Below are 68,648 nucleotides of genomic sequence, written 5' to 3' on the forward strand. Positions count from 1 at the left end.
AAGTGAACAAAAACAATATTATAAATGAGAAACAATAAGAATCAAAGTATATCAATAATAAAGGATAGGGAAGTGGTATACCACTCCATACAATCATGCACAAAAATTATACCCCTAGCAATATAATTAAATGAAAAACTTGATTCTCTAATTTAATCAATTAACAAACACAAAGCTAACATTAGCAAAAGGAGCAGCTAAATGTACATTTTTAATATACTAAATGTATATTATTTTTGTACTGAACGTACATTATACAATATAATGTACACTCAGAACAAAAATAATGTACATCCCCTGAATATAATGTACATTATTTTTGTACTGAATGTACATTATTTTTGTACTAAATGTACATTATTTTACAGCAGATAAAATATGGTTCACACAAGTTGTATGGACCATGGTCCATACAATAATGATTGGAATTATATATTACTCTCACATGAAATTTTGGATAATAGATAGAAGCCCAAATGTTGAAAGCACGAATGCAATAGCGAATGAGATTAAAATGTACATAAGGGCCCTATTTGGTAAAATAGTAAGCGTATTAGTCAATTTTGGCTTATTTAACCACTATTAACTTTTTGACTTGGTTAAACAATCTATATGAGTGTTTGATTAATTAGCTTTTTGTAACAACTTATTACTCCAAAATGCTAAAATTCAAAAAACTACTCAAAGTAACTTTTTAGATCAGCTTTTTGAGAAAGTCATTGTATATGTAATCAGCTAATGCTATCAACTAGTCAAACTCACTAACCCAATAAGCTAATAGCTATGTACCAAACACCGCCAATATATTTTACATGAAAATCGTAAAAATCACATTAAAAAAAAATTAAATCAAGTTAAACTCTAAAACAATGTAATTGGTACAGGTCATACGTTTGAAAATTGATGATATATGATCTATTTTGATTTCATCCTCTTTATAAACAAAGAGTTATCAATGAGGTTCTATAAAAAGTAATTTTTTGTTAACGTTTTCAAGGAGAATGAGGGAAAGTTACCTTATACACGAATAATCCAAAGGTCTTGTGGTCCAGCAGCATAGTTGTGATTTTTCAAATAAGAGGTCTTAAGTTCAAACTTCAGTGTAGGAACATTGACTCTTTGTCTTCAGTAAGTTAAGAAAATATGTATTAACATATATTACATTCTAATAGAGTCAGTAGCATTTTAAAAAAATAAAAAAATAAAGGCTCATAATAATAGAACATGTAAATTGAATTTCTTGTGTGATTCTAAGAATTGAGTCCTATGAAATTAGAATAAATTCGATGAAATTGAAATCACGTACAAAAAAAAATCTAATCTTTATTTGGTGTGTAGTTCAAGAATGAGAATGGCATTAATTATTCGGCGAGGATCGGATATAGCACCAATGTGATGGAGCATGCAATAAGAATAACTACAAGATTGGGTGTTTGTCTGTATGTAATCATTTGCAAAAGATACATACAATCCTTCCTGGATTACGAGGGCCACAAGCCTTACATAGGTTACAGCGTTACACCATATCTTTTAGATTCATGTACTACATTGTCCTACTTATATATATATATATATATATATATATATATATATATATATATATATAGAGTAAGGTTCAAGTGCGGCGGTGTCTTTAGGTGCGGCGGTGCAGCGTCACCAATAGTTCAACAAATATACACCATCAACGTTAGGAAAAATGCACCACAAAAAAACACACAAAAATTATGTACGCATCACCAAAAGCACACCATTAGGTGTGAGTAATAACACAGTGTTCGGAAATACACCATTGGGGTGTGGTAAGTTATGATGAAGGAGGATATAAACGAAGAAGGGCATCAATGTAACTACACAAGCTTTTGAATTCTGTTATAATCGCCTCAGTCTTTATTGGCTATAAAAGCTTGTATCGTTCTTCTTCTCTGTATCATTTTTTACCATCCTCAATATATCATACAAGTTCATGCACTACACTCTATCATGGTATCAGATGCCCGATGGGGCTCCTACGCCGCCGCCCTCTCCGGCGAGATGAATCCGCAACCTCCGCCGCCGCCTCTAGATCAACAAGCGCCGATCTCTGAATCTCCGATCCATGCTTCAACTTCAGTTCCACAGACATACAGAAGTTCTAACCTGGAAGAAATTGACAATCCTCTTTTCCTTAGCTCTGCAGACAATCCGAGCACAGTGCTTGTCAGTCCTCCTCTGATCGGAAGTTCGAGTTACGGTGTTTGGAGCATTTCTATGCGAATCGCATTAGAAGTGAAAAACAAATGGTGCTTTGTTGAAGGAAGCGTTCCAGCTCCAAGTCAAGCTCAATATGGAGCTTGGAGAAGATGTAACCTGATCGTATGTTCCTAGATATTTCGATCAGTGCACTCGTCCATAGCAGGCAGCATCATGTACTTGGATCAAGGCAAGGATGTTTGGGAGGATCTCAGAAGGAGATTCTCACAGTGTGATGCTCAGAAGATATCAACACTCCAGAATGAAATCTACAGCTTGAAACAGAACAATCAATCTGTAAATGACTATTATACGAAGTGTAAAACCTTGTGGGAGGAGATGAACACATTGCGACCACTTCCGATTTGCAAATGTGTTCCAAGGTGTTCCTGTGATCTCGTTGACAAGATCAGGAACGAACGTGGCACAGATCGTGTCATCCGATTCCTTCAAGGACTCAATGATGATTATAGAAGCTTGAAGTCAAATGTACTCGTCCTCGATCCTTTGCCGGAAGTGTACAAAGTCTTCGTCATGGCTGAAAAAATGGAGAAACAGATTAATCTCATGAATGCTGGAAACCTAGAGATTTTTCAAGCTAATGCAGTCCACAACCAGAGCTCTTCTAATGAGGTAGTGGCTGCTGTGAATACATACACTGCAAGGCGCAATGGCAATGGGAACAAAGGAGCAAAATGTGCTTTCTATGGAATGAGTGGCCACAATATCGATAAATGCTATAAGAAACACGGTTATCCACCGGGGTGGGTGCCGGGATTCAAATCCAAAGGGAAACAACAGATGAGTACAGCCAATGTGTCAAGCAGTCTAGGAGAAATTGGAATCTCTAATGATCAATTGCAGAAACTCATTTCCCTGCTCCAAAATCAGCCTAGCCAGTCCTCTACTACTGCTGTTACTCTTGTTCTAGAATTTAAGGAGATGCCTCATACAGAAGAAGGCAAGTCATCTAAAACACTTGTTAATTCTATTTCTCTTTGTGATGATATTTTTTGTTGTAGCTACTAAACTCTAAGTATCGCGTTTTGATTATAAATTGTAATTGGAATATTTTGGTTTGGTTGCTATAGTATCTGTTTGGTTTGAACCAAATTATAGTAATAATTTGTTGGAGAATAAAAAAAAATGAAATATTAATTTTAAATATTTATTTTAAGGGTAAATATGTCCATTTAACATTTTAGGGGGGGAAATAACCACTTAAATAATTCAGGGGGAAAAAGTGCTATAAGTATATAGCTTAGGGGGAAAAAGTGCCATTTTCCCTTTAATTTAATATGAGTAGAATAGAGTACTAATTATGCCAACTTTGATTGGGATGAGGTTCGAACCTAAGACCTTTCTTATTGAAATCAATGAGTAAGTTAACGGTGAACTAACAGAAATTAACGGAAAAGATAATATTTAACGAAAAGTTAACGGATAATCATATTCATTAAGGATAAATTAGGAAATCTTAAAGAAAAATTAAAATCTGAACCATTCATTTGATTAAAAAATTTGACCGCCATGTTTTCTATCCATTATAGACCTAATTCTCTTGGGCTCTTATTAGTATAGTAGATAAGTATTAAAAAACAGATTATATAAACATAAGATTTGTTAGACAAGGTGGTAAGAAATGTGTTTTGGTTTCAAATTGGCCTAGGTTTGAGTCCTTGCATGAACCCAAGCACAATTTTCTTCAAATCTTTGCTCAACACCGTTAAATTTTGGGATATATATATATATATATATATATATATATATATATATATATATATATAAAACTTTCTTTTGGGATGTGTAATTTATAATGTATTTTATATTCGAATCATTTTACTTTCTTTTGGGATGTGTAATTTATAATGTATTCTATATTCGAATCATTTTATCAAATTAATTATGTTTCATATTTTGTTATAAATATTTTTATAAAATTTTGATATGTTTTATTTTTCGCTATATCCAACAATATTTATAGTTATACTTCAAGTGTTTCATTTTATTTTCAAATTTTCTCTTTTATTTTAATTTTTTGCCCCCACTGAAAAAAATTCCTGAGTCCGCCACTACTATCATGGTTTCTCGCATAATTACCAAAATATTTTGTACCTTGAAGATACTTGATGATATGTTAAACATTGTTCTAATGTTTCATGGTAGGAGAAACAATAAATCCTGCTAGCAAATTCATCACAAATACAATATCATACACATTGGTAGATCTACAATGGGGACAGCTGCCACCACTCACCCCCTCCCCCTAACCCTTATATATATATATATATATATATATATATATATATAAACATAAGAATAACTAAAGATATCAACGGCATAGTTGGTTGAAACTTTGGATTTATTAGGGTATATATGGCATGTGATCAAATTCCACTAATAGCAGTTTTTTGTATTTTTTTTTAATTTCCCTTCTAATCATTCAATAAATTAAATATTTTTTAATTTCCCTTCTAATCATTCAATAAATTAAATATTTTTTCAAGTCTATTTTTTTTGAATGTAATCCACATGTTTATATGAAGATATTCGAATTAATCATTTAGTTAATGTAGTCCACAAGTATATATTATACTTCATTGTATTCGAATTAATCTAGAAAAATTTAAAATTGATCTAACTAAAAGAAAATTACTCCGTGAAATTAAAGTATTTAGTTATGTTTCTTTATAGCATTTCAAAGTGTTTTAAAAATTAACCCTATCCAAGTATAGTTTTGAATCCGCCCCTAACAAAATAACAGAACTATCCTGTAGTCGATTTCTAAAGTCATTTGAACTACGCATCCACTCACATAATTTTCAAGATCCGCCACTAATCATACATAGTGTGATTATGGAACTTTTAGTCCTAAAGTAGTGCTCCAACGGCAATGAAGTAATGAACTTCAGGTCCTAAAATACCTTCATTAACCTCTTTAGCTCGAAATGAGTCTTTATCTACTTCAAGAGATTGTACATACAACCATTAGTTTGCTAACTAAATGATACTTGTCTATATAAAACATCTCTAAGAAATTTTTCAAGGTAGGCTAACTAGTGTATATAATTCCTTCAACGAGCTAGATAGTTGATCTACAGGCACAACGACAGCTCTCGGAGTATGCCAAAATGATAAAAGCGACTCAAAGTCCAAGTAGGCTATAAGGAGGCACCTAGGCCAGCAAACTAGAACCAAAGGAGAATGGAGTGGTGCATAGGCCTAAAGTAAATACAATGACACATATGCCTAAAGTAAACACAATGACATGTAGGCCTAAAATAAACACAATAACACATGCCTAAAGCAAACACAATAACACATGCCTAAAGCAAACACAATAACACAGTGGCGGTCTAAAACAAAGCAAGATGCACACAGGTCAAAACCAAAGATATGAAGACAAAATAATACTAAGTCAAGAAATGCAATGGTGAATGGTCTAAATATTTTAAATTTTTTTTGGTGGAATTAATATTTTAATAAAAATGGTTAGAATGCCGTAAATATTTTAAAGGTAAACCATATATGCATGGTGGAACTCAGGATATAATATGCGAACCCTGTGAGCTGTGGAAAATAATGGGGGATTGTTTTCTCTTTTCCTCGGACCAAACAAGGCTTAAAAAGAATGAGCAGAAGAAAGAGAAATTAGTTGTTATTCATCTGTTCCAAGCACGTAATGTTAAGTTAGTGGCAACACGTATGTATGAATTATATTTCAAATCTTGGGAATCAATCTGATCTCCACAAATCTTTCATTTAAAATAAAAATTATTTTTACTTGATAGTATCTTGGAGATAAACACTTTTAGCATCTCCAATATTTGTAATTTTTGATAAAATTTTGCAAGTATAACTATGAAAGAGAAGATGAAAGGGAAGGAAAAAAAATTGATAAAATAAAATTACAAAAAAAAAAAAAACAACAACAACAACAAAGATTTACGCGCCCAGTTGACCACGCGCCCGGCTGGGCGCGAGATTTGCGCCTCACGCGAGCCACATTTTCTTCTCTTCTTTCTCGGCGAGTCTCACTATGGAGACAAAAATCCATCATTCACTACAAGAATCTCATTTCTTCTCTCTCCTCCCCTCCCTCCACATAGGCTTGACCTCCTAAAAAATCACACCAAAATGTATTAATGAGGATGCTCTTAGTAAGTTGATTGTATGTTAATACAACTGCCAAATTGAAAGAAGTCAAAATTTCTAAAGATATAACCACGGCTGGAAATTTTGCTATTTCCGTCCAACAATAATGTTGGTCGGTAATTTGTAAAAAATCACAACATTCCGTCGCAAATAGAAGTGGACGGACCGTTGGATGGAAATTCCGTCTAACTGTAGCTGTAACACCCTGTGTTACGACCCCTAAAACCAAATTAATCATTTAACCAATTGCCCAAAAGAAAGAATTAAATTACAATAATTAATTAGGAAAAGGCCCACCATAGTCTGTGGGCCCTCATCTCTAAACCCAACCCCTAGTCCTAAAAGGAATAGAGTTAGCAAGCCTATAGTAATTGGACCCTAAGTAAGACTCTTAGATATATAAATAGGGAACATAGGAAGCACCTAGAACCCCCACCACAATAATCTCTCACCACACCAAGAATTCCAAGAATTCCCCTAGGAGAAATCAAGAAAGAAGAAAGCTTAAAGAAAGACCCTTCATAGCCAAGGAATTAATTAAGGCTAAGAGGTAACCCATGTCTCAACAAAACCTATTTTCATAGCTATGATCCCCTCTTAGGATTTCCCCCATATTCTTGTGTGTTGATGATTCGTTATATTGGTGTTGTGATTCCGTGGGTGATCTTGATATTCTTGATGATTATATGGTGTTCTTGATGTTCTTGATGATTATGTGGTGTTCTTGATATTCTTGATGATTATATGATGCTCTTGATGTTTATGTGATATTCCTACCGAATCTTGATATTAGAAGATGAATTGTGTTCTTGTTGAAATAAAAGTAATTAGAATCCTAGGTTGTATCGGGAAACTCGTATGGTATTACTCTTGGTATATTGGGTGGGAATTCGTATGTTTGGGTGTTGATTATGTTTAGAAAAGCATGATAGGTTGTGTGCCATATGTTCTTGCTTTTGGATCCGTTAATTGTCTACGTGTTGTTGTCAATTGCGTTTGAAAGTATCTAAGCATGGTTTCGGGTTCCATAATGGTTCCCGGGGCGTTTTCTGTGATAAAAAAATCAGTGGGGGGTAGGGGACCCGCCACCTACCCGGGACCAATATGGGCAACACCGGCAGTGGGCAGCCGGCGGGTGACCCCTCACCCACCGACTACCCGCTGGAAAATACCCCACCTTGGGATTTTGGCTTCCCCGTTTGATGTTCCCCCGACCCCCGTGGCGTCCCAACGGACTCCATATATCGTGCCTATGTCTAGTTTGATATTTCGGGTACTGTTCGTAGGTTGTATGAGCCTTATATATTGCATGCTAGTTGAATTGGTATCCTGTTGACCTAGGTAAAAGAAGTATGTACCCCTTAGGATTATTCTTAGTATGTGAAGGATCAAGCATAGGTTTTGTTATACGTTTTCTCCCCCTTTCCAATGTGTTAATGTGGGTTGCATGTGCTTGCTATGTGTTATGTGTGCATGATACCCCAATCCGGTTGCGATCGGATTGGTTATTCCTGAGCTGCGGTTCAGAAGCTGGCTGCGGTCAGATTTACACTCTTGGGCTGCGGTCTACCATTTGGTTGCGATCAAACGTTTCTACATGAGCTGCGGTTCATATTTCCTAGCTGCGGTCAGATGACATACTCTTGGGCTGCGGTCCACTGTTTGGTTGCGATCAAACTATGATGAGCTGCGGTTCATCGGTCGGTTGTGATCGACCCCTCCGTGTTGCGATACGGGGCAGGGTGCTGCGGGGCCGTGTCAGAGCTATATGCGCTGACCCTCATGTATGGGCATGCGATTGGTCCTGTGGCGCCAACAAAGTGTGTTATGTGATGAGATATGGATGGTTTGGTGTTGTGATTGTTACGAAGGCGTGACCATAGGACACTTGCTAGTGAACTATATATGTTTGGTTATAATTATTGACTGTGATTATCTATATCTGTGCCCTACGTTGAGAATTGTGTGTGCTTGGTTATGTCTGTTGATTGTGTTCATCCCTATCTGTCGAGTCTATTCCCTGTTTGAAAGCTAGAGTCTCTTAGGATATATCTTCATGCTTCGAAATGGTTTTTCGTATAACTAGGTATATATATCTATATGTATTGTATTTCAACGCATTGGAGTGGGTTACCAGCATGTCTCGCTGAACAGATATATTTGGCTTTCAGGCACAGAAGAGTAGACACTGGAGCGCGCTAGAACCTTGGAGCGTAGAAGTAGTTAATTTCCCTTTCGGCCTGCGTGCCATGATTATGTAGTTACATTATTGAGGATAATAGTTAGTTAGCCTGTGCACCTGAGTTCTCTAGCTCAGGTGTGGCATAGAACCCCGTACTCTTCGTATTATGTTTTGGGAATTAATGAGATTTCACCTTTATTATATAAACTTCAAAAGTTTCAAAATTTCGGGGTGTTACAGTTGGTATCAGAGCCTAAGTTTGACCTTAGGATAAGACTATTAAGACAGACCTTAGGACATAGACTTGAACCCTAGGTACTTAGGAACATAGGATTCGGGAATCCTAGGACGCGCGGTGAGATTGTGAAACCTACACATAACCTCTCCTCACTTTATCCCTCCCCTATCTAAAGAAAACTTTTCCCCGCTTATCACATCGAAAGAAGAGCACCAAGGTCTAATTTAACATTCTTATAAACATTGACCCAGAAAGACGACAGCATGGCACCAAACAGAAGACAATCAAGGACTCTAGAACTCGCCGCACACGACCCCCTGACCCAAACAGTACAACAACTAACGCAAGTCGCCCAGGCACTAAGCCACGTAGCTCTTCGCAACAACAGGCCCCCGCCTCCTCCATCAAACGCGAACTCAGACGTCGCCCGACAAGTTTCAAACCATCGACCACCCACATTCTCAGGAGAAGAGGACCCCGTAATCCTGGAGGAATGGATCCGGACCCTCGACAAAATTCTAGGGTTAGTGGAATGCCCAGAAGAACGTCGTGTGGAGATAGCCTCGTTCTACTTCGGACACGAGGCCGACCTCTGGTGGATCCACGAGGGGCCCGCTTACCGACAAGAACCGGGGTTCGACTGGGAAAACCTCAAAACACGACTACGAGAGCGATTCTATCCAACACACGTAAAAGCATCCATGTACGAAGAGTTCCTCCATTTGAAACAAGGAACAACTACCGTCATGGAATACCATAAACGATTCCTCGAACTAGCACGCTTCGCACTGGAACTAGTCCCCACTAAGGTGACCAAAATAGAGAGGTTCGTATCGGGCCTCAACTTCGAAGCCCGAAAGGCACTAGTGGTAAGCAGACCCCGGACCCTCAACGAGGCTTACTCCAGTGCCGCAAATCTCTATCGGATCCAACTACTACAACGTGGGGTCCAAGAACAGATACGGAAAAGAAGCACCAGGGGTGGGACACCACCCATAAAAAGAACGAGAAACGACACCAACAAAAGACCGAGTAACCTAGCCAGCAAAAGGCCACCCCTAGGGAACAATGACGCTAGCACAAGAAGCTTCCCTTGCCCGAAATGCAACAAGAGCTATCGGGGCAAGGATTGCATGGGCAATCCCTGTCGGTGCTTCAACTGCGGTGAGGAAGGACACAAGGCCTTCCAGTGCACTCAACCCCAAAGGCCACGCACCACCACCACAGGCCAACACGGGAGCACCACCCACCAAGGAAACTACGGCGCTCCAGGAAAGATATTCGTCATAAGCCGCACTCAGGCCAACCTCGGGGACGAGAGCAACCTCGAGGAGGGGAACCCAACCCCAGAAGACGAGGACCATGCCAACCCCGCGGAAGAAAATCAAGAAGACGAATTCTGTCTAGGATAAACCGGCAAATTCCTTGTAATCACCTTCGTAGTAAAACTACTTATTTAGCAAGTACTTCAGAATTATTATAAATAAAAAAATTAGATCGAAATTCGATCCTACTTACAGAGATGAAACCAAAATTATATAACAAGCCAAGCCTCCCACCACTAGAAAACGAAAGAGGGAAAAAGACAAGGACCCCACCATCAAGAAAAACCTAGTGTTGCCAATGGGAATTGAACCCTTGACCTCCCACATGTAAGACCAAGGTCTTAACCACTAGGCTAAGAGTGCTTCTTAAAACCTCAAGGGAACACTTTCTTCTTAAGGCCCCTACAAGTCCCTAAAACCCATAAAATCCCCAAATCAAAAACCCTCTTCTTCTTCCTCTTCCTCACTTTCTCCCCTTCCCCCTTCCACAACACCTCGCCGCCCCCCTCCCTCGACGTTGGAGTCCGAGACCGCCGCCACCAGCGACCAAGCCGTGCCGGCCGCCCAGGTCGTACCCGCCACACGCCGCCGCTGACCGCCGGAGGAAGCCGCGACACCAGCACCACCCGTCGCCCACCTGGACGCCGCCCGTTGTCGCACACCACCCGACGCCACCTCAACGCCATCACCCCCCCTCACCGAGCCAACGCCGGAACTCGGCTCGCCGTCGCCTCCCTCGCAAACGGAGAAAAAAAAAACCGCCCGCTGGAAAACTCACCGGAAAACGCGCCAGAGGCCCGCTGGAAAAGTCATCGGAAAAGTGTCATCAACCCCAAAATGCCGAAGAGACCCCTCGGAACCCGTACCCCGGAATGGAACAACGCCGGCTACACCGTGATAGGAGGTAAAGCCCTTGAACCCGACCAATTTTCTCCGGAATTGGTCGATATGCTTAATCATCAAGGCCTTTTGGATACATACCTCACCATCAAGGGGGATACGTACCCCGAATTGGTGAAAGAGTTCTATCAACACCTAGTGACCACCAAACGGGGTGATAAACTAGAAATCACCACCAAGGTTTGTGGCAAGGAAATCATACTCTCCGAAGGCCGCTTGGCCAAGCTCTTAAAATTGACCACCACGGGTGTGTCAAACTACGACCGAAAGGGGTGGATAGACACCCAAAATACGGGGTACAAGGACTATCTCGGGTACCTACTCGGGAAAGAGGAAGGCTTCACCTCGGCCACACGACCGAATAGGAAGTGGCTATCGGCGGAGCAAAAGATATTGGTTATGATTGTAACCGATAGCCTCTTGCCCACAAACAATAAGAGCAAGGACGTGGGGAGTTTAGAGTGCACTTTTGCCTATCTCTTGAAACACAAAATCAAGTTCAACCTACCGGCCCTCATGCTAAAACACATGGAGTTTTGCAAAACAAGCAACCGACTTAGCCTACCCTACGGGATGATCCTAAGTTGGATCATGGAGAAAAAGGGGGTAGACCTAAGCCACACTGAGGTCAAGACCGCAAACGGCATGATCTTTAACGCCCAGAACCTCCACCGCAATGATATCTACTACACTGAAGGGGGACATTACCTCACCCTCGAAGAAATTTGCCTAAAACCCGAGGAGGAACGGAGGGGATTGGTCGACCGATTGGACATTTCCAACAAAAAGCTCAAACGAGCAATGCAAGATTGTGGGGGTCTGGAGGGAGATGAGGATCAGGAGGAGGATGACGAGCCTAACCCATCGGTGCACCCACGAGGGGAAGGGAACCCAAGGGAACAAAACGAGGGTTCGGTCAATGAGCGTATCCTAGCGCAACTCAACCGGCAAAACCAGATCATGGAGGAAGGGTTCTCGTCCTTGATCCGTACGACACGCGCATTAGATCAGAGGGTGGCAGCGATCGAGGCCGCCTTGGGCACTCGCGGGGCATCCAACTCCGGGGCAGGAGACCGAGGTAGACCCAAGCTTTCCTGTCACCACACCACCAGAAGTCCAGTCTACCCCAGCTAAGACAGAACGTGGGGCCACATTCCTAACCAGGAGGCCAAAATACGGGATGTCCAGGGGTGAAAGAATGGATTAACACACCGGGCTTCGGGGACGAAGCCCCTTGTAAGGGGGGGAGAGTGTAACACCCCGTGTTACGACCCCTAAAACCAAATTAATCATTTAACCAATTGCCCAAAAGAAAGAATTAAATTACAATAATTAATTAGGAAAAGGCCCACCATAGTCTGTGGGCCCTCATCTCTAAACCCAACCCCTAGTCCTAAAAGGAATAGAGTTAGCAAGCCTATAGTAATTGGACCCTAAGTAAGACTCTTAGATATATAAATAGGGAACATAGGAGGCACCTAGAACCCCCACCACAATAATCTCTCACCACACCATGAATCCCAAGAATTCCCCTAGGAGAAATCAAGATAGAAGAAAGCTTAAAGAAAGACCCTTCATAGCCAAGGAATTAATTAAGGCTAAGAGGTAACCCATGTCTCAACAAAACCTATTTTCATAGCTACGATCCCCCTCTTAGGATTTCCCCCATATTCTCGTGTGTTGATGATTCGTTATATTGGTGTTGTGATTCCGTGGGTGATCTTGATATTCTTGATGATTATATGGTGTTCTTGATGTTCTTGATGATTATGTGGTGTTCTTGATATTCTTGATGATTATATGATGCTCTTGATGTTTATGTGATATTCCTACCGAATCTTGATATTAGAAGATGAATTGTGTTCTTGTTGAAATAAAAGTAATTAGAACCCTAGGTTGTATCGGGAAACTCATATGGTATTATTCTTGGTATATTGGGTGAGAATTCGTATGTTTGGGTGTTGATTATGTTTAGAAAAGCATGATAGGTTGTGTGCCATATGTTCTTGCTTTTGGATCCGTTAATTGTCTACGTGTTGTTGTCAATTGCGTTTGAAAGTATCTAAGTAACACCCCGTGTTACGGCCCTTAATCCCGAATTAATTATTTAATTAATTCCATTAATAATAATTAAAAAGGATTTAATTTGATTAGAAATCCCTTTAATTAATTAACGTGGTCCACCACGGATCATGGACCCTTGCCTAAACTAGAGTCATAAGCCTATTAGGAATAAAGAAAGTATACCTTTACTATTCAGATTATGGTTAGGATTCTCTTCAATTAATTAATATGGTCCACCATGGTCCATTGGACCTTATCCCTAAAGCCAACCCCTTAGTCCTATAAGGAATAGAATTAGTAAACCCATGCCACTCAGACCATAATTAGGACTCTTAATTATATAAATAGGGATATAGAAGGCACTTAGAACACACACCACAAATAATCCCTCACCACACAAGAAAGTTCCAAGAACTCCCGTAGTAGAAATCAAGAAGGAGAAATCTTAAAGAAAGACCCTTCATAGCCAAGGAAATTAATTAAGGCTAAGAGGTAACCCATGTCTCAACAAAACCTATTTTCTTCGCTATAATCTCTTTCCTTGGCCTCCCTCTATATTCTTGTGTCTTGATTGATTTCTTCTATGATAATTATGATTGATAAGATGATTTATATGCTTTCTTGGGAATCTTGATGACCTTGATGTTAAAAAAGAAGTTCTTGATTATGATATGATGATTCTTGACGAATCTTGATATTTTCTTGATGTTAAGAATAAAATATATTCTTGATGATTTGGGTGGGATTAGAGCCCTAGGTTGGATTGGGAATTTGTATTGAGGATGTTCTTGATTTATATTTGGGCGGGAATTCACATGTTCGGGTGTTGTTTAAATTTAGAAGTCATAATAGGATAAGTCCTACATGATTATTGCTTTTGATCCATTAATTGCCTATGTGATGTCGTTATTTGCGTTTAAAAGTGTCTAAGCATGGTTTCGGGTTCCACAAAGGATCCCGGGACGAATTATTGTTGAATGAGTCAGTGGGGGGTAGGTGGGGGTGGGGGAACCCACCACCTACCCGCTGCCCAAAGAGGCGCTGCCCGGCAGCGGGCAGCCACCGGGCAGCCGGCTACCCGCCGGCTACCCGCTGTCCGAAACAGCGCCCACCGGCGGGTGACCCCCACCCACCGGCTACCCGCTGGTCCACACCCCACCCCGGGTCCCCGGCTTCCCCGTTTGATGTTCCCCGTTCCCCGTTCCCCATGGTGTCCCAACGGACCCCGTTTGTTGTGCCTGAGTCTAGTCTGGAATTTCGGGTACCATTTGTAGGTTAAACGAGTCTTAGGAATTGCATGCTAGTTGAATTGGTAACCCGTGGACCTAGGTGGAAGTTATATGAGCCCTTAGGAACTATTCTTAGAATGTGAATGATCACATGTAAGCTTAATTATATGTTCCCCCTTCCCTATGTGAACAATGTGTCATTACGTGCTATTGTGTGTTACGTAATGCATGACCCCAACTTGGTTAAGACCAATTGGGCTATACAGGCAGTTGAATGGGTTGAGAACCATCCCAACTGTTAACCAGGCTGGTAGAGACCGGTCAGGTATATAAAGATTATGTATAGGACTGAAGGTCCACATGGGCCTCGGTGATATGACCCACCTACCGGGATGCGCCAGGCGGTATGGGGCCAACAAGCCGAGGAAGGTTGTAGTCCACCGACCTGAGTAATCAGGCGGTGTGTAGGGCTACGACTGGCTGCGATCCACCGAGTGGTGGGACATCGGTATGCAGGACCGTAGTCTCCGAGGATCTTTGCCCACCGACTGAGTTTAGCTCAGCGGTGTGTCGGGCTTGATCCGCTACGGCCCGCCGATTGTGCGCACCAACGGTGTGTAGGGTCGTAAGTCCCCCCTTGTAAAGGGGATCACGGTCCACCGACTGGGCGCGTCAGCGGTGTGTCGGATCGTGGTCCGACGTTGAGTTCGTCAACGGTTCTCCAAGGGTTGGTTGTGATCAACTCCCCTCGTACTGCGGTACTGAGGTAGGGTGCTGCGGGGCCGTGTTAATGCTATAGGCATTAACCCTCATGTTCGGGGCATGCGATTGGTCCCGTGGCGCCATCGATGATTATGTGACATGAATGATGATGTGTTTGAATTGAAAAGTGATCTGTGACCTTAGATGCGTATTCCTTATGATGTTATCTCTACTTAACCGTTTATCATTGACTAATGTGCTTGTCCCTATTTGCTGAGTCTATTCCCGGTTTTAAAGCTAGAGTCTCCTAAGTATATATCTTCCTGCTTCAAAATGGTTTTCCTATATCTATATCTATATATATACCTATATTGTATTTCAACGCGTTGGAGTGGGTTACCAGCATCTCTCGCTGAACAGATATATTTGGCTTTCAGGCACAGAGGAGTAGACACTGGAGCGCGCTAGAGATTTGAAGCGTAGAGTAGATAGTTTCCCTTTTGGCCTGCGTGCCATGGTCATGTATTTACATTATTGAGGATATTAGTTAGTTAGCCTGTGCACCTGAGTTCTCTAGCTCAGGTGTGGCATAGCACCCTGTACTCTATTATATTATGTTTGGGATTTAATGAGAATTTATCTTTATTTTATAAGTCTTAAAAGTTTCAAAATTTCGGGGTGTTACAGTTGGTATCAGAGCCTAAGTTTGACCCTAGGATAAGACTCGTAAGACCAGACTTTAGGACATTAGGCTTGAACTCTAGGTATTTAGAAACATAGGATTTAGGAATCTTAGGACGCGTAGTGAGATTGTGAGCCTACCTATCATCACATAACCTCCCTCACTTTATCCCTCACTAATTTAAAGAATTCCCCCCTTCGCTTATCACATCAAGGTAAGGGTACAACACATTAACTCTTCATTCCACATACTTACCCAAGAAATTTGTGATGTCCTTGCATGCTTTTACCTACTTTGTTGCTTATCACTCTTTGATTACCATACTTGTTCATTTGCATAAGCATATGTTCCTAATTGATTTTTAGACCAAGTTAGGAACTGCATACTATTGCTTAACTATTTGATCAAACATGCGTTATTTGGATATCTATTACTTGATAAAGTATTTTTCTAGTAATTTTATTCGGCCTATAAGAGCTCACTTGTCCTAATCATAATCGACCAATATAGTTAACTCACTAATAACCCGATAAGTACTTACATGAGTTGCATGGAGGGAAATTCTGGGGAACATAGCTTTAATTAAGAAGGGGAAGAATGAGGCGTAGGATCCTTATGATATCTAGTTGAAGTCTCCCATATTCCTCATTAGTATTATAATAAAGTGATCCCTTGAGTTTTCCATACCCCTTTCGTTGTTCACATAAGTATGGAATTCCTTGAAACTTATAATTGTGCATTCTCGGGGCTTTTTCCGAAGTGATTCTTCCTTCACAGTTACGTTCCAGTGGGGCCTTGGCAGGAGGTCGACCACCCACCACGTGCCCACTGCCACATTCCAGTGGGGACTTGACAGGCGGTCGACCGCCCACCTCGCGCCCACTGGTCCGGTATGTTTTCTTGACTTCTCACTTTTATTGACCCATTGTGCCTTTGTGTGTCTCCCTTGATACTTCCTATGTGTTTAAGCGTATAAATAACAATCTAATGCTTGAACATGAAAATCGAATTATCTTCCTAATTGATTTGTTTATATGTCACATAGAAACTATAGGGACTGATCCTATTTCTAGAAATCTAAACCCTCGGATACATTGTGTATTAAGTTTCGACCCGAAATTGAATCTGAGTGAGACCGGTAGAAACCTAAAACAAGTGGTCATCTAGAAATTATCCTTGGAAAAATATATTGCGCCCCCAAACTATCTTAAAACTATCCCTCTAGACCTTGGTCCATGTTGCATAATACACCACGAGCTTCCCATACCTTGTTTAGGACCCTTTACCACTAAGATAAGGACCCCCCTAAACAAACATTTATACATAAATAGGTACATCACTACTATTCTAGATATATTCCCCTAAAACTCCTATCATATATATATATATATATATATATATATATATATATATATATATATATATATATATATATATATATATATCTATATATATATATATCCAAAATATGTAGTAAACCCCAATTTCATTCATATGCTACACTTACACCAAATTATTATTATTATTATTATTATTATTATTATTATTATTATTATTATTATTATTATTATTATTATTATTATTATTATTTTCATTTTTATTGCACCCTAATCCTAAATCACCTTGCCTAATCTTAAAAAATGGTTGCGTCATGTACGGTACGTCCCTATACGCTTAAATCTATATATATGTGTATAAACTTGTGAACCTATAGAACATCCTCCCCTATTCATACGTATTCATATAAATTGTTACATTATATACAATAAATCCCTAGCCCCCAAACCATACACATGCACCCTAGCTACAATAATCTTGCGCACACCTATAAGCTTGCCCTTAGCATATCCTAACCCTGAAATATCATTCCGTACAAATTACATCACTATTATATATATACATATATATACACATATCCTGGGGTAGCCATAATTCTACTTTTCCCCCTCGCATGACCTCCTTGTTAACACTCCTACCTTCCCTAAATAATTAAAAACTTTAGTCTCATCATCAGGTCATCAATTGATTTAGGAATTAGCAACCAAGGGTCTTCAACTCTAAAGTTATTTAGGTATCCCGGGCTTCTAGAGGTAAGATTTATGCCTACCTAAAATCTAATTACCACCAAGATAAAACTAATTTCCTAAGTGCTTGTGCGATTAAATTCTCAAGATAGAACCTCTAGTACATGTGAACCTAGGCTATCTTACTCGTAATTTCTAAAATATTTGTATGCAAATTGCATGGTCCAAACTATAGGTTGAAATTTATATTGTGCATTACATGTCAAATCACATAGCTCACATGTTTATGTAAAATACACACTTACACGCATTCATGTATGTATACAAAGCACGTTAGACAAAAACAGTATGCTATAAGGCGTCCCACTATACATATATACAATATTATTGATTACAAGCAATCTGCATATAAGTGTCAATACTTGTTATGTGATCACCCACCGTTACCCATGATGTACAAAATAAAGATCCTAATTCTATTGTCTCCCAGAATTTATTTACCCCATAAAAAGCAAGAGCCTTCCTCCTAACTACTTACAATCTTTTCCTCAGAATCTAAATCTCGCTATTTGAATAATATTGTTATATGATTTACGACCCTCCTGAATTTATATGACAAAAGTTTGGTTATGCAATGATATTAAACACGTAAATTTAATTGTTAAATCATGCACTAGACTAACATGTGGAATAATACATATATGTGCTTTGTGATTCCATGGGACTAGAGATTATTTAAGACTTGAAATAGGCCCACATGCCTTCACACTCTATGCCTATAGACTTAAGAAATTGCATATTTAGCATAATTACGATTGAACACATATAGGCATGCCAACTTGCAGGTTTCGCATATAACATAAATAACTAATTATCATACATGTTAGGCTTGTTATTTCGTAACTGTGAATATTTGGTATAACTGCTAAAGCACAAAGATTAGGCATAGGTCCGACATATATGGCATCTAGGATCACCACATGCTACACTACATAATTAAACACCTGCATCCATTCGTAAATGAGGTTCGCCTGTGTTGATATATGTGCATATATACTTTATAATAATTATGTGACTATTCGAATCTGCACCGCATAATATTTTCCTCTCATTTAGGTACATAAATAATTACATGATCAGCACAACTTGCGATCCTATATGTTAAATCATTATAAAATAATTAATTAAAGAACATGCCATGTGTAAGACTCCTATGTTATGTATTAGTCACCTGTAAAACTTACATATTGTATGTTGCATATTCAGGACCTTGTTATTTGATGCATTTTAGTTAGGCTCAAACCCAGTGAATTTATATATGTATGTGTATATATTTCCCATATAATACTTTCCTTATGAACAACTATACTAATTCCGGCTCTTTACCCCAAAATGATTTCTAAGCTTCGGGGACGAAGCTTCTTGTAAGGGGGGGGGGGGGGGGGGGGAGAGTGTAACACCCCGTGTTACGGCCCTTAATCCCGAATTAATTATTTAATTAATTCCATTAATAATAATTAAAAAGGATTTAATTTGATTAGAAATCCCTTTAATTAATTAACGTGGTCCACCACGGATCATGGACCCTTGCCTAAACTAGAGTCATAAGCCTATTAGGAATAAAGAAAGTATACCTTTACTATTCAGATTATGGTTAGGATTCTCTTCAATTAATTAATATGGTCCACCATGGTCCATGGGCCCTTATCCCTAAAGCCAACCCCTTAGTCCTATAAGGAATAGAATTAGTAAACCCATGCCACTCAGACCATAATTAGGACTCTTAATTATATAAATAGGGATATAGAAGGCACCTAGAACACACACCACAAATAATCCCTCACCACACAAGAAAGTTCCAAGAACTCCCGTAGTAGAAATCAAGAAAGGAGAAATCTTAAAGAAAGACCCTTCATAGCCAAGGAAATTAATTAAGGCTAAGAGGTAACCCATGTCTCAACAAAACCTATTTTCTTCGCTATAATCTCTTTCCTTGGCCTCCCTCTATATTCTTGTGTCTTGATTGATTTCTTCTATGATAATTATGATTGATAAGATGATTTATATGCTTTCTTGGGAATCTTGATGACCTTGATGTTAAAAAAGAAGTTCTTGATTATGATATGATGATTCTTGACGAATCTTGATATTTTCTTGATGTTAAGAATAAAATATATTCTTGATGATTTGGGTGGGATTAGAGCCCTAGGTTGGATTGGGAATTTGTATTGAGGATGTTCTTGATTTATATTTGGGTGGGAATTCGCATGTTCGGGTGTTGTTTATATTTAGAAGTCATAATAGGATAAGTCCTACATGATTATTGGTTTTGATCCATTAATTGCTTATGTGATGTCGTTATTTGCGTTTAAAAGTGTCTAAGCATGGTTTCGGGTTCCACAAAGGATCCCGGGACGAATTTGTGATGAATGAGTCAGTGGGGGGTAGGTGGGGGTGGGGGAACCCACCACCTACCCGCTGCCCAAAGAGGCGCTGCCCGGCAGCGGGCAGCCGGCTACCCGCTGCCCGAAACAGCGCCCACCGGCGGGCAGCCGGCGGGTGACCCCCACCCACCGGCTACCCGCTGGTCCACACCCCACCCCGGGTCCCCGGCTTCCCCGTTTGATGTTCCCCGTTCCCCATGGTGTCCTAACGGACCCCGTTTGTCGTGTCTGAGTCTAGTCTGGAATTTCGGGTACCATTCGTAGGTTAAACGAGTCTTAGGAATTGGATGCTAGTTGAATTGGTAACTCGTGGACCTAGGTGGAAGTTATATGAGCCCTTAGGAACTATTCTTAGAATGTGAATGATCACATGTAAGCTTAATTATATGTTCCCCCTTCCCTATGTGAACAATGTGTCATTACGTGCTATTGTGTGTTACGTAATGCATGACCCTAACTTGGTTAAGACCAATTGGGCTATACAGGCAGTTGAATGGGTTGAGAACCATCCCAACTGTTAACCAGGCTGGTAGAGACCGGTCAGGTATATAAAGATTATGTATAGGACTGAAGGTCCACATGGGCCTCGGTGATATGACCCACCGACCGGGATGCGCCAGGCGGTATGGGGCCAACAAGCCGAGGAAGGTTGTAGTCCACCGACCTGAGTAATCAGGCGGTGTCTAGGGCTACGACTGGCTGCGATCCACCGAGTGGTGGGACATCGGTATGCAGGATCGTAGTCTCCGAGGATCTTTGCCCACCGACTGAGTTTAGCTCAGCGGTGTGTCGGGCTTGATCCGCTACGGCCCGCCGATTGTGCGCACCAACAGTGTGTAGGGTCGTATGTCCCCCCTTGTAAAGGGGATCACGATCCACCGACTGGGCGCGTCAGCGGTGTGTCGGATCGTGGTCCGACGTTGAGTTCGTCAACGGTTCTCCAAGGGTTGGTTGTGATCAACTCATCTCGTACTGCGGTACTGAGGTGGGGTGCTGCGGGGCCGTGTTAATGCTATAGGCATTAACCCTCATGTTCGGGGCATGCGATTGGTCCCGTGGCGCCATCGATGATTATGTGACATGAATGATGATGTGTTTGAATTGAAAAGTGATCTGTGACCTTAGATGCGTATTCCTTATGATGTTATCTCTACTTAACCGTTTATCATTGACTAATGTGCTTGTCCCTATTTGCTAAGTCTATTCCCGGTTTTAAAGCTAGAGTCTCCTAAGTATATATCTTCCTACTTCAAAATGGTTTTCCTATATCTATATCTATATATATACCTATATTGTATTTCAACGCGTTGGAATGGGTTACCAGCATCTCTCGCTGAACAGATATATTTGGCTTTCAGGCACAGCGGAGTAGACACTGGAGCGCGTTAGAGATTTGAAGCATAGAGTAGATAGTTTCCCTTTCGGCCTGCGTGCCATGGTCATGTATTTACATTATTGAGGATATTAGTTAGTTAGCCTGTGCACCTGAGTTCTCTAGCTCAGGTGTGGCATAGCACCCCGTACTCTATTATATTATGTTTGGGATTTAATGAGAATTTACCTTTATTTTATAAGTCTTAAAAGTTTCAAAATTTTGGGGTGTTACAGTTGGTATCAGAGCCTAAGTTTGACCCTAGGATAAGACTCGTAAGACCAGACTTTAGGACATTAGGCTTGAACTCTAGGTATTTAGAAACATAGGATTTAGGAATCTTAGGACGCGCAGTGAGATTGTGAGCCTACCTATCATCACATAACCTCCCCTCACTTTATCCCTCACTAATTTAAAGAATTTCCCCCTTCGCTTATCACATCAAGGTAAGGGTACAACACATTAACTCTTCATTCCACATACTTACCCTAGAAGTTTGTGATGTCCTTGCATGCTTTTACCTACTTTGTTGCTTATCACTCTTTGATTACCATACTTGTTCATTTGCATAAGCATATGTTCCTAATTGATTTTTAGACCAAGTTAGGAACTGCATACTATTGCTTAACTATTTGATCAAACATGCGTTATTTGGATATCTATTACTTGATAAAGTATTTTTCTAGTAATTTTATTCGGCCTATAAGAGCTCACTTGTCCTAATCATAATCGACCAATATAGTTAACTCACTAATAACCCGATAAGTACTTACATGAGTTGCATGGAGGGTACACTCTTGGGCTGCGGTCCACCGTTTGGTTGCGATCAAACGTTTCTACATGAGCTGCTGTTCATATTTCCTGGCTGCGGTCAGATGACATACTCTTGGGCTGCGGTCCACTGTTTGGTTGCGATCAAACTATGATGAGCTGCGGTTCATCGGTCGGTTGCGATCGACCCCTCCGTGTTGCGATACGGGGCAGGGTGCTGCGGGGCCGTGTCAGAGCTATGTGCACTGACCCTCATGTATGAGCATGCGATTGGTCCTATGGCGCCAACAAAGTGTGCTATGTGATGAGATATGGATGGTTTGGTGTTGTGATTGTTACGAAGGCGTGACCATAGGACACTTGCTAGTGAACTATATATGTTTGGTTATAATTATTGACTGTGATTATCTATATCTGTGCCCTACGTTGAGAATTGTGTGTGCTTGGTTATGTCTGTTGATTGTGTTCATCCCTATCTGTCGAGTCTATTCCCTGTTTGAAAGCTAGAGTCTCTTAGGATATATCTTCATGCTTCGAGATGGTTTTTCGTATAACTAGGTATATATATCTATATGTATTGTATTTCAACGCGTTGGATTACCAGCATCTCTCACTGAACAGATATATTTGGCTTTCAGGCACAGAAGAGTAGACACTGGAGCGCGCTAGAACCTTGGAGCGTAGAAGTAGTTAATTTCCCTTTCGGCTTACGTGCCATGATTATGTAGTTACATTATTGAGGATAATAGTTAGTTAGCCTGTGCACCTGAGTTCTCTAGCTCAGGTGTGGCATAGCACCCCGTACTCTTCGTATTATGTTTTGGGAATTAATGAGATTTCACCTTTATTATATAAGCTTCAAAAGTTTCAAAATTTCGGGGTGTTATAGTAGCACATTGGACGGAAGTTCCGACGGCCTCCAAATGTTGGATGGAACTTTCGTCTAACGGTTGCGCGTTGGACGGAAAACCGAATTGACTAGTAGGTGAAATGCAAACTGGTAGGTATTTTTAATTACTAATGTTGGACGAAAATTTGAATATTAAAGCTTTCTCTGCGTATCCCAGCTCATTTTCTTCAACTATCCTCCATTTTTTTCTCTCTTCTCCATTGTAAAATTTGCTTATTTGTTCGAAATTAGCATGGGTAACAACATATTGAGTTATTTTCGACAAAATACATTCCAAATCCAGGTATGAGTTAAAAATAATAACTTTTAATTTGTATTTGTGTTTGTGGATAATATATATGGACATACAATAGCAATGTTATTATATAAAATCATTTATTGTGGCTATATATATATATATATATATATATATATATATATATATATATATAAAATCAAATTTTTGTGATTTTGAAATATTTGTATTTTTCTAATAGGCATATATGGATAGTATACCAGAACATCAAAAATGGATGTCACTCGATTGTTGCCTGGAAAGAGAGGATACACTGATGATTTTTTAGCTGGTGTTGAGGAATTTGTAAATTATGCATGCACACTTCCAGTATACAAGTCTTCAAATACAGTTAGGTGTCCATGTAGTAAATGCAAGAATAGATTACATTTATCTGCTGATGAAGTCCGTGTTCACTTGTATAAGAAAAGATTTGAACCGTATTATTGGGTATGGAGGTGAGCCGATTCCCATGGTAAATGAACAATTTCCAGAGACACGTAACGAAAATAATCAGTATGAAACAATGGTGTTTGATGTAGGTGGTTCATCATTTATTCCATTTAATGTGCAAAATAATCAAGAAGAAGATCCACATACAAGTGCAAAAAACTTTTATGATTTATTAAGCACTGCTAGGCAACCTTTATCCCCTACTTGTGCTGAGGAAACAGAGTTGTCATATGCGCTTAAGATGATGAATATAAAGGCAACCTGTAACATTCCGCAACTAGCAATGGATCAAATATTTGAGTATAATAAGCATATAATGGGTCAAGATAATTGAGTATTGTCTAGGTATTACAATTCAGAGAAATTGATCTCAAAGCTTGGTCTTGCTCATAAGAAGATTGATTGTTGTGTTAATAGATGCATGTTATACTATAAGTCTGATATCAATGATAGACATTGTAAGTTTTGTGGTGAGCCTCGTTTTAAACCACGTCCACCTAATTTTACTCGTGGGAAAGAAGTGCCCCAGAAAAGGATGCATTACTTGCCTCTCATCCCTAGATTGCAGCGATTGTATGCATCACCTAGTTCTGCTGAGCACATGAGATGACATTATGAAAATCGTCGGCAACCAGGTGTTATGTGTCATCCTTCAGATGGTGAGGCATGGAAACACTTTGATAGCCAATATCCTGACTTTGCAGCAGATCCTTGTAATGTTAGACTAGATTTGTGTTCTGATGGGTTTTCTCCATTTGGTTTAAATGCTAAATCGTATTCTTGTTGGCCAGTTATGGTTGTTCCATATAATCTTCCACCTTCAATGTGCATGACTTCCCCATATACATTCTTAACTTGTATTATTCCTGGGGAGCACAACTCAAAGGCTAATATTGATGTGTATCTACAACCTTTAATCAATGAGCTTCAATTGTTATGGGAGATAGTTGTTTTAAATTATGATGTCTCATTAAAGCAAAACTTTATGATGTGAGCTATGTTGATGTGGACCATCAATGACTTTCCTGCTTACGGTATGTTATCTGGTTGGCAAACCGCAGGAAAACTAGCATGTCTTTATTGCAATCATTATACTAAATCTTTTTATTTAAAGAATGGCCGTAATACATGTTGGTTTGATTGTCATCGACAATTTCTTCTATGGATCATCCGTTTAAAAAAAATCGTGATTCTTTCATCAAACAACGGGTAGAGAAGTCAAGACCCCCAAGGATTTGGACAGGGGAAGAATTGTTGGCTACTATATTGATGTTCCCAAAGATTACTGATGGCCCAATCGGTCGACTTGAAGGGTTTGGATGTTCACATAATTGAAAGAAAAGAAGTATTTTCTGGGATTTACCATATTGGAAAGATAACCTCCCCCGTCATAACCTTGATGTAATACATATAGAGAAGAATGTGTTTGATAACATCTTCTACACAGTTATGAATGTTAAAGGAACAAGAAAAAACAAAGACACACCTGCTACTCGTTTGGATATAAAGGATTTATGTCATAGGCCACAGTTGGAATTGGTGGAACATAATGGAAGATATCTTATGCCAAAGGCGAGCTATAGTTTGAGCCGAGATCATCAGATTGCTGTTTATGAGTGGTTAGAATTCTAAAATATTACCTGATGAATTTTCTTCAAATATAAGTAACTGTGTTGATTCAACGTGTTCAAAATTATGTGGGATGAAAAGTCATGATTGCCGCATTTTTATGTAGTGTCTTTTGCCAATTGCCTTCTTTTTACCAAAACCACACTGGAAGACTTTAGTTGAGTTAAGCACTTTTTTTCAAAATCTATGCTCAACTAATCTCAGGGTCGACACGTTGAATGAAATGAAAACTTCTATTGTCTTTATACTCTGCAAGTTAGAGCGTATTTTCCCGCCAGCGATGTTTGATTGCATGGAACACTTGCCTATACACTTGGCTGATGAAGCATGTTTAGGTGGACCAGTCCAATATCGCTGGATGTATCCATTTGAAAGGTTCACTAACCATCTCAAATCTAAAATGAAGAACAAGACATATGTTGAAGGGTCGATATGTGATGCATACTTGATTAAAGAGACAACACAGTTCACTTCATTTTACTTTGAAGATAATGTACAAAGTAGGAGGACACGTATTGGTCGAAATTTGAATGATGGTATAATAGACCCGGATTTGCCTACAACCTTATCCATTTTCAATCGACCAAGTCGTCCAATCGGGGTGAAAGGTCAAAGATATTTGGACACCAAAGAGCGATTCACAGCTCATCAATATATATTACTAACTGTGAAGATGTTCGGCCAATTTTACGGTATGCACTATGTCATTGTAGGTTGTAAAAATGTGTTGATTGTGTTTTGACTAATTACAAATTTTGTGTCTGTAGGTTGTATGAGACAGTTTTACGCCAGTATAATCCAGGTGCCACTAATTGGGAGATTGACCAGGAAGTTGAGAGGAGTTTTGCAAGTTGGTTCAGAGATTATGTAATATGCTTTTAAAAACTTTCCTTTTATGAATATCTTTTTATTCATATATGCTATAAATATCTTTTAACAATTGAACTTGACAGGTATACAATCCTACAAATAATGTGGGTAACCAATCCTTGATTAATTTGGCATGCGGCCCACTAATGCAAGCTACTACATATAACTGGTATGTGGTTAATGGTTTCAAGTTCCAAACTAAACAACATTGTATGAGAAAGTCGAAAAATAATTTTGGAGTATCCATAAAGGGAACAAGTTTGTCACATGGCGATTCACTTTTCTTTGGCACTTTGAAAGAGATTATTGAAGTGGAGTATCCAAATATTCCATTAAAGAAGGTGGTGCTTTTTAATTGCGAATGGTTTGACCCAACCCCAAATACAGGTACAAAATTGAATTCTGATAGTGGTCTTGCGGAGGTTCATTCTAGGAAACGGTATAGGAAGTATGATCCTTTTATAATTGCACAAAATGCATGCCAAGTGTGTTATATTCCATATCCTAGAAGTATACAGGAAAAATTGAATTGGTGGGTTGTTTTAAATATTAGACCAAGAGGAACCATCGATAATGCTTATAAGCACACTGAGACTTATCAACAAGATAACATACATGTGCTAACAACTGATGTGAGTGTAGTTGAAGAGGAGGCTGAAGAATTATTGCATGTTCCACTTGTTTTGACTGAAGTTGAAGTTGACTCGATTGGAGGTCCTGATGGGCGAGATGAACAAAATGAAATAGAGGATGATAGTGAAGAAACTGATCAAGAAGTTGTTTTTGAAGATACTGATGACGGAGAAGATGAGTGATTGGTCCTATGACTCTTTTTTTATGTTATTTTTATTCTACTTTTTATGTTTTTTTAGACACATTATATTATTATTATTATTATTATTATTATTATTATTATTATTATTATTATTATTATTATTATTATTATATTAATTATTAATAAAGAATAAGATAAAAAGGGGAGAAGTCACTACTGAGCGCAATTTTGGGAGGCAAAATGTAAACGAGCGCTGCAAGGCAAAATCTAGGGAGAAAATCTCCCGCTTAAAGTGCAAAATCTAGGGCTAAAACATTCTGAGCTTCTTCCTAAAGAGTTGAGAAGACATCAACGGTATTGTACATAATGTTATCTGGTTGGCAAATGACTTTTATGCTAGAGAGTGATATAATTGCTAGCTATTCTCCTCCAGCCCCTGGAGAGTGATATATTTATCTATTTCTGCAACTGAACTTTAAGGAACCATTTAGTTTTCTGCAACTGATCTTGATCTGGTTTGCATTGAACAGTCCATTTCAATTGTTTGCAATCTATTTCATTGTTTGCAGTCTATTTCATTGTTTGCAGTCATATAGTTTTAAAATATATTGGTAAACAAATACCTTAGCTGTTTGCTGGCCAATTTCATTGTTTGCATGTGAACCACATAACTTTCCCTATGTTTGACAGATTGACATTAAAAACTTCAACAATCTTGACAATAATCCTTTCATCATAAATCTGCAACTGATCTTGATCTGGTTGGCAGATGTATATTTAATTTTAACCATTTAGATGTCCTAAGGATTTGGCATAAATGTAAAGCATCCTTTAGAGTTGATAACAAGACTACTGCAATACACTATGTTAGAAAAAAAGATTCTTATATGTGTATATATCTGTTAGATGTCCTATTCTTATTCTTCTTTATCCCTTGGCAACATTCTATTCCTACCACCCAAATCAGACCTCTCTTCTCTTTCTCTTCTTGTGTAGGTAGAAGTGCATTTAATATTGTATTTTATTAATTGCAGTTGACTGTCATCCTGTGGTGCTATATAGATGTCTAAACATAAAAGAATAGAGGGAGTAAAAGGAAGACATGTACAAGTACTCAATCACAACTTCACTTTTCACAATCGCCATCATTGCATCCAGTAATTAATGGCTCGGAAGAAGAAAATAAAGTGACAACAGAAAGTAATGAAGTCATAAGGCATTTGCATGACACTGATTCTAAGCGTACTGCCTCAGCTTCCAGGGAGAGTGAGCATATTTTTGAAGCAGCGACTGAGCATACTTCTCAACCGACTTCTGAGCCATCAGATGTTCCACCAAGCACGATTCCAAATGACCGTATGACTCTGATTCACCCAATTGGCGGAAGAGCGTAAGTACTATACATTTTCACATATATTATATAAATGCCATAAAACCTAACATTGCATTATAATTCAGATTTGAGCCTCATTCAGCACATCGTGGGATCATCGATTGCATACAAAAGGCATACCCGCAGGCTATAAAATCATTTAAGGTTGCTCCTCAATATCTGAAGGACGTGTGATTTAATGAGTTTAAGGTAAACATTTTAGAAGAGTTTGTAATGGCATTAAACAACTGGACATATGTATATTAATTTTGTAGAGAAACTATATTAATTCCCATGCACTCATATCTATTATTTCATGTTACTTACCAAAACATATAATTTACCTAATGATCAGCTGATCTTTATCTTTGCTTCTGCTGTTTATACTAGTATATTAGATGGCCTTCCTCTGCAATTTTATAGGCCTCTCCTATTTATACTTTATACTAGTATATAAGCTAAAACTTTGTCTGAGTTAGCACCTCATGTTATTCATCTTTGAATTGTATCTTTATACTAGTATATCTGCTAAAACTGACCTCAATATCTGAGTATAACTAAGCAGAAATGAAAGATGAATCTGACTCAATAAAACATTACTTGACTTTGCTAATTTAGAGTTTTGATGATTATAGAAACATTATAGATGGGATCTACTAGAGGAGAATACTGTATGCCGCATCTTTGAGAAAAGAGGTGCAAAGCTCCTTACAGACCATCTGACAGTGGTTCGTGTGGGCTTGACAAAAAATAAAACCAAACCACATTGGATTCCTAATGATGTGCTAGATGACTTGGTCCGCATTTGGGAGAGTGATGATTTCAAAAAGCTCTCGGAGAAAAACAAGATTAATAGAAATTCAAATTCTGGAGGACTAGATGCATCACTACACAGTTGTGGTTCTATTCCTATGACAGAACACCGCAGAAGATTGGTAAGTTTGAAGAAAAAAAATTAAAATAGCTTATCTTATAAAAGTATACTAAATATGTTGTATTATTCTTGAATAGAAAGAAAAATTTGGAAAAGATCCAAGTATTGTAGACTTGTATCAACACACTCATAAACGGAAGAATGGAGATGGAGCATATGTTTGTCCAAAAGCTCAAAAAGTTGTGGTAAGAATCTTTGTAATATAACCTCTATTAAAAGTGTCACATTGAATTATTTTAGTAGATAAAAATACTTTGTTTTACTTTATAGGATACAATGAATGAACTATGACAGACTCAAACTGATGTATCAGATGTAGAGCTGTGGTTGGAGGTCACCGGTGGTGTAAAGAGGGGAGGGAACATATATGGCTTTGGCTCGGATACGCAATACTATTTTCCTGAAGCTTCAAAGAAATCAAAATCTCAGGCTGGAGCATCATCTTCAAATGCAACTTTGATGGCAGAAATTCAACAAATGAGGGAAAAAAACAAAATGTTTCGGGAAGAAAACAAGATTATCCGAGAAGAACTTGAAAAAAATGGGTACTATATTTGCACAGTTCAGTGCAAATCCTGAGTTCTTAAGTTCTTTAAACTTGAACAACTCCAGCTCACTAAATGATGAAACACAAGCTACTTCTGATGAAGATTAAGTACTTGATGTTTTTATGACTTTTTTATGTGTGTATGGCTGAAATTTTGCATTTCCTCATTTTTAATCAAATTAACTGCAATATCCAACTGATGAAATGGACTGACTGATTCAACGATGATGTCTGTCAGTAAGGCAGATTATTGAGATGTTTATAGAAAGAGACAACGACACAAAGCAACACACAAGATGTTTATCCAGTTCTATACAATGTGTATCTACGTCTGGGGAACGATCACATAAGCGTCCAATCCACTAAATCATAATCCAATGTACAAAGGTAGAGAAACAACAATCTCACCCTGTTGAGGAAACAACTTCCTAATTCAGATCTTTAGTGTCAGTCCCTCTGTTGTTGTATCTGATTGATAAGTCCTCTGTGAGACAAAACCGACACTAAACTAATCCTATCTTAGTTTGCCATAATAATATTGCCAATTATAAGTTGGGGTTTTTTGAGCAATTAAAACACTAACAAACTCCCCCTTTGGCTATTAGTTGGCAAAACAACTCGACTACGTATAGAGACAAAAACTGAAAGAACTAAGATAGGCTAGCATAAAAACTAAACCAAATATCTGATTACAAAGCATAACAGAAATAAAGCACAACATACAAGTCATGCTGGATCAAAACATCAGTCATAAACATTCTTCAACCAAAAGAAGTGGTGCCATCACAATCAACGCCCAGCCAGGGCCAGAAGGTACACAAAAACACATAAAACTCCCCCTGAGTTCATACTCCCCCTTTTTGCCAATGATAGCCAAAGCATGGTCAAGCATTGGAGGGAGTCTCACTGTCAGATTTCGCAGGTTCAGCAGCAGCAGATTCAGACAAGCTTAAACGAAGAAGAACGGTGGCCAATTCAATACGAGCCCCTGTCAGCTGCCTCGCTATTATGCCATGAACAGTCTCAAGCTCAAAGACCCTTGCCTTCAACTGAATAGAGAGTTGGAGATCCCTTGCATGGGGCGAATCATCAGCCACTGTATCAGCTTCAGAATTGGAGGGAGCAATCACCGGTGTAACATCACAAATATTGTCTCCAGACAGAAGACGACGGTCAACCGTATAGAGCAGAGTCGGACTTATCACCTCACTTGGCATTGGCTCAAGGCCCTGAGTTGTCAGTACTCCAAAGATCATATTAGGGAAGGGTAGCCTTACCTTCTGTTCACATGGATGGATCAAGGTGAGGATATGATTATAAATCCAGGCCCCCAAATCAAACACTATTTTTGTTCCAATTCGAAACAAAAGACCTGCCAATTGCTTGCCCACGGTATGGAAATGAGCTGATGGAAGCCAGTTGTAAAGCGCAAGACGATGCAATATGACATATTTTGAGGTGAGCTGAGAGCTAGGTAGATAATCCTTATCACCAGAAGGCCATGTATCAGTCTGTCCACCAGTTAGGGTCTTGGCCACTGAATCCCAGCCAGTGATTGCTTCTTCGTGCACCGCTGACAAGCCATAGTATTCATTAATCATGTCAGGACAAAAAACGTACCATTGACCTCGAATGAAGATTTGCATTGGCCGTGGCCCAGTCAGATTGTCTATGTCTTCATTGAGATTACAGTAGAATTCATACGTGAGGAGCTTCGAATACGGACAGATAGAGGAGACAGTCTTCAGTAAGCCCACTTCACTCAGCAGTGGCAGGATGTTGCAAACTGAATTCATCTGGTTTTCATCAACAGACCGTTGAACAATGAGATCTCTCCTGACCATGGTGGACCATTTACCTTGAGCAGTGGATGTAACAAACTGAGGCTTATAAATAGATGTGTCAGAACTTTCAACAGGTTGAACCTCAGGAGTGATACTCCGACCTCGGAACGAGTAGTTGGTTTCCCCTTTCGGGTAGAGGATGTGGGGACAACAGCTGGTTGAGCAGCAGCAGGACCTTTTTGCTTAACAGACGACCGTAGTGTCTTGAACACTTGTTGAATTGGAGGATTAGCTTCAGGTTCGATAGACTCACTGGACTTTCTTCTCTTCTCAGGCTGATTTACAACAGCATTGTCATCACCCGTCTCAACAACAACCTTCACAGGAACATTCTTTCGTTTTGATCTTCTCGTCTCCTTGGATTGGGAATGAACAGGAGACACAGAGTGAATGGAATCAGGAACATGGGCAGAAGAACTTCCAAGAAGATTTGTGACTTCTCTAATTTTGAAGGTGGTGGAATCAGGATGAGCAGTAGCCTCAACAGTTGAGGGCTTAGGTGCATGAGCTTGTGAGCCATAGACTTCAACAAAGATCTTTTCATCTTCACTCGAGGACTCAGAAGGATGAATCACACGGTATGGTTCTGGAATGGAGGCAGCAGGTAAACCAGCAAAATGCCGGACATGTTCAAGACTTTCAGCCAAAGATGAGGAGGTGTAGACTGGGACTCCATCTATTCTTTCAGATGCATGGGCGCTTGAGTGTTTAACAGACTCAACTTCAACAGTCAAACCAGAGAGATTATCAGAGGGACAGATTTCATGTGGGACATCAGCAATCGTAGAAGGAGGCATAGCAACATGATCAGACGAGTAAACAACCAAACTTAGATTGTTGGTCTCCTCAGAGGGTTTATCTTTCGTATCAGACACAACATCAACAACTTCCTTTAAAGGCTCAGGCTTTGTAGAGGGTACGCAAGGGGGATCATCAGACACAGAGGATTTCACAGATAATAACTCATTTACATTATCAGACACAGTAGGCACAGCAGACGGAATATCAGCAGTTACAACATCATCAGGCTTATCAAGAGAAATTTCAATAGGAGAATCGGAAGAATTTGACCTGTTACGGAGAATCTCCATTCGGTGTCTGGCTTCATTCTCAGCAGCCTATAGGTATAGGGGTTGTGCAATTTCTCTACGACGCGAGATCTCTTCTGATTCAAGAGCCCTTTGTGCAAAATATTGGAGAAACGCTCCGGCCCGATTTCCATCTGAGGGCTCTGGGATAAATGCTGGAGAAATCTCATCACTAGCTTCGGAGGCCAGCAACAGGAGCTCACTGGTGTCATCTGCAGACCAGTCGGCGTAGAACTTTGGATAATCCGACATTACTGTGACCATAATCTCGTCACGAAGAAGGGGATCAAGCTTCAACTTTTTCTTCATAGCTAACTAGAGCAGGGTTTTGACATGCTTGGTGGCTGTCTCTTGTGAGTGAATCTTTCTCCCAAGCTTGATGATAATGTTACGAACAGCATCCGCCATTGATATGAAAAGAAGGAAGGCCGAGAAAGAAACCCTAGGTAGAAAAACAGAGAGAAATCAATCGGTGGGCAGAGATATTTTTTGAACTTCTTCATTCTCCCAAGCCTGACCAGATACTCAAATGTAGACCCAAGGGTGAAGTACCCTAATAAATGCAGCACGACAGATTACATGCAGAGCCGATGTGATTGACGCAACGGTATGCTTTCTTTTTAGGCAGGAAAACAGATACGGAGAGGATTTGAAATTTGAAAAAGGCGAATTACTTTATGGAAAAATAGGTTAAAATATTCTCTTAACAAAATAGAAGAGAGTTTTAAAAGGAAGTCAAAGCTGGTTATTGACCGGGAAACTTAATTCCATATACTCTCCTTCTGTATTACTTATTGCCTTATTAATCAATCCTGCAGATTCCTAGAGCAGATCTGAGAATCTCAAACCGATTTGCATCTAGGGGCTTAGTCAGAATATCAGCCAATTGCTTATCTGTTTGAATATACTCCAACTCAATCTCTTTTGATTCTACCAAGTCTCTGATGTAGTGATGTCTTATATCAATATGCTTTGTTCTGGAGTGTTGAACAAGATTCTTTGAGATATTGATAGCACTGGAATTGTCACAGTAGAGTGTCATAATCCCTTGAGTCAGACCATAATCTAAAAGCATCTGCTTCATCCATACCAACTGAGTGCAACATCCACCAGTAGCGATGTATTCTGTCTCTGCAGTACTTAAGGAAATTGAATTTTGTTTCTTACTCAGCCACGATACCAAGTTTTTACCAACAAAGAAACATCCTCCAGAAGTACTCTTTCGGTCATCAATATTTCCTGCCCAATCAGCATCACAATAAGCAACCAGACTTAATTCACTGTCCTTGGAGTACCATAGCCCATATTGAATTGTTCCTTTTATATATTTCAGAATACGCTTAGCAGCTATCAGGTGTGATTTTTTTGGATCAGATTGATACCGTGCACATATTCCAACACTGAATATTATGTCTGGTCGACTGGCTGTCAAGTACAGCAGACTTCCTATCAGACTTCGGTAGACTGTGTTATCCACTGATACACCTGTGTCATCTTTAGATACTTTTGTGGAGGTAGAGATAGGTGTCCTGGATGGTTTGCATGATTCCAGATCGACTAAATTCTTAGCATACTTTTCTTGTGAGATAAAGTATCCTTCAGGACTTTGCTTTACTTGCAGCCCTAGGAAATATGTCAGTTGACCAACCATGGACATCTCAAATTCTTCCTTCATGACTTTTACTAACTCATCAGTGTATTTCTGTAAAGTAGATCCAAACACAATGTCATCCACATAGATCTGAGCAATGGTGACATGACTTCTAGTGGCTTTTACGAAAAGCGTTTTGTCGACACTTCCTCGTTTATACCCGTGTTGTAGCAGATACGGTGTCAGTCGTTCATACCATGCTCGTGGGGCTTGTTTAAGACCATAGAGAGCTTTTCTGAGCTTGTAGACATGGGATGGATAATCTGGATCTTCAAAGCCTTTAGGTTGTGCCACATAAATATCTTCATGCAGATATCCATTCAAGAACGATGTCTTAAAATCCATCTGAAACAGTGTGAATCCCAGAATGCATGCGACTGTCAGAAGAATTCTGATTGACTCTAGTCTCGCCATAGGAGCAAACGTTTCATCATAGTCAATTCCTTCTATCTGAGTGTATCCTTGTATCACTAACCGTGCTTTGTTCCTTGCAATATTCCCAGCTTCATCAGTTTTATTTTTGAAGATCCACTTTGTTCCAATTATGTTGACACGATCAGGTCTTGGTACTAAATCCCAAACATGATTTCGGTCAAATTGATGTAGCTCCTCTTGCATCGCCTTGATCCACAGATCATCTTGTAAAGCTTCTTTTACATTTCTTGGTTTTATCTTTGAGGTATAGCAAGCATATCCGGATATTTCTATCAGATTATTTCTTACTCTGCTCCTGGTCTTCATCCCGTTTGTTGGATCACCAATGATGTTATCTGATGGGTGATTTTTCTGAGTTCTGGTGGGTTTGTCTTTACCCGTATCATTTATAGGGGTGGTCTCCTGTTCAGAACTTTCTTGATCTTCATCTGAGGATTCTTGTGTTTTGGGTTGACTGCTGTCATCGGCAGTATTCAGTTCACTTGGAGGGAGCTCAGTCTCTGGATCAGTCACTGTTGTTTCCACTGATTCGTCTGGATTGTCGTCTATAACCACATTTACTGATTCCATTACAGATTGAGTTCTCTTGTTGTAGACTCTATAGGCACAACTGTTTGGAGAGTACCCGAGAAAGATGCTCTCATCGCTCTTAGGTTCAAACTTTCCTCTTTGTTCCCTATCAATCAGCACATAACACTTAGTCCCAACACACATTAAAGTACTTCAAGTTTGGCTTCTTTCCCTTCCAGATCTCATATGGTGTTTTGGTCGTTCCTGGTCTAAGATAGACTCTATTCACTGTATGACAAGCTGTGTGAACTGCTTCAGCCCAGAAGCGCTGTGGTAGGTGAGAAGCATATAACATAACTCTAGCCATTTTCAGCAAAGTTCGATTCTTTCTTTCCACCACACCATTCTGTTGAGCTGTTCTAGGGGTTGAGAACTCATGTGATATACCATGCTCGGAGCAAAAATCTGAGTATAGAGAATTTTCAAATTCTTTTCCATGATCACTTCTCAGTCTTTGAATTTTTATTATAGGCTCGTTCTTTTCCTTTTGAACCCTTATGCACAAGGTTTTAAAGGCATTGAAGGTTTCAGATTTTTCTCTTAGGAAGTATACCCAGCTGTATCGAGAGAAATCATCTACACACACAAATATGTATTTCTTTCCGCCAATGCTTTCAGTCTGAGTTGGCCCCATGAGGTCTATGTGAACAAGCTCTAGACATTTCTCAGTAGTGATAACTCTTACTGCTTTGTGAGGAGTTCTTATCTGTTTCCCAATGGCACATGCACCACAAACTCTCTCCTGTTCAATTTTGATCTTTGGTACTCCTCTCATAGCTTCTAGTTTGATCAGTTTATCCATATCTCTGAAGTTTATGTGACCCAGTCGTCTATGCCAGAGTTTTGATTCATCAGATTTTGATAGGTGACAAGCATTTTTGTTTGTCAAAACATAACAGTTGTCTGAGGATCGTGTTCCTTCCATGACTAATTGATCTGCTTTGTCACTGACTCTGCAACAGTTACGATCGAAGCACACATTCCAGTTTTGATCACACAACTGACTGATGCTAATCAAATTTGCTTTCAGACCACTGACTAACAAAACTTCTTCTAAGTGAGGTAAACCTGGTACATTCAGGGTACCTTTTCCAACTATTTTGCCTTTTTGCCCGTCGCCATATGTAACAGATCCACTGCTAGATTGAACAGCCATAAGTCACTTTATATTTCCAGTCATATTCCTGGAACAGCCACTGTCGAAATACCATCTAGCTTCAGTTGTAGAAGCACTCAGAACTATAGTGGGATAACATATAACTTCTGACTTTCTGACCCAAACTTATCTCGTGAATGGTGTAATAGTCTTGTTCTGATATTTTTCCTTTCTTTGATCTCTGTAAAAGGAATAACATTCAGGTCGAGTGTGACCTTTAGTTTGACAGTAGTGGCAAATGGGAGTGTATTGTCTGACTCTGACAAACTTATTTTTGAACTTTAAGTACTAAGATTGAGGTTTTACTCTGCCGAAGTCATTATCTGCAGTTTGATCATATACCTTCTTTTTGTCAGTTTTCTGAACTAACCGGGATGACTGTCCTCGTTCAAAATTGTGAACTGATGTAGCAGTAGACATACCTTCTTTGATGAACATAGGGACACTATTCGAAGATTCTCCTCGTTCAAATCCAAGACCATTTTTATCATTTGGATTTCTACCAGAGTCCAGAATTTTGTCTAACGTTGATGTGGTATCCATCATCTTGATATTCTTCTTCAGATCTTCCAATTCCTTTATCAGTTTTCCTTCTCGAGATCTTATCTGTGTGATAAGATCTTCTTTTATGAAAAGATCTGTATTTAGTTTCTTCAGAAGATCATCCCTTTGCTTCAGTTCGTCATTCAGATTTTTATTGACTTTCACTAGTTGTTCCCAGCTTGCAATAAGTTTGGCAAATTCCATTTCAAGTTGAGTATGCCTCTCTTCAAAATCATCTGTTGATATATAGGATTCTCCATCGGATTCGTTTTCGTCTGACTGATTCTCTGTAGCTGTAAAGAAGGCTGCAAAGTTTCCCACATTGTCATCTGACTGATCATTAGAAGCTTCCTCCTCATCATCACTTAGTGTAGCCACAGACATAGCCTTCTTCCTTTTGAGATAAGTTTCACATTCCGCCTGTATGTGTCCAAAACCTTCACACTCTCTACACTGCACTGACCGGTTGAGGGGTCTTCGTGTATCTGTGGAACTGTTTCTGTTTTGTCTTGTTCGGCCAGTTTGGGATTGATTATTCTGTGGGAAAGGTTAGGTTTCTGCTTTCTGATATGAGGAGTTGCTGCCTTTGTATTGAGTCCTGGTAGATTGTCCTTGACTCTTTTTGTTGAATCCTTTCAATATTTTCTTAAAGTGCTTGGTTAGAAGGGCCAGGGTTTCATCATCTATGTCATCTGTGTCAGATTCTCGATCAGCTTCAGCCACAAAAGCCACTGACTTGCCTTTTCTGTTGACAGCAAGGTCATCATCAGCCAAAACTTCAAGTTCATATGTGTGTAAACTTCCCATAAGTTCTCCTACAGTCTTCTTTTCCCAGCCTGTATGTTCCTGAATAGCAGTTACTTTCATCCAGAAGCGTTTAGGCAAAGATCGAAGGATCGTTTTGACTACTCTCTCATCAGTGAAAGGTTCACCAAGAATTGAGGCTCTATTCATCAGCTTTTGAATCCAACTGTGAAAGACTGAGATAGTTTCCTCTTCGTTCATTCTAAGAGCTTCAAATTCTGATAGCACCATTTGAAGTTTTGACTGGTTGACATCACTAGTGCCCTCAAATCTGGTTTCAAGAATTTCTCATACCCTTTTTGCTTCTTTTACCCCCGTGACTAGGGTAAAGACAGATTCATGCAAGGATCCTACAATAGAGTTCAACGCTTTGTTGTTCAGATCAGAGGCATTCATTTCATCGTCTGTCCAAGTCTCCATGGGCTTTTCTCCAGTGGTTCCATTAACATTCTGAACAGTCGGGCGACTCCATCCGGATAGGACAGTTTGATAAACCCTAGTACCTTGTGCTTGGAGATAGATCTCCATACGAGCCTTCTAGAAAGAGTAGTTGTGACCATCTAGTTCTGGTGGTTTCATACTTGCATCCATCCAGAACAAAAACAACCAGCCAACGAACACACAAAGGCACTTCCAATAGAAAGAGAACAATGCAAAAAAAATTCTCTTACGGATAAAGTCACTATGTAGACTTAAAAACTCTGATACCACATGAAATTTTGCATTTCCTCATTTTTAATCAAATTAACTGCAATATCCAACTGATGAAATGGACTGACTGATTCAACGATGATGTCAGTCAGTAAGGCAGATTATTGAGATGTTTATAGAAAGAGACAACGACACAAAGCAACACACAAGATGTTTACCCAGTTTGATACACTGTGTATCTACGTCTGGGGGACGATCACATAAGCGTCCAATCCACTAAATCATAATCCAATGTACAAAGGTAGAGAAACAATAATCTCACCCGAGTGTCCCACACAAGATACGTACCCAGTCTACACAGGTTTAGTGGATGGTTGAAGATGGAGAGCCATGCATACAGAAGTCCAGTGAAATCCCTTCACTTGGAGAGCCAACTCTGATGCAGTCCACTTCAATAACGTTTTTCTCGGTTGTTCCCACAACAGTGTGATCGTAGCGTCCTTTCGTTTAAGCGGCAATAATTCTTCTCAAGTTCTTCATCATAATCACCATGAACATGCTGTATTGAGAAGAGGCATGATAATCAAAGATCTGATCTCATAAAACTGTATTGGAGTGTTTTTTTCTTCTTAAAAGCATAACCCTAATTCTTGTCGAATAAGAGTACTTATAGTTCCATAGTACGAACACTCTCCATAGATATCTTTGATTGTAGATGGTAGGACAATATTTGAAGAATGTAATCATAAAGATTCGGTCCATACCTTTCCAAAACAGATACGCTGATCTTCTTTCCAAAACTGTCTTCTTTAAACCGCGTGCAGACTTTAAGGAAATAGCTTCCTAATTCAGATCTTCAGTGTCAGTCCCTCTGTTGTTGTATCTGATTGATCAGTCCTCTGTAAGACAAAACTGACACTAAGCTAATCCTATCTTAGTTTGCCATAATAATATTGCCAATTATAAGTTGGGGTTTTTTTGAGCAATTAAAACACTAACAATGGCAATAGTGCACTGCTTAAATATTTATGCACACGATACTCTCTTTTGGTTGTAAATAATTTTGATATTTTAAGTATTTTCATTTTGAATTTAGATAGTGTGTACATTACTTTTTTTATGATATAGAATGTATTGACAATAGGTGAAAAATATTATAGCAAGATCAAAATAAAAAAATAATAATTTATATAAATTTAGATTTTCCTGTCAAAATCAAAGGTTACAAATTCTGGCCAACCTGCGCGCTGGTCACACTTTTCGTCCAATGGTTCAAAGTTGGATGGAATTCTTATTTTAAAATGTGGGTTACCATCCGGATTTTCCGTCCAACGAGTCACAGTTATTCACAATTGTTGACCAACCTGTTGGTCTGAATTTCTGTCCAACGGGTCAAAGTTGGACGAAAGTTTCCATCCTAAAATAGTGGATTGCCATCCAGAATTTCTGTCCAACGGGTCAAAGTTGAACGGAAATTCCCATCCTAAAAATGGTGGGTTACCATCCGGATTTTCCGTCCAACTTTGACCTGTTGGACGTAACTTCTGACCGACATCTGATGTTGGACGGAATTACCGATGTTCATTTTTTCGAGGTCTCATTTTGGACGGAATGTTGGACGGAAACCCGTTTTCCGACCAATAACCTGCATTTTCTGTGCAATTTTCGTTGGACGGAAATAGCAAAATTTCCAGCAGTGAACGAAGCGAACCCAAATTATTCTTATAGTAATATAGTATATAGGAGTGGAAATACTAGAGGCCATATGGAAAAATAGAAATTATTCTTTTATTTTAGAAAAAAATTGTAATTTATGCCCCCTCCATAATATATGTCAATTTTCAATGTCACTCTTAAATTATTAGTGGTGTAAATGTTGCCCATCAATTTTCAAAATGGTACATATATTGTCTCTCTCGTAGTGTAAATGTTGTCCCTCAATTTTCAAAACGGTACATATATTGCCCCTCGCGTACATTACGTGGGACGCTGAACGTGGGACATGAGCTGCTGGCGAAAGGCGAAACCCGAACAGTTTGTAGAAAGCAACTATGCAGTATGGTGTTAGTATTATATCTGTGGCGTCTGTTTTAACACTTCCTTAAAGGCATTTGCAACCAGGGTATCGCATGCTCTCGACAGGAAAACACAGAAGCACAAGAACACATGGGTTCAGTATCACTCAGGCAGTATATGAAGGTTCATCGTGATTGGCAGATGTGGAAAAGGGTGTATTATATAGTGATAGCTGTGACAGCCCTTTCCATATCAGCCAAGGAGAAATGCTAAAAAGAAGGAGAGCAAGAGGGATCACTACTCACGTTCATTCTGCTGTGAGTAGTGTGCGGACAAGGCAGTCAAATTACCCACAAAAATAAAGAACCGCGCGTGCGAATCGAGCCGAGCGGGCGGCGGCGCCGCGCGCGGGATCTCCTCTTGTTCCCTCTTCATAACACTTCAAACCTTTTAGAAAAGATTAGGAAATAAAAGGTAAGGAAAAGTGAGGTAGCCAAGCAATGTGGGACTAGTAGACAACTTTAAGTAATGCAATAAATGCCTCTTTAAATGTCTCCAACAATCCCCCACACATTTAAGGTGGCAAGGCTATACCTCATTGAACCTGAGTTTACACCAGAGCTAATTTCCAGCCACATCAGTGTATGATACTTGAACTGACATGTAGTGGAACTAAGTAACTCTTTCCCGAGAGTGAATCGAGTCTTGAACTCATCGATCAATCAAGTTTTGAACTTAGTTGCACTCATTATCTCTGTAACAATCCTTGTCTCGTCTATCTCTACATAGATATTTTAATCTGTCAAGTCTATCTCAGCATAGACTACCTGTATTAGGCTACAGATTTGGCACTATTTTCAACAGTCATGTAGTCTTTCCGTGATTTCGTTTGCCCACCACAGGTGGCTTATCACGAATTTCTTACCTCATTGGGTTTCAAACTCATTTCCCTTGAAGTATCAAGGACGGTCTTACGATTCAGACCTTTTGTGAAGGGGTCTGCAATATTCTTTTCAGATCTCACAAACTCCATTGTGATTACCCCATTTAGCATTAACTGCCTTACAGATTCATGTCTGACTCTTATATGTCTCCTTTTGCCATTGTAGACACCATTTTGCGCAACACAGATAGCAGTTTGTGAATCACAATGTATAGGGACAGCAGGTGCTGGACACCCCCACAACGGCACGTCTGCCAGTAGGTTTCTTAGCCACTCTGCTTCCTGGCTTGCTAGATCTAAAGCTATAAATTCAACTTCCATCGTTGATCTGGCAATGCAAGATTGTTTAGACGACTTCCATGATACAGCGGCTCCACACATAGTGAATACATATCCACTAGTTGAGCTTGCATCATCGCTGCCGTTTACCCAGTTTGCATCATAATACCCTTCTAGCACGACTGGAGACCCTTTGTAATCAAGGCCCCAGTCCACTATGCTTCTTAGATATCTCAGTACCCGTTTTAGTGCATCCCAATGTGGGACACTCGGGTTGTGGGTATAGCGACTGAGTTTGTTTACTGCGTATGCAATGTCGGGTCTAGTATAGTTCATAAGAAACATCATACTTCCGATTATTTTTGCATACTCTTCTTGTGACACACTAGCCTCTACGTTCTTAGACAATTTTACACTGGGATCGAAATGGGTCCTGGCTGGAGTTACATCATAACTCCCAAACTTCTTTAGAAGCTTCTCCGTATAATGTCATTGAGATAAGAGGTAACCTTCTTTAGTTTTTGTTACTTTTATCCCGAGTATTACATCGGCTTCCCCTAGATCTTTCATGTCAAAGTTGTCACATAGAGTTCTTTTCGTGTCTTTTACAGCCTCAATATTAGGACTAAAAATTAACATGTCATCTACATAGAGACGACAAATAATCACAATGCTAGACTTTATCTCTTTAGTATATAAGCAGACATCTTATCGGTTAGTAGTATAACCCAGATCTACTAAGGTTTCATGAAATTTCTCATACCATTGCTTAGGGGCTTGTTTCAAGCCATACAGAGATCTCTTGAGTCTGCATACTTTCCCCTCTTGACCCGGATCTACGCATCCGGGAGGTTGTTCCATGTAGATTTCTTCTTCTAGTTCACCATTGAGAAACGCGGTCTTTACATCCATCTGGTGAACTAACAACCTGTGTAAAGTTGCCAAAGCAAATAGAACACGAATGGTTGCTATTTTTGTTACTGGTGAATATGTATAAAAATAGTCCTCACCAAATTTCTGAGTGTAGCCTTTTGCCACCAGTCTGGCTTTGAACCTTTCAATTGAGCCATCTGGTCTCAATTTCCTTTTAAAGATCCGTTTACAACCGATAGGTTTATAGTCTTTTGGTAGATTAACCAACTCCCATGTGTGATTTGACTATATAGAGTCTATTTCACTTTTAACAACTTCTTTCCACAATGTGGAATCTACCGAGCGCATAGCTTCTTGAAAGGTTTTTGGTTCTTCTTCTAGGACTAGCTGACATATGAATTGATCACCAATTTCATTTAAGTCTTTCAATTCTGTCAAGTACGTTATGAAATCAGAACCAAAGTTTCTCTCTATTCTAGGCCTTTTACTCCTTCTAGGTTCCTCAAAGTTGATCGATAGACTAGGAAATAAGTTAGGAGAATTTTGGTGAAGGCTATCATCAGGTAAAGTTTAAGGTTTTTTCATGGGAAAAACTGTTTCAAAGAAAGTGGCATCTCTAGATTCACACATTGTGTGATTTTCTAAGTGCATGAATCTATATGCAGCACTGTTCTCAGCATACCCAACAAAAATGGTATCCGAAGTTTTAGGTCCCAGGTTGGGCCTTTTGAAGGACGATAGTACTACCTTTGCTAAGCAGCCCCACACTCTAAAGTAATTAAGGTTAGGGGCATGCCCCTTGCACAGTTCATAGGGTGTTTTCTCAAACCCTTTGTTCGGTACTATATTTAGAATGTGGTTAGCTGTTAATGCAGCTTCCCCCCACAAGGAGTCAGGAGCACCTGAACTGATCAACATTGTATTAATCATCTCTTTGAGAGTTCGATTTTTTCTCTCAGCAATGCCATTTTGTTGGGGAGTATACGGTGCTGTGAATTCATGAATAATGCCAGAATTTTCACACAAACTTTTAAGAGAATTTGATTCATATTCTCCCCCTCTATCGGATCGAAGCCTTTTTATTTTCTTGTCTAATTGGTTTTCTACTTCATTTTTAAAAACCACAAACTTTTTTCGGCTTCGTCTTTTGATCTTAATAGATAAAGTTTTGTAAAGCGTGAAAAATCATCAATAAACGGAATGTAATAACGTTTTCCACGTCTACTTTCAGTGGTTTTGAAGTCAGCTAAGTCTGTGTGAATTAATTCTAAAACAGATGATTTTCGGTTACTTACTGTTCAAAACGAACTTCTAGCAAATTTAGCTTCAACGCAAATTTCACATTGTGTCCATGCATCATTTGACAAATTTGGCAACATATTCATGCTTTTTATTCTATTTAAGCATTTAGTACCAACATGTCCTAATCTATCATGCCAAAGATTTAATGAAACAACTAATTAAGCAGAAGAGGAAGCTTTATTATTAGCATTGTTTGGAATGAAATCACAAGTAGTTGAGCCAGCTATGGAACTACGATTTCTAGCTACAGAACCATCTAACACAAAAAGGCCACCACGTAAATATCCCTTTTCCCAGATATTTCCCATAGTGAGTCAGAACTAGGCGGTCAGACTCAAAAACCATTTTTATTCCAGCCTTATTCAGTAGGCCTCCAGAAATCAGGTTTCTACGTAGGGAAGGAACATAAAGCACATTTTGCAACAAAAGAAGCTTCCCGGAATAAAGCGTTAACTCTATTTTTCCTCTACCACTTACCTTAGAGATGCTGGAGTTCCCCATGAAGACTTCTTCTTCTCCGGTGTTGATCTCGAGCACCTTGAACAGGTCCTTGTTGTTGCAGAAATGGCGAGATGCCCTCGTGTCAACAACCCACTCATCTGGTTCTCCTACCAGGTTGGCCTCAGTTATCACCGCTGCTACCATTTCTGTTTCTTCTGAATTTTCCAGCAGGTGCGCTTGGTTCTTTTGCCCCTCGTTACTTGACTTTTGACCAGCCTAGCTTGTTGATCCCTTTCGGTGATAACATTGTGCAGCTTTGTCGCCACGTTTTCCACACACATAACATTCAGTGTTGTTTTTCCATTTTTTCTAGATTTTTCCATTTTTGACACGGTTATTGCTGTTTGGTTTTGAGTTTTTCTTTTGGTTTCTGGTAACTTCCCCAGACTTTGACCTATCAGAACCCCTACCCATTTCAACCACATTAGCTTTAATATTGTTAGAAAAATTACCAGATTTTTTAACCAGGCGATTTTCTTCTTCTATATTGATAGTGTTGATTAGCTGATGCAGAGTGTGATTCTTGAGTTCATGCTTCGACTTGTTCTTGAAGTCCAGCCACGAGTCAGGCAAGTTATCAACCAAAGCGTCGGTCAGAAAGGCATCGTTTAACAAAGCCCCTTCTAATTTCATATCAGCCACCAGGTTTTCAAAGTCGTGTACCTATTCAGTAATCGGCTTGGCATCCGTCATTGTAAAGTGCAGACAGCGATTCACAGCATACTTTCACCTTCCAACGTCATCAACGCCATACTTTTCTTTCATAAGCTCCCAGATCAATTTCGCAGACTTGTGCACTGAAAACATATCAAAAAGTGGATTACTCACTCGTTGGAGAATTAATGCGCATGCATTTTTATTATCTTTCTCGTATTTTGTACGAGTTGCTTGGAGGGTCGTGGAAGCCTGCACTGGAGTCTACGTCGCAGCAGTTGAGTCCGCAGAGGTGGCCTACGTGTCCGTGGTTGTAGCAGCTTGTGCAGTGGACTACACGATAACCTCAGCAGACTTCTCAGGATCCTAAAAGATAACATAGTCTACATCTTTGGATTCCAGAAGCATCATCACTTTACCAGCCCATCTCTTGTAGTTTAAACCCCCCGTGAGAGGTTCAATGGGAGTAACATCAGAGTTGGGATTCGAGGGTTGCGACATTGCTGAAATGGCAAATGCTTTTAATCGTTGAACCCTGTGTATCGCGTGTATCACCATGGCCGAACTTGGGACGTGAGCTGCTAGCGAAAGATGAAACCCGAACAGTTTGTAGAAAGCAACTATGCAGTATGGTGTTAGTATTATATCTGTGGCGTGTGTTTTAACACTTCCTTAAAAGTATTTGCGACCAGGGTATCGCATGCTCTCGACAGGAAAACACAGAAGCACAAGAATGCATGTGTTCAGTATCACTTAGGCAGTATATGAAGGTTCAACGTGATTGGCATATGTGGAAAAGGGTGTATTATATAGTGATAGCTGTAACAGCCCTTTCCATATCAGCCAAGGAGAAATGCTAAAAAGAAGGAGAACAAGAGGGATCACTACTCACATTCATTCTGCTTTGAGTAGTGCGTGGACAAGGCAGTCAAATTACCTACAAAAATAGGGATCCGTGCGAACCGAACCGAGCCGAGCGCCCGTACACTCAAAAATAGGGATCCGTGCAGGCGGTGGCGGCACGCGTGAGATCTCCCCATGTTCCCTCTTCATAACACTTCAAACCTTCTAGAAAAGATTAGGAAATAAAAGGTAAGGAAAAGTGAGGGAGCCAAGCAATGTGGGACTAGTAGACAACTTTAAGTAATGCAATAAATGCCTCTTTAAATGTCTCCAACAAATATATGTGCCGTTTCAAAAATTGAGGGGCAATATGTACACCACTAACAATTCAGGAGTGACATTGATAATTGGCATATTATAGAGGGATATAAATTACAATTTTTCCTTTATTTTATAATTTCTCTCAAAGTTAGAAAATGCAAATACACGTACGTATTCATAGAGGGTACGGGAGAGACAATATATGTACCGTTTCGAAAATTGAAGGACAATATTTACACCACTAATAATTCATGAGTGATATTGATAATTGACATATTATGGAGGGCTATAAATTACAATTTTTCCGTTATTTTATAATTTTTCTCTCAAAGTTAGAAAATGCAAATACACGTACGTATTCATAGAGTCACAATATTATTTACTTATATGTATTTTATATTATTTGATATTTTGTTTTTCTAAGCGAGATTAACTTTTTTTTTTCTTTTTAGAAAATAAAAATAGAGAGTTGAAGAACCAAAAAAAATGAAAATAGAGTTTAAAATGTGAAATAAATAGTTTTCTTTTAGATTCAACTTGCTATATATCACAAAACCTAAAGTAAATCCACAGCTCAACTAATTGAATTTGGTATTTTGTACTTTTTGGGCTACAAATGTCCAAATTATACTTATACGAAATTATGCTTCAAATAAAATCATTGGAAAATATAAGATATATGTACACAATATAATATAAATATTATTCCATATTATTTGGTTACTTTAGAAAAACAGAATACGGAGTAATATGCAAGTATTTGGTTACTTATGAAATGACGCATGGGTAGCTCAACTGGTCATAGAGGTGAAACTTTGAAAGAATGATTAGGGATCGAGTCTCACCAGCGGCAGTGAGGGGGGTTCCTTGTGCGCAGTAAGCACCGGTCTAGCCTCTGTGATTAATGTTCAGTTGAGTCACCATGATTTACAACCTCCCACCGCTCTGTCGGGCCGGAGCCTTTTGGAAGAATGAAATGAAACCAAAAAAAAAAAAAAAAATACAGTCAAAATACATTAAACTTTGTGAAGAGTCAGAGATATGCAGTATTGCAGTATATTTAAAAGTCAAAATACATTAAACTTTGTGAAGAGTCAGAGATATGCAGTATTGCAGTATATTTAAAAGTAAATCCAGCTATTTTTATTTTTATTTTTATTTTTATTATTGACCCTTTCACAGGTTAAAACTACCAGCAAACTCCATACAAACAGCGCATGTGGCTTTGCAATAATTAACTTACAATTCCGTAGTATTTAATATAATAATAATAATAATGCAAATTGGTAATATTAGCAATATAATGGAGAAAATCATAGCCATTCCTTTAGGAATGAAAATAACATAATTAATTATATTGGACATTGTATTGGAACAATTTACATAACATTAACTTTTTTTTAGATTATTAAAGCAACAATCTGGGAAACTAACGTAATTAATTACGTTGGGCATTGTGTCCGAAAGTTATTACGGAAAAATGTATTTAGAATTTGATGATATAAAAAATTAGGAATTTTAATTTCCAATTTATTTATTTTTTAGACTTAGGAACTCTTTTTATAATTCTTTTTTTTTTTGAAAATAACTCTTTTTATAATTCAGAATAGTCCAAATGATTAACTCGAGAGGTTACGTTTCGGATAGACAAATTAGTCCAAATGCTAACCCGAATGGTTACGTTTCGAACAACCAAGAGAATCTTTGAAGAGTCGAAGATCAGAAGAGTTCGGGAAGAGGAATCAAAGTGTTGAAGATTTCAATTAAGACCGAAAGGTTGCAAATGCCGAATGGTGGAAAGGTCTACCTTTCGAGTAAAAGGGAATGTATGAAAGAACGAATGGTAAGGTGAACAATTCGAAAAGAACTGCTCGAGACATTCTCTGAGCCAACAGTTCAAAACCTTAAAACGCTAATGCTTTAAGGTAGAATATAATGTGACCATGGCAAAGAGAGTCCTAGGTACACATTCCAAGGGATCGGAGATTTTCCTCAAAAAGCCTAGACACTTGTGCAGAACAAAAAAATATGTTCAGTGCAAATTAACTGGTCTAACGGCGAAAAAGTCTGACACGCAAAAGCTACTTTCCGAAAAACCGTTGGTCTCTACCCGCTGGTCAATAATCGTTTGAAATGGGTTTCCCTCCAACGTACACATTCCTAAAAGCCTATAAATACCTTCATTTAAAGCCAAAGAAGGACCTGATCTATTAAGTGAAAAATATTCAAGTGTTCAAAGTTTTCAAGTTCTATATTTTTGTGACCAGTTAGAGAGAGAAACAAAAAGCTGCAAAGCTTTATCTAGATTTAGAAGTTTGGGTTGCTCAAACGTGAAGATAAAGTTCATCATGAAAAAAAAAACATGTTTTCTCGTTAGAGATGGAAGAATTATTTTCTTCAAACCTTTGTAACTCTACTTGGTAGAAGTAGAAAGTGGCAGAGTAAACTCAGTCTTGAGTTGAAAAAATTGTGAAGTTCAATGCTGGCTTTGTGTTTAATGCTTGAACATTCTTTGTACTAAAGGGATTAGTGCAAACTTCCTTAAGAGTTTTAAAGATAAGAGTGGAGTAGGCTGTGTTGACCGAATCACTATAAAAATCTTTATCTCTCTCTATTCTTTACTTTACTGCATATTTTTAATTTCATATTGTATCATGTTCAAATCATAACATTTTTAAAAGAACAAAACAAATTACGTGCAAACCACTTAAAAGGGTTAACAATATTTTCGTTGTGCATCTCTACGAAACATTGAAGTAATCATTCGGTTTACTTGAACGAATCGTTAAAATTTTCAAAACCCTACAAGTCTAATCCCCCCCCCCCCCCCCCCCCCCCCCCCCCCCCGGTTCTAGACTTGTATCCCAATCCTTTAGGACCAACAAGTGGTATCAGAGCAGTTACCTTGAATGGTAAACACTCTGTGTATACTGCCTAGTGATCTCTTTTCAAGCATCTTTAGTCGTCCAGTTATACTTATGGTATTGACGTAGTTCCTAAGTTATATGTCTGACTATCTTTAACCATTAAGTTATGTGCAAAATGACAATCTTAGTCCCTGAAGTACCAAATCAACCACTTTATTAAGTGATATATTTGTGACGGAAATAGTCCTCAAGACACTAAAATCACCACTTAATGCATTACTTAAGAGTTAAAATGATCACGCAATGATGCAATAACTCATGAACTAAAAATATAATTTTCCCTTTTAATTTTAATAAATTAATATTTTTCTCCATAAATTCTTTTTTAACTTCAATTTACTTTTCTTTCTTTTTGTAAAAATAAAGTTAACGTATAAAAAATGTATCATTAAAAAACTCTAAATGAGATGCTTTAAATGACACCTATATTAATATTTTTTATTTTTTTAATTAACCTATTACCTACAATTACATTAAGTCGTTATTGCCATTAGTGAATTATGGATTCATTACTTCATGTAATTGTAGGCTAATTAAAAAGTTTTAAAAATATCAATATGAGTGTCATCTAAAAAATCTCATTTGGAGTTTTATAATGATATATATTTCCATACATTAACTTTATGCCGACAGGCACCTAAAGCTTTAGGTCGACGCACCTTAAATACACAAATCACGCACCTTAAGCACACAAATAAGCACCTTAAGAACACAAATCACGCACCTAAAGTTTTAAAAATATCAATATGAGTGTCATCTAAAAAATCTCATTTGGAGTTTTATAATGATATATATTTTTATACATTAACTTAATGCCGACAGGAACCTAAAGCTTTAGGTCGACGCACCTCAAGTACACAAATCACGCACCTTAAGCACACAAACAAAGCACCTTAAGAACACAAATCACGCACCTAAAGTTTTAAAATGACGCATCTTAAGTTTCAACAACTGACGCACCTTAAGCATACAAATTACGCACCTTAAGAAGGAAAATCATGCATCTAAAGCTTTAGGTCGACGCACCTTAAGTTTCAACAATAACACACCTTAAGCACAAAAACCACGCATCTTAAGAAGGAAAACCACGCACTTAAAGCTTTAGATCGACGCACTTAAGTTTTCAACACCTGACGCACCTTAAGCCGCACAGTACAAAAACCACTAACCTTGCACAAAAACCACGCACCTTAAAGGAAAATCAGACACCTTAAATTTAATCTAGATTCAAAAAACCAAATTGCCACCATTTTTTTAATCACTGTAAACTGGACATTGATTTAGGCAATATCAATGGTTCAGATTTAACGAACAGGAATTGAATTATATATTTATATTTATTTATATATATATATATATAACTTACATTCTTACAAACCCTGTAAATTTTTAATTTCAATATATTGTCGCTTACTGGTGTCAGACATTCACAAGAGATCAACCATATCAGGCCACCTGGATTTTATTTATTTAATTTAAAAAGATCTGACCTGCCCAGATTCAAGACCAGGGTGTGTTGTAAAATACTAAAACGCATTAAAAATACAAAACATATGGGCTGTACGCCCGAACCGTGGGCAGATTTGTTGAAATATAAGGCAAACGTAGTTAAGACAGAGCTTTCAAACTCAAGGTTGTTCCCAGTGTGGAATATTTGCATTCAAGCTTCTTCATTCAATCTTATCTCCTCATTGATCTAATAATTTTTTATTCAACTTCCTCCCTCTTTTTAAACCCCACACCCCCATTCATTCTGCACCTGCAAATTGCCTCAACATTTCTTGAAAACCTGACAGATTAGAAGATATATATACAGTTGCGAGCTTGAAACCAGCCTGATCTGAGAAAGATTAATCAATGGAGGGCCTTATCCCGTTGGTGTATAACGCAATCGTGGAATACAAAAATGGCATGTTGGTGGGATCGCCGGCAGTTTCCTACACCCGGCTTCCTACCAGTGAGTCCGGCCACTTCGACACGCCGGACGTGGAGATTTTCCGGCGAGATCGTGGCTTTTCCACGTCTTCATCGTCGCCTTCCGTCACCAACGCCACCAAGAGAAGGGTATCTACTACGGTGCCCCAATCGCCGACGGGAGCCACCGGATTATTACTCGTTCAATAATTGTGTTACCAGAGATTATCTCGCCCAAGGAAAAAACCTGGGAGCGGATATATAAATTTGTCAAATATGGTGGGCTACTTTGACATTCGCAAGAATATAATTTTGTGTTATTTTCATTTCTCTCCCCTTTTTCTTATTATTATTATTATTATTATTATTTTTTTTTTTTTTTTTTTTTTTTTTTTTTTTTGAAAACTTCTTATTAAAATTTAATGTTCTTAGATTGTGGTATGATACAGAGTGAAGTGGGTTGATTGTGGATAACCAAACGGTCCACATGTTTGATTTGTAAAATGTGAAATTTGCAAGTGTATATATAGCTTGTATATCAAGTAATACTTTTAGAGGTGTTTGGTTCAGGTAATCTTATAATATCTAGGTAATCTGAGTATGATAATATTATATTATCTTGTTTGGTTCAAGTTATGAGATTACATGATAATTTATATTACTTCAAATATGATGTGGTGGTAATGTTTCAAGATAATATCACTACTACACAGCAGGCTTTTAACGTCGGCTAAATAGAGCTTTTAACGTCGGCTATGTTCCGTAGTTGTTGCGGGCGACGTTGTAAATATTATCTATAACGTCGGCTATTTATATAGCCGACGTTATATATTATTTTAAAAAATAAATAAATAAAGTTTACAACGTCGGCTAATAGCATTTAGCCGACATTGTATGGTATTTTAAAAAATAATTAAAATACTTACAACGTCGGCTAAATGCTATTAGCCGACGTTGTAGGTATTTTAAAAATAATTAAAATACCTACAACGTCGGCTATTAGCAATTAGCCGACGTTGTAAGTATTTTAATTATTTTTAAAATACGATACAACGTCGGCTAAACGCTATTAGCCGACGTTGTAAACTTTATTTATTTATTTTTTTAAATATATTCAACGTCGGCTATTACTTAATAGCCGACGTTGTATGTTTTTTTTTTTTTTTTAATATACAGTTTATTTGTCCATTTATACCCAAAAATCTGCTCAAATCTACTCACAACCACAACCACAATCACAACCTAAACCTGCTCAATTTCTCACAACCACAACCACAACCTAAACCTGCTCAATTTCTCACAACCACAATCAAAACCTGCTCAATTATTGCACCACAACCACAGCAAAATATGTAGAATCTAATATTTATAATGAAACAAGTAATAAAATTACTGAAAGATATATATACTGCAATTTTTCTTTAGGAGCCCTTACTATTAAACCAGTAAAAGAAGAAAAATTACCTGCTAAGAGACAGCAAGACGGACACTTCTCTGCAAGTTTTGATAGGATGAGGTGGCATGGCATTTTAACATCATAATGATCTGGAAACAAGGTAAAGATCGAAATAATGTTACAACTGTCTAAATTTTGTGTACCATGGATAACTACAAGGTACTAATAGATCATGTCAATAACAATGTTCAGTTATACTAAAATTGATCAAACAGCACTATCAAGTTACTAATAGGTCATCATCCTTGATGAGCATGAGGAAGGATGAGATTTCATTTGACAAAATTGCATCTATCTTCTCAGGCCTCTCAACAAAATTGCATCTATCTATCTTCTATCCTACATACTTAAATAAAACATGCATACAAGGATACACACAGAATATATGGCCTTGTATCTAATGACACTCCCTTCTCCAAAAACTCAAAATACAAACACACAGTGGCCAAGATGATTAATATACAAACACACAGAGCTGAAATCATATATAAATATCATAATTATATTGTAAAAGATATATAGAGTAAAAAGCAAGATGTTCTAGCAATATCCAGTGGCCAACTCACCCCAAAATGCACTAAGCTGTACTTATCAACATTTAAAAAGAAAAAAAAAACAGAAGGGAAGAGTAAGGAATATACCGTTAAATAGGGTAGTTTTTTCTCTTGTGTCCTTATATTGCCGAAGACATTGAAAAGGACGAAAGATATAAGGCAAAACAAGAACTATGGGAATTGCAATAGCATGGCTGCCACAAACAGAATCCGCTTCAAACCATGCAATGAACAAAAAACCTCAAGAACAAAAAAATAAAATAAAATAATAGAACCTGGCGATGAACCATATGACAAACTGAACGCTCCAAATCTGAGAACACCTACATATTGAGAGCATATAAGAAAAATTTATGAAAAGCAATCACCAAAATCTACATTACCAACAAATATTTCTAGACCAATGAACATCTTAATGAAGCTGTAACACCAAAAATGTTTATCCTCCTCTAGGATGGTAGGAAGGAAGAGACTTTTCCTCTTTTTATGGGGTTAATACATGAATCTGTGGCAGACTATCAATGTCCAATAATTTTATCCATGGCTTTGGACCTTGAGATTATAGGAGCATGCACCATCTCTATCTAGAAGACTTACGTACTTTCAGAAGTTCGGAGACAAACACATATGAAGCAAACTTGAAGCTGCAGCGGCGGCGCGGAGACGACGTCGGCGGAGATGGACTGTGCGTCGGGGACGACGGCGACGGGTTGCAGCGGCGTCGACAGTGGTGGTCTCAGATCGGGGAAGAGGAGATGGAGGAGAGGGGAGTAGATCGAAGAGATTGGAGGAGATGGAGTACCGCGTACGTCGTCTGAGCTGAGGAGATTAAATTTATTTTATAAAGTTTATAACGTCGGCTACCGCTACTGTAGCCGACGTTATAAAGAAAAAAAATAAAAAAAAATAATAATTAAAAGTATACAACGTCGGCTAGAAAGACAGCCGACGTTGTATTAGATTTTTTTTTTTTTTTTTTTTTTTATAACGTCGGCTAAAGGGATTTAGCCGACGTTATATATAAATAATTTAGAAAAAAATAATAATAAACGATCTACAACGTCAGCTATTAGTATAGCCGACGTCGTAGCTTACGTATTTCTTTTATATTTTTATGTTTACTTTATAACGTCGGTTATTACTAAATAGCCGACGTTATAAACTATTAAATGTTTTTAACGTCGGCTATTTATATAGCCGACGTTAAAGACCCGACGTTGTATGTGAATTCTGTAGTAGTGTATGAGTAACCTTATTTTCTTAGGTAATCTTAGATTATCTAGAATTATTCCAACTTTGTCCTTGTTTACTAACTGAGAACCATTCAGCGTCGTCCACGTGTCCAGATCAACGAATCAGATGTAATTTTTTTTAAAAATGACGCAGTGATATTTTCGTAAATAACTCGAACTTTGGTGCATGTAAATGTGTTATAAGTGTAAGTAGTTGGTGTAACTTTTAAAGTAAAAAGTGCAGGTAGAATCACTTACAAGTGCATGTAATTTTACATTGTTAACATTAATGCACTTAGGTGCAACTACTTATAACTATAGATGCACCTAGTTATAACGTTAGGTGCACTTAGTTTTGATGCTCAGTATAAATTTTACTCGCACCTGTAATACATTTTATCTGCACTTATAATACATTTTACATGCACTGAGGTGCACTATATGAAAATGTTACTTGCACTTGTAATACATTTTACTTGCACTTCGATGTTCAATTATTTACGAAAATGTCACCGCATTTTTTTAAAAAAATCAGTGTTTCTCATCTCTTCGATCTGGACACGTAGATGGCATTGAAAGGTTCTCAGCTTGTGTGTATGTGTGTGTGTGTGTGACATTATAGTAAATTGATCCATATAACCTAAAATATAACCCTTAACCAAACAAGATAATTGACAAAGTAGCATTGTGTTAACTTATGTAGATAATAAAAGGGCAAAACTGTCTTTTTCCCTTATTCCTTTTTCTGTTATTACTGCGGACTCCATCAGACCATAAAAGAAGGAAGTCTTCTTCCTCTTTTGAATTGTATTATTCTTCCTTCTAATAAACAGTAATGAAACACTTCAGTTCCAGTTCCTTTCTTAGCTCAACTTAGCATGCACTTCACTTTCCATCACGGTCTCAGACCACCGCCATAGCTACGCTGCCGCAGTGACCGGGAATAATGCAGCCGGAGGAGAAGCTTCAGCCGGACAGACATCAAATCCAGCAAATCAGATCCCAGTTAGTCAAGGTTCAATCCAGCGGAGTGATGAATTTGATGATCCGCTATACTTACACATCACCGAGAATCCGAATATGATTCTCGTGTCACCTCCCTTGTTTGAGCACAATTACGCTTCATGGAGTAGATCTATGAAGATAGCCCTAGAAGTTAAGAACAAATTTGTCTTTGCAAGTGGATCAATTCCAAATCCAGGTGAAATTGATCTGAGATATGTCGTGTGGAGAAGGTGCAACACCATTGTATGTTCGTGGATTTTGAAATCCCTCAGTTCGAGCATTGCGGAGACTGTAATGTACTATGAAGTAGCTGCTGACATCTGGAAAGCTCTTAAGAAGAGATATTCACAAGCAGATCCTCATAGGATTGTAGAATTGCATAATCAAATTTACAGAAATACACAAGGTAACTTGTTTGTAAATGAATATTTTACAAAATGTAGTGCACTGTGTGAGAAAATGAATGCTATGAGACCTCTATTGGTATGCGAATGCTTTCCTAGATGTACTTGCAATCTTCTGAGTAAAATGCAGAAAGAGAAAGCAGATGACCAAGTCATTAGGTTCCTAAATGGTCTTAATGATGATTTTGAAACTATCAAGTCAGGTGTGCTGGTTATGGACCCTATTCCAGATATGGAAAAGGTCGATATGGCTTTGAAGCTTGAGAGGAAACTTAATGGATCTATCATTCAGAGGAACAATGAGTTGGTTCAATCTAATGCTATTCAGAACATTCAGAGTCAAGTCTCAGATGAACAGAGTTTTGTAGCAGCCACAGAGACAAACAATAAGAAGAAATTTAGCAGTGATGGAGGAAGGAATGTGCCTAAGTGCACCTATTGTGGTATGAATGGGCATACTATTGAAAAATGTTACAAAAAACATGGATATCCTCTTGGATGGATACCAGGTTATAAAGCCAAAAACAGACAAAGTCAAGATGTGCAACAATCTGCAAACTCATCCATAAGTCAATGTGGTGATATAGGCATGACAGCTATTCAGTTTCAAAGACTGCTGACTTTCATGCATAACCAAAATCAGGGAGGTCAAGCTTCAACTAGTTCTGCTGTGAGAGTGAACAGCTCAGGGATGAAGCTTGCCTTCAATAGCACATCTGATGATTCCAATGAAGGTAGTCTTATCTCTAATCTGTTTATTAATAATGCTATTACACCTAGTATTTGGATTGTTCACTTAGGGGCAACAGATCATATCATATGTTCCCTAGAGTACTTTGAGAAATGTGAGCCAGTGCATGCAGTATTTGTGAAATTGCCTAATGGGAAAACTGTAAGTGTCAGTCATATAGGTGAGATCAGGTTGCATCAGGATATATTGCCAAAAAAGGTGTTGTGTATCCCTTCATTTACTTTCAACATCATCTCTGCTAGCAAACTGACAAAGGAGACACCATGTAAACTCATTATGGATGCTAATTCATGCAATATGGGTCTCCATGGGACAGTGTATGGTTTTGCTAGAGAAAGGGATGGACTATACCTGATGACTGATTCTCCAATCAGAAGAAAGGTTCACTGTGCAGATGAGAATGTTGATGTTCAGTGTAATGGCCTGTCATTACAATTGTGGCATAATAGGCTAGGTCACTGTCCTATAAACAAAGTACACCTTCTAGATGGAATAAAACATGGACAATTTCCCAAACCATGTGATTTTGCCTGTGATGCTTGTCACTTTGCCAAACATAAGAGGTCAATTTTTCCTATAAGTAATTCTAGGGCTAATGGGTGTTTTGATCTAGTTCACATGGATGTTTGGGGTCCATTTGCAATTGCTTCTCTAAAAGGAGAGCACTATTTTTTGACAATTGTTGATGATTGTAGTAGATTTACATGGATGCATTTGATGAGAAATAAATCAGAAGTTGGAATGCTATTTTAGAATTTTTATCACTATGTTTCTACTCAATTCTCTACAAATATTAAAGCTGTGAGAACAGATAATGGAAGTGAGTTTTTTATGGAGGCTTTTTGCACTGAAAGAGGAATTGTTCATCAAAAGTCATGTGCTTATACACCCCAGCAGAATAGAGTTGCTGAAAGGAAGCACCAACATATCCTGAATGTGGCTAGAGCCATCAGGTTTCACTCAGGTCTTCCAATGAAGTTTTGGGGGCATTGTGTTCTCCATGCTTGCTATCTTATCAATAGACTACCAACTCCCATAATTAATGGAAAAACCCCTTTTGAAATACTGTTTGGTAAGAGTGCAAAGTATGATCATCTAAAGGTCTTTGGTTGCTTATGCTATGCTGCCATAATATCTCAAGGAAGGAATAAAATGCAACCGAGGGCTAGAAAATGTGTTTTTCTAGGGGTTCCTGCCAATAAAGGATATTTACTATATGATATTGCTAACCAAGATATGTTTGTATCCAGGGATGTCCAATTCTATGAACACATATATCCTTTTCATGAAGGAAAAGAAAGCTCATAAACAAATGCAGACCTATCTGAAGTTGAGGAGGTTGATCCCTCATTGGTCCCTTCCTCAGTTAACACAAAGCATATACCTCCTACAGTCATAGAGAGGGCTGATGATGATATCATTGACAATGATGAAGAAAGTAACACCAATTTTGATGACATTACAACATGCAATGCTGACAGTGCAGAAAAAGGTACTGAAATAAGCAATGATGGTACAACTGACAATCAAATACAACATAGAAGGTCAGAAAGAGTAAGGAATATTCCCATTAAACTGCATGATTATTACTGCCATTCAATGTCAAGGAATGAAACACCTGCTAGAACTTCCCTATATCCCATAAACAATTTTATTTCATATGAAGGCCTAACTTACAGTGATAGACTTTGTGCTTCTTCTATCCTTTATGCTCTTGAACCTCAGTCCTACAATGAAGCAGTAAAACATGATACATGGAGAAAAGCTATGCAATCTGAGATAGATGCCTTGATTGAAAATAAGACATGGTCTTTAACTGAGTTGCCTCCAGGGAAGATTCCCATTGGCTGTAGATGGGTATATAAGGTTAAGCACAAAGCAGATGGGTCAATTGAAAGACATAAAGCTAGATTGGTTGCTAAAGGATATACTCAGCAGTTGGGAGTGGATTATGTTGAGACCTTCTCTCCTGTGGCTAGGATGACCACTATTAGGAAATTTCTAGCTATAGCTGTTGCAATGAGATGAGACATTCAACAGTTAGATATCAACAATGCTTTCGTACATGGAGATTTAGAAGAAGAAGTTTACATGACTTTGCCTCCTGGTTTTCAAACCAACAATCCAAAGATGGTGAGCAGGTTGCTTAGGTCATTGTATGGATTAAAACAGGCCAGCAGGCAATGGAATGCCAAGCTAACAAAGGCATTGATAGACAATGGCTTCCAACAGTCTATGGAAGATCCCTCTTTGTTTACTAAGGGTTCAAGTACCTCTTTTGTTGCATTGCTCATTTTTGTAGATGATATATTGGTTGCAGGTCCAAACTCAAAATTGATTGATGACTTGAAGCAGTTTCTGGATAAAGTTTTCAGAATCAAAGATCTTGGCCATTTGAGCTATTTTTTGGGGATAGAGGCTCTCAGAACTTCAGATGGTCTGAATCTCAGTCAAAGGAAGTACACCTTAGAGATTTTAAAGGAAAATGGCTTCATAGACTCTAAACCAGCACAAACACCCATCACTGCAAGGCACAAACTAACAAACATGGAGGGAAGACTGCTTGAAAAACCTGAAATATATAGAAGATTGGTAGGAAAGCTTCTTTACTTAACCAGTACCAGACCTGACATTGTATATGCTACACAACAGTTGAGTCAATTTGTTGACAAGCCTAGGGACTCACATCTTGTTGCAACCCATAGAGTGTTGAGATACCTCAAGGGTTCTCCTGGAAAAGGGTTGTTTTACTCTACAAAGTCTCACTTTAAACTAAAAGCTGGATTTTTCAGATTCAGATTGGGCCACTTGTGCAGAAACAAAGAGGTCTGTCACTAGGTATTGTGTTTATCTAGGTGAGTCATTAATCTCTTGGAAGGCAAAGAAACAAGCCATTACTTCCATATCTTCATCTGAGGCTGAGTACAGGGCTCTAGCTTCTTCTGTTTGTGAAATCCAATGGTTGTTATACTTGCTATCAGATTTGAAAGTGATTTATGACAGTCCTAGTGTTCTGTATTGTGATAATCAATCTGCTATAGCAATTGGAGAGAATCATGTCTTTCATGAGCTCACTAAACATATAGAGATTGATTGTCATGTAGTCAAACAAAAGGTGTGTGAAGGAGTGGTTAAACTTCTGCCTATTTCTTCACAGAGACAAGTTGCAGATGGATTCACTAAGGGATTACCAAAGCTGAGTTTTGATGCTTTCCATGCTAAGCTGGGACTTCAAGATGTTCATTCTCCAGCTTATGCAGGGGGGGGGGGGGGGGGGACAAAGTAACATTGTGTTAGCTTATGTAGATAATAAAAGGGAAAAATTGTCTTTTACCCTTATTCCCTTTTCTGTTATTACTGTGGACTCCATCAAACCATATAAGAAGGAAGTCTCCTTCCTCTTTTGAATTGTATTCTTCTTCCTTCTAAAAAACAGTAATGAAACACTTCAGTTCCAGTTCCTTTCTTAACTCAACTTAGCATGCACTTCACTTTTCATCAATAATATTATATTTCACAATCCAAACCAAACACTTAAGGTAATCTTACATTGCTAGAATCTCACATTACCTTCCTGGAGGTAGTCCTATTACATGGGGTAATCCAAGATTTTGTGAACCAAATGCCCCCATATGGTAATATTAGTCCCTCTGTCTCATTTTACTTGTCTTGTTTAGTATTCATTGGCAATTATTGTGTGGATCGTGTGTGTGGAACACATTACAAAACAACATTGTTTTTATTTACGTTGACATAGCTAGTATATATTTTCATTTTTTTTATAGTGATTCATTGAATACAATAATGTTAAAGAAATTCTTACAATAAAAGAATATTGTGTAAATACTGAATTTGTGAGATGTGGGATTGGTATGTATTTTCATTTCAAATTCAATTAATGAGTTTGTTACATTAATTTTTATTAAGCACTAATCTTATATTATATCACTAATATAATACAAATATTGTTTTATGTCATTTGTTATAGTCAAAAGTGGGATTTGAACTCACACCCTCTTATGAGGACCAAAACTTAAGTCTAGTGCCTTAGACCACTCGACCATCCTGACCATTTTTGAATAAATAATGTTTAATTTTATTAAATATAGGATGTAGTTAGTATGTATATTTTCTTTTTTTGATAATATTTGTCAAAGTACCTGTCATGTCACTGTATGTTTGATAAGTTATCACGTGTGGGTAATGTTTTCGAAATTGTTAAAATATAAACGGATATTGTTAGGAATATATTGTAAATTTTGATGAGCCGAATGTATTTTTGAAAAATCAAGTAGTCCCCATTTTTACTCTAATTGAGTCAGTTTGAGTCTACGGAGTATGGTGCACCCATATCATGCAACCCATGTACAAGTCTGGAAGATCATGATTTATTTGAAGAAGTTAAGCGGGATTATAGCTTAACACAATTATGTTACGGGTAAGTCACCACGAACCATGCTAGAGGAGTTGGAAGAAATGCGTGTGAGCTATGCCAAATGATCCTAAGTTTGAATCTCAAGTGAAGCATTTTTAAACTTGGGAGACTAGCTTGGACCGTATGGGAGACTAGCTCTGACCGTGAGAGACTAGCGCTTGGACCGTATAACCGTATGGGAGACTAGCTTGGACCGTATAACCGTATGGGAGACTAGCTCAAAGTATACCAAATCATATGAGAGACTAGCCTAGCCTGAGTGTATTGGAGACTAGCTAAGAATATGGAGACTAAGTAAAATGCACAAGTCTCACAAAAGCCATGCACCATATGGAAAAACATACCAAGTATGGTGGACCAAGCTTAAATTCGAAACAGAGCATCTCACCATGAACAACTATGAAGTTTTTACAGAGGTTCCAGCTTATTATTTTACAAAGGATCGTGAAGGAGAAAATATCTGATATATTTTCATCTGAACATCAAGTTTTTACGGTGGAACCAGAGACGCTCGAAAAAGGCTGATTCGCAGAGAAATTATTTTATACTCAAGCAAGAATCAGCATATAAATTATTTGATCAACTTGATATGTCAGAGCATTTATGAAGGACAAGAAATATCAAGCTTGTCGCGCCGAACTTATTCAAATTTTGGAGGCTACAAAATTCAAGACACGGCAACTGGCAAATTATTCAAATCATCTGACAAAAGGAGAAAAGACATCTACCTAATATTTCAGATCAAGTTGACAATATCTTTTGATCAACTAAAATTCAAAATGGACGATCGAGATCGAAAGATGATCAACGGGCAAATAGCTTTCACTAGCTATAAATTGTCCAAGCAGACTTGAAGACAAGTGAGCAGTTAAGAGATAAGAACCCCAAGTGATTAAGCAGTTCAACAACTTGAACAACGGCTAAGACATACAAGCAAAAGATACAAGCTATTTTTTTTATTAGCCGAAAAGGGGGAAACAGAGCTTCATAGAATAAAATTAAAGTCTGAGTGAGAGAGAAATTTTATTTCTTTGTAATATTCTCTACTGAGTGTAGAAAGAGGGCGGAGTAACTAGAGAGAGTGAAAAACCCTGGTTGAGTGTAGCTTTGTGCGTAGCACTCGTGGTGAAGGGCAGAGTAACAAGAGGAGCTTGTGAAAACCCTGTGAGGACGTAGCTTTGTGCGTAGTTCTCGTGGTGTAGGAGTACAGTTTGGTGCGAAGTACTCGGGAAGGCGGAGTAACAAGAGGAGCTTGCGAAAAACTTTGGAGGAGTGTAGCTTTGTGCGAAGCACTCGGAGAAGTGTCGGTGGACACTTATTCACTATTGTATCTGGGTGATCGAAGAATAGTGAATTTCCTCCTTGAAGTGAAAGGAGAAGAGTGGACTAGGAGGATTACACCACCTCTGAACCACTATAAATCTCTCTCTCTCTCTATTTACTTACTGCTCATATATTTTGTGCATGCTTATTCTAACTGCGAACTAACCCGATTACGATTTATCGCATATCTTTATCTGTCTGGGTTTGATAGTTTCCACGTTTGCATGCTAGCCAAACTTTACGTTCATCATCCTTGAACCATATAAAGTGTTTCTAACGTGTTGCATGTTTAGAATATCTTTTTTAGCACCGCACTTATAAGCATAACACTTTACCGCTACTTATTCCGCTGCACGCTCTAAGTTGTTTACCTTGTTAATGCTTGTTACTTAGAGTTGAAATTACCAAAGTGTTATTTGCCTTGTAAGTTTTCGAAGAAAGTTTGAAAAATTAGAGAAGTCTATTCACCCCCCCCCCCTCTAGACTTCTCGCCACCCTTTCGAGACCAACAAGTGGTATCAGAGCGGTTGTCTATTTGAGTCAATTTTGACTGCTAGATAGATCTCAAAATCTTCAAGATGAAGAGAGATATGGCTCTTGCTCAAAATTTGCTTTTCTCACTTGATAAATTTGATGATTGGAAAATACGTATGCAGGTGCACTTATCTGCTTTAAATGACGAAATGTGGGAAGTCATCGCAAATGGTCCTATCCAAATTAAGGAAGTTAACACTGCCGCCGCACTAACTCCAAATGCTCCACGATATATTCCAAAGCCAAAAATGGAGTGGACAAAGGAAGATAGAGGGCGAAATAATTTGGACAACATTGCCAAAGATATTTTGTTCAAAGCGGTCGATGACACCATATTCCCAAAGATTCGAAAGTGCACCACAGCAAAAGAAATATGGGATACACTTATCGGAATCGGTGAAGGCGATGAACAAGAAAAAGACAACAAACTAACCATTGCCATGAAGAGGTTCAAAGATTTCAAAATGCTACCGAACGAAAGCATCACCGACATGGAAGCTCGATTAATCAAAATTCTTGGAGAGATCACGGATATGGGAAAGACCATTACCCAGAAAGAAATATCGCTCAAAGTGTTACGCGGACTACCTACAAATTGGGATATGAAGGTGACCGCAATGCGCGATCATAGAGATCTAAGGACATTATCTACGGATAAACTCTTTAGTGATCTTAAGGCGTATGAGTTCGAAATGAAGACACGAGTCGAAGAAGAACGTGATGAACGAACATCCGCATTGATAGCCGAACAACCCTCAACATCAAGGTCAGTAGGAAATAATGATTTTTTATCTGACGAACAATTTTCTCTATTTGTTAGGAAATTCAAGAAGTTCATGCGAAAGAACAAAGGATCACCACAAGGAAATTTCTTTCGAGAAAATAGAAGATCAAGAAGGGAACCGGTCGAAGATAACACAAACGTGTGTTACAATTGTAGAAAGCCTGGACATTTTATGGCCGAATGTCCACACCCCAAGGCGGACAAAAATTCGAATACTTCTCCACAAGTGGAATACAAATCCAAAGAGAAGAAATTCAAAAAGGGCAAACGGAAGGCACTAATAAGCGATCCGTTAGAAGCAAGTGAATCCAAAGAATCATCTAGTGACGAGAGTGATTCATCACAAGAAGATACGGCGCTACTATGCCTAGTGGGCAAGACATCCGAACATGAAGAATGTTATATGGCGCGTGAAATCGACGAAGAGGTATCTTCTAGCTCTTTTAGTTCTTTTAGTTCAGTTGACACTTCTTTCCAGACTCAAGAATCATTTCAAAGTCTTATGGAAGATTGTCAAAAAGTCATGGCCACTCATACTCAAATCAAAGAGCGCAATAATATGTTAATTCTTGAAAAGGAAGAAATGTCACAAAAATTGCTAAATGCTCTAAATGAAATGAGTAATTTGAAAGCCGAAAATGTTCAACTTCAAGAAGAGTGCAAAACTAGAGAGGTCCGAGAACATAACCTTCGGGAAGTAATCGCATCATTTACAAATTCATCCAAAATAATGGATAAAATGGTAAACATGCAGAAACCCGCTGGAGATAAAGCCGGACTAGGCTACGATCCATTATGTTCTCAAACCCATGTGAAACTGACTAATTCTACTACTACTTTATTAATAAAGTCCCAGTGGTAAAATTTGTGAAAAGTCAGTATAGCACAATGAGACAAGGAGTTGGTAAACAAATAAATGCCCATAAAAATGTTGCAAGGCCGAATAAAAAATTTAATATCTCGGATAGGTAACAAAATTTTAAAAGGCAAAAATTTGCATCTCCAAAGAGAACCAACGAGTCTAGTGCAACAAAACCTCATAGGAATATGGGAAGAATTCCGAGAATTGGGGCTGGGAGGTTATATCCCTCAGAACAAGATTGATCGCTTGATGACAAACCATGGACCAAGTCCAGATTTGCTCTCTTTCATAGAATCAAGCAACTATCTGCTTCCCAACCCGCACCAAAGCATTATTCGCAAGTGCGTTATGATTATAGAGTCTTTAATGGTTACAAATCACCTACTCTTGGATCAGTGGGATCTAGGTGGATTTGGATGCCAAAAATTACTAACACAAAAGGACCCAATCAAGCATGGGTACCTAAAAATAATTAATCTTTCTTGCAGGAAGTTTGGCATTTCGATAGCGGTTGCTCTCGACATATGATCGGCAATAAAGCCAGTCTAGTTGAGATCAAAAGTATCGAAGGACCAAAAGTAGTATTCGGTGGAAACGATCGATATGGAATGACAAAAGGAACCGGCGCAATTGTGAAAAATGGTCTACGATTTGATGACGTATCTTATGTCGAAGGATTAAAATTTAACTTGTTTAGTACAAGTCAATTTTGCGACAAAGGATATCTCGTAGAATTTTACAAAAGCAAATGTCAAGTCAAGGACGAATCCACGAATGAAGTCGTACTCGCCGGATCAAGAAAGAAAAACATGTATGTGGTGGATTGGAGAACAACGAAGGAATCTGTATGCTTGATGGCAAATAATTCGAATGAAGCTTGTTGGGAATGGCACAGAAGGCTAAATCATTTGAATTTCAAAACCATCAACAAGCTTGCAAGAAATAATCTAGTCAAAGGACTACCCAACATTGTGTTCAAGAAAAATCAAATTTGTGATGCATGCGAGAAAGGAAAACAAATCAAGGCATCATTCAAAGCCAAAGCTCAAGAGTCAACATTAAGACCCTTAAGTCTACTGCACATGGATTTATTTGGTCTAGTAGACCCAGTAAGTATAAGTGGTAAGAAATATACTTTGGTTGTTGTTGTTGTTAATGATTTTTCCAGGTACACATGGACAATATTCATCAAGAAAAAGGATGAAGTCTTATCAAAGTTGCCAGAGCTATTGAAGCTACTGCAAGTCGAAAAAGACATGAAGATTGCAACAATACGAACCGATCGAGGAACAGAGTTCGTGAACAGAGTGATTCAATCTTATTGCAATTCACAAGGAATTTTACATCAATTATCTGTCGCACAAACGCCGCAACAAAATGGTGTCGCCAAAAGAAGAAATCGAACACTCAAGGAAGCCGCACGAGTCATGATATCAGCTGCCGGACTACCAAAGAGGTTTTGGGCCGAAGCAATCAATACAGCGTGCTATACTCAAAATCGCAGTCTAATCCACAAGTCTTATAACAAAACACCTTATGAATTATGGAAAGGGAGAAAACCCAATCTCACCTATTTTCATACATTTGGTTGTAAATGTTTTGTACTTGTTAATGGAAAGTCTCAATTAAAGACTTTTGACGAGCGAGCGGACGAAGGAACATTCTTGGGATATTCATCCACCAGCAAGGCATATAGAATATTCAACAAATCAACCATGGTGGTAGAAGAATCGATTCACGTTGTGTTCGATGAAAGTCACGACAAAATTAGCAAAAATGGTGAAGGTAATTGTGATTTAATTAAATCTAATAATTTGTTCGAAGACAATGTGTTGCGGGAAGTAGAAGAATCAAGTGATATGGGTATTCACCAATTTGAAGCAATATCAAATGAGATACCCGAAATGTCACGCATGCCTCCAACTGAAATTCAACAAGAAGAAATTCCAGTAGTTGAAACAGAAGAAGCATCCGTCGATAATACACAACAAGTGGAATCACAACAAGAAGGAAACTCTGAAAATCAAACAAATTTCCAACCAAATCGGAAATGGCTAAGAAGTCACACCCATGACTTAGTCATTGGAAATCCAAGTGACGGAGTGAAAACGCGATCATCTACTATGAATCAACAACAAGATGCAATGTTCTCATGTTTTCTATCTCAACTAGAACCAAAGGAAATTGATGAAGCTTTAGCCGATCCAAGTTGGATAGATGCCATGCAAGAGGAATTAGATCAATTCAAGCGCAACGACGTATGGAAACTTGTTCCAAGACCAACGCACCAAAATGTAATTGGCACTAAATGGGTCTTTAGGAACAAAGCAAACGAAGACGGTGTCATTGTTAGGAATAAAGCAAGATTAGTCGCGAAGGGATATTCACAAGAAGAAGGTATTGATTTTGATGAGACATTCGCCCCCGTCGCACGACTCGAAGCAATCCGGATATTCCTAGCATATGCAGCACACAAGAATTTCGTTGTGTATCAAATGGACGTAAAGAGCGCATTTCTTAATGGCTTACTTGAAGAAGAAGTTTACGTCGAACAACCACCCAGTTTTGAGGTAAAAGACGTTGGTGATCAAGTCTACAAATTAAAGAAGGCATTGTATGGGTTAAAACAAGCTCCGCGAGCTTGGTATGACACCTTGTCAATGTTCTTAATTAGTTGTGGATTCACCAAAGGTCTAGTCGATAAAACCCTCTTTAGAATTCAAGAAAATAATCACATTTTATTAGTACAAATTTACGTTGATGATATTATCTTTGGAAGTATTGATAAATCTTTATGTGAGAAATTTTCTAAGCTCATGCAGAACAGGTTCGAGATGAGTATGATGGGAGAATTAAATTACTTTTTGGGACTGCAAGTCAAGCAACTTGAAGAAGGAATTTTCATAAATCAAGCCAAATACACAAGAGATCTTATCAAAAAATTTGGCATAGATGGAAAATCCTCAGTCAAAATTCCCATGAGTACATCTCAAAAATTGGATAAAGATGATGAAGGAAAAGACGTCGATCAAACGATGTATCGAGAGATGATTGGATCGTTACTATACTTAACCGCAAGCAGACCGGACATATCCTACTCGGTTGGCGTATGTGCAAGATTCCAATCAAAGCCCAAAGAAAGTCATCTGATTGCAACCAAGAAGATAATTCGATATCTCAAAGGAACAATCAATGTGGGATTATGGTATCCCAAAGAATGAGATTTTACACTAACTGGTTATTCAGATGCAGATTTTGCAGGTTGTAAAATAGACCGAAAAAGTACCTCAGGGACATGCCAGTTCTTAGGGGGAAGATTGGTCTCTTGGTTCAGCAAAAAGCAAAACTCCATAGCTACGAGCACTGCCGAAGCCGAATATATTGCAGCTGGGAGTTGTTGTGCACAAATCTTGTGGATGAAGCAACAATTATTGGACTATGGGATTAAGTGCGTAAATGTTAGCATTTTATGTGATAATACAAGTGCAATCGCCATAACCCAAAATCCGGTGCTCCATTCGCGAACCAAGCATATCGACGTTCGACACCATTTTATCCGAGACCACGTCGAAAAGAAAGATTTGAAATCGATCATGTTCCCACGGAGAATCAAATTGCCGACATTCTCACAAAGCCGTTGTGTGAATCTCGTTTTGCAACTCTAAGGCATGAAATGGGAATGATCGAAATGAGCTAAGCATTTTCTAAACTCTTAATTGTTGTTATTTTTTTTGATACGTACTGTGTGTATTGCATGTAATCTATGTGATCTATGTGTTTTAATTTGAATTGGTATGTACGTATGATATATGTTTAATTGTGTACATGTTTTCGTAAAATTTGTATGTACTTAAATGTGTTATAATTTTATCTTACGAAAACTGCGTACCTAAATTTGCGATTTCTTTATGT

At 38.4% G+C, this 68,648-nt stretch overlaps 2 protein-coding genes and 1 long non-coding RNA gene across 3 annotated transcripts in view; 2 read left to right on the forward strand and 1 right to left on the reverse strand.

Moving 5' to 3' along the window:
* The window catches only part of LOC109157873, an 8,689-nt gene extending 4,277 nt beyond the window's left edge, over positions 1 to 4,412 (forward strand). Inside the window, exons 2-3 of the long non-coding RNA XR_002050297.1 lie at positions 3,870 to 3,875; positions 4,399 to 4,412. This is a non-coding gene — a long non-coding RNA (uncharacterized LOC109157873). The remainder of the gene's footprint in view (positions 1 to 3,869; positions 3,876 to 4,398) is intronic.
* Positions 4,413 to 30,965: 26,553 nt separating this feature from the next.
* Positions 30,966 to 33,016, reverse strand: LOC109157760. The gene is made up of 2 exons (XM_019305599.1): positions 32,027 to 33,016; positions 30,966 to 31,961 (listed from the first exon to the last, which is right to left on the reverse strand). The coding sequence occupies exons 1-2, from the start codon at positions 33,014 to 33,016 to the stop codon at positions 30,966 to 30,968; spliced, it is 1,986 nt and encodes a 661-aa protein (XP_019161144.1).
* A 25,873-nt stretch (positions 33,017 to 58,889) lies between these two features.
* LOC109157761 (uncharacterized mitochondrial protein AtMg00810-like) lies at positions 58,890 to 60,084 on the forward strand. The gene is made up of 2 exons (XM_019305600.1): positions 58,890 to 59,624; positions 59,677 to 60,084. The coding sequence occupies exons 1-2, from the start codon at positions 58,890 to 58,892 to the stop codon at positions 60,082 to 60,084; spliced, it is 1,143 nt and encodes a 380-aa protein (XP_019161145.1).
* The last annotated feature ends 8,564 nt before the right edge of the window (positions 60,085 to 68,648 follow it).

Source organism: Ipomoea nil, unplaced genomic scaffold (genome assembly GCF_001879475.1).
Source record: "Ipomoea nil cultivar Tokyo-kokei standard unplaced genomic scaffold, Asagao_1.1 scaffold2792, whole genome shotgun sequence".
Classification (NCBI taxonomy): domain Eukaryota; kingdom Viridiplantae; phylum Streptophyta; class Magnoliopsida; order Solanales; family Convolvulaceae; genus Ipomoea; species Ipomoea nil.

What these genes read in the sequence shown, in the direction of transcription:
- LOC109157760 (XM_019305599.1), bottom strand. Translation starts at nt 33,016, where the DNA reads ATGGAGATTCTCCGTAACAGGTCAAATTCTTCCGATTCTCCTATTGAA. An exon ending in AACCAACTACTCGTTCCGAG is followed by an intron (nt 31,962 to 32,026) that starts GTCGGAGTATCA and finishes TATAAGCCTCAG; the next exon opens with TTTGTTACATCCACTGCTCA.
- LOC109157761 (XM_019305600.1), top strand. Translation starts at nt 58,890, where the DNA reads ATGACTTTGCCTCCTGGTTTTCAAACCAACAATCCAAAGATGGTGAGC. An exon ending in ACTTGTGCAGAAACAAAGAG is followed by an intron (nt 59,625 to 59,676) that starts GTCTGTCACTAG and finishes ATCTCTTGGAAG; the next exon opens with GCAAAGAAACAAGCCATTAC.